This window comes from Diadema antillarum, unplaced genomic scaffold, assembly GCF_040938485.1.
Source record: "Diadema antillarum isolate AM-2024a unplaced genomic scaffold, OU_Dant_1.0 seq00001334_RagTag, whole genome shotgun sequence".
Lineage (NCBI taxonomy): Eukaryota > Metazoa > Echinodermata > Echinoidea > Diadematoida > Diadematidae > Diadema > Diadema antillarum.
In genome coordinates this window covers 502,077-574,165 of record NW_027272104.1, presented here as the reverse complement: position 1 = coordinate 574,165, position 72,089 = coordinate 502,077, and the positions used below count along the sequence as shown (strand labels likewise).

General features: G+C 39.8%; 3 protein-coding genes across 3 annotated transcripts; 1 reads left to right on the top strand and 2 right to left on the bottom strand.

The window, feature by feature from the left end:
* Positions 1–4,789: 4,789 nt before the first annotated feature.
* LOC139708432 (uncharacterized) lies at positions 4,790–32,243 on the top strand. The gene is made up of 2 exons (XM_071620383.1): positions 4,790–5,823; positions 31,690–32,243. Exons 1-2 carry the CDS (start codon positions 5,191–5,193, stop codon positions 32,191–32,193), a joined length of 1,137 nt encoding a protein of 378 aa, XP_071476484.1. The 5' UTR covers positions 4,790–5,190; the 3' UTR covers positions 32,194–32,243.
* Positions 32,244–38,681: 6,438 nt separating this feature from the next.
* Positions 38,682–51,057, bottom strand: LOC139708424 (uncharacterized). Its single transcript, XM_071620375.1, has 2 exons — positions 50,904–51,057; positions 38,682–39,145 (listed from the first exon to the last, which is right to left on the bottom strand). The coding sequence occupies exons 1-2, from the start codon at positions 51,055–51,057 to the stop codon at positions 38,682–38,684; spliced, it is 618 nt and encodes a 205-aa protein (XP_071476476.1).
* Positions 51,058–56,339: 5,282 nt separating this feature from the next.
* On the bottom strand, positions 56,340–68,589 carry LOC139708423 (carbohydrate sulfotransferase 15-like). The gene is made up of 8 exons (XM_071620374.1): positions 68,580–68,589; positions 66,200–66,915; positions 65,362–65,605; positions 63,867–64,013; positions 60,829–60,967; positions 58,549–58,684; positions 57,862–58,006; positions 56,340–56,533 (listed from the first exon to the last, which is right to left on the bottom strand). Exons 1-8 carry the CDS (start codon positions 68,587–68,589, stop codon positions 56,340–56,342), a joined length of 1,731 nt encoding a protein of 576 aa, XP_071476475.1.
* Between the last annotated feature and the right edge of the window lie 3,500 nt (positions 68,590–72,089).

The window sequence follows — 72,089 nt, the reverse complement described above, 5'->3', positions numbered from 1 at the left end:
AATATGAGGAGGGCCTATGTTAAAATGATGTGACAAAACCACTTGTCTATATCAAATTGACGTTGCTATGCAGGGAGTAGAAGAAGACAGGGTTGGCTAATTACATTTAATTAAGTTTTATCTCCGATTCGAATATCTTGAGAACACATCATCTTATTAGGCCTAGCTGCTTGGGAAGATTGCAATAACACCAGATATCACAGTATAAAATTTTCGTAAAATTGCCCTAGTCGATGCTGTTTGCTACCGATTGCTGGTCACCCGGAGTAAACCACGGGGGTTCTAAGATTATATCAGGTAACATGACGCATTGAGATTAGAAACTATCTATAACATATATGTAATTTCTGAACGTTTGGATACCGATAGCAGTCACGAGAAATGTAGACACTAAATTCTATAAAGTCCATGCCCAAAACCCTATATTCTTGCTGACGCGGGAAAGAGGAATTTACCGGCAGTCAAAGTGCGCTTGCCCGTTTGAGACCCACTCGCCAATCTTTCCCAATTACCTCCCCGACATCCGATATCCTATTGATCGATCTCCCTCACAGAATCGCTTTCCATCCGAAACTGCATTCGACATTACATCGGAGTGTTTTATTTCTTCGTGATATTCAACTTTCCACGCGTTTTCATTTCTCATTTGCGCTTATAAGGGCATAATAGAACAGCAAATCATGCAGCAAAGATATTCTCTTACAGGACTCACACTTCAAGTTCAATTTTAACAGCTGATTCGTTATTGTTAGTCTGGCTTGTACGACGGAATGTTTGATAGATCATGAAGCTTTACAGCTCCATAGATAAATAATTCCAACCATGGAGCTATATACAACAGTAGCTCCGTCACGCTCCAACTTTTGCTGTTGTGTTTTACAGAATTAACGTCGTGTTTTGTAATTCCGTTTTCTGCATGGATAAAATCTGCAGTTGTGATGCACTGTCAGTCCAATGTCAGGTTTTTCAGTTGTTTTTTAAATCTTGTTCTCCGTCCTTGGTATTCAACGTGTACTTCCAGTTTGCCAAAACTGTTTTGACGGATGTTTAGCATTCGCAGGATGAAAATGTAGGGAGAGCTGCCGCGTTTCGCAGCGGCTATCTTCAAGTGCCATCCTTAAAATTCCTGTAACGTCGGAGAGGAGGACATTAAATCCTACCTGTCAAACTCACCGACAGCATAAAATCTGATTTACGGCCCTCTCGGAGAACTTTATACCCGCTTTCCTCGCGTTTACCAGAAGCGACAAATCGACTCTTCAAGTACTTGGCCTAAATGGTGGTTTCAAGGACTGCTGTAGAGCTCTAATGGATGGTGGAATTTTGGTTTAGAAGTTTTGAAAAGATGGGAAAGGGAAGGGGTGGGGTTGTCATCTCATCATCTGTACGACATTATGTCTCACCGAAAGCTTCTGGGATCTTCTTGATATTTGATAACCCTCATCTTTCTACCTTCTCTCCAAGAAAGCATGGACCTATGTATACAAAGTAAACTCGTTTACCAATAAGAGCAAAGTGTTTTGCTTGCTATAGGTGAGAGGCGGACCTGTTTTTCCCTCGATTACTCACTATTTTCTTATTTCTTTAGTGATTTTCTCTGTAGAGATGATGACGTCAGTTTTTTCCCTTTTTTTTCTCTCTCTCTTCAATGAAAAATTTAACTCCCGTTTTATCCCATAATAATACCGCCACGATTGTCCGTCATCAGCCAATGAGAACAAAGTGAAGGGGCGAACTGAAAATGACTTTGGTATGATAAAGTTGAACACGATGAAAGAGCCTCTTCCACGTCGTTTGCACTGTTTACGTCGCAAATGCGATTCCGTGTCTGGTCATCACCGCAATATCTTGAATTGATTAATTAAAGACTAAATCGAGTTATTATAATGTTTAATAGGCTCATTCAGACTCGGTCACCATGTTCTGGATATCATTGACAACACAAGGTGCAGGGCTGATTGCACACATGGCCCTAGTGACCAAGCTGTGTCAAGCCAAGAAGGTAATCACACACGATAACTTTTTGGTCAAGCTGACATTGATGCGTGTGACGTGTGGTGTGTCACTCACTCGCCTATTTACGACCACATTACATCCGTCCCCTAGGAAACGCGCGATTAATTGCTTGAGGAAGTAATTGCGTGGAGAAGTCACGTCCAGTATATTGAGAAAAGGTGTTATTTTGGTGGCTATGTGGATATCGAATAGTATAGACATTATTCCTGTATGGCACTGTGAATTACCCAGGCATGACCACATCGTTGTTTTTCTCTCCTTCCACAATGGCATCTCTGTCACCTGGTAGTAATTGCATGAATATAAAAATGACCAATGTTTTCGGATTGCGCGCACAAACAAGAGGCGAAATGTTTATGCAGCCATTTATGTTGTACGTGACGTCATCTTGGTATTGTCTTTCTGTTATTTTTTTTTTCTAATACATACAACTTGTATACTCGGCATTCCAAACTAAATCGGATTTCAATCCCCGTGAAGTTACATCATCAATGATCAGAAGCCATTGGCCCTTTTCCAGGAAGAAATTGATTAATTGATTAATTGATTAATTCATTCATTTATTCACAATCATTCACTCATTCATTTCTTTCTTTCTCCAATAAAACATGCAATTATTATTTTTTTTTGGGTACAGCAAATAAGTGCATACGACATGACAAGGTATGATAAACGAAATTGAACCGTATGGAATTAACAAATGAACAAGTTGAAAAGGAAAACGACCATAGCAAAATTGAAATATAATAAAGCTCGACATATGGCTAGGAATTGTAAAAAACAACAACAAAAACACAATACTTGTAGGGTGCATCCCCATGCACAACATAAAACATGAAAAATGACATTTTGGTAAGTATGGAAGGGATGTGTTCTTTTAGATATCATAATGATCAGTTTAACAGAGGAATGTTTGTACATATAAGATATGAAATGTCTTTATTTATTCTATCACACAGAATCGTGCATATTTTTGTTCTACAATTTTACAACCAGAACGGTCCAAACATGACTTTTTCCACATTCTTCTGTCATTTTGGTTTCTATTTTCTACCAGTCTGCCATAAACTACCGAGTTAACTTTGCCTCCTGGATATAAAGATACGATAAAAATCAGAAATCAAATCAGATACAAAAATATATGCCATGTATGAGATGAGGTTCAATTATGCTAGCTTTCGAATCCACTCGCCTGTCGATTTGGAGTATTTCTTCTCCTTTTCCCCTCTCCGATGTTCAAAGATTAGGGGAGAATTGTGACAGACAGCGCAGACGACTTCTTGTGACGGTTACCATGGAAACGGGGCAGAGCATCCCTCTCCTGTTCCATTGCAGCACTCCGCATAAAATACGCCTCTGCATCCATATAAGCACACTGGTGAGGGAGGAACCCTTTTTATGCCAATATTCGAGGGAAATTGAACTTGTTGTGACAAAGCTAACATGCATATTATGAACAAAGTCAAAGAGAAACTTGATTAAACCTACTGCATGAGCGTTTTTATATCATCGCGCATGTGGCCTCGTTTGTGTGTTCTCATGTAAGTATATAGTTGGCTTCCATGTTGATGTTTCTGTACGTTTCTGTACGATGTCCACATAAGGAACGATCCTCCGCTTCTCGACTACAATAGAGCATGCAACGAATGGTGTTGAAAGCAGATACACACGACTTTACATATAAACTATATCGGAATAGACATGTCAACCCTGAGTGCGCCCCCCCCCCCCCAAAAAAAAAGGGAAAAAAGTGTGACCATGAGAGACCACAGCACTAGCCACTTCCAGCTTATTGACAGACTTTACGTTTGGTGTATAGTCAAGTTCTGATACTGATAATGATGTTATCACGAAGACTAACGATTTGTGATAATAATGACAATATTGCTGGTGCTGCTACTATTGATTGTACTACTTCTGCTACTGTCGCTTCTGTATGATAATGATATTGATAATAATGATAATAATGATAATAATAATAACAATGCGAAGAAGGTGATAAAGAAGGAGAAGAGTCACTAATATTCATCATCATCATCATCATCATCATCATCATCATCATCATCATCATCATCATTCATCATAATCGTCATCATGAAGATGATTGCTTTGACGTGTGGGGATGGCAGTGTTTTCAGTCTTTCTCCCAAGTGTCCTCTACTCCCAGTATAACCACGAACTAGAGTGGCAGTCTGCAGACCAACTGGTGGGAAGGAATGGTCAATGAAAGTACCGTAATTGAATGCATAATTATAAGGACATGACCGTGTCTGCACTGGTCAGTGTACTGATGGTAACGATTCGGAGAAACATTGTTTAGTGCCAGTAGGAGTGGAGTTTCACTGATTTACATGTCATGCCAAACTCTTCTATAATATTCAGTGACACGACATTTGCTCATGAGACAATACTAATCTATTCCGGTATTAAAATTATTCTCCAAAGACTTAGGGTTTGGGTCGCGTTATTGTTTTAGGATTAATTTGATTTGAGGATTAGGATTAAGGTTAGGGTTGTGTCTGTGTTTGTATTTGTTGTGTTTGCGGATCTCTCAGTGATTTTAACAATGATAATCATACCGCTGGAGATGGACATTGGATAATGGAATTAATAGCATGGCTTGGTTGTATTTTCGATGTCAAAGCAAATAGTGGCGGTAAAGCATAGTGTAGTCTTTAACATGCTCATTGAGGTATTGGAAAAAATAATGCACCCTCGTTTTGCAGGATGGTAGATGAAGAGCTTTTAACTTTCCAGAGTTGTTGTGCTCCAATGCGTTTGCCCTTTAAAGCTGTGCAATCATATTCCGGCTGCCTGCCTCCCCACGCAAAACGAGCCTGCTGGAATCAGCTAATAATGACCTCTAATCAAACCAGCAGCAGAAAAGGGAAAACGGTGAACGACCGACTCGAACTTGGTACGGAAATTCTGAGTTCCTCTTCAGTCTACACCAGGCTGTATGATCAACGCTGTACTAACAGCTAGAGTGTCTCTTTTCTATACTGCCTGTAGGATCTAGTAGTTTCGTATCACCATCATTACATTCAACGCTTCCTTGAGTATACGTGCGTACAGGACGTACATTACGTGCTACATGGATGCACATACATCGTATCAGCTGGACGATTGATACCGGTTTGATGGCGTTATTCTTCTGGCTATTATGAGGAGGTGATGATGGAGGGCGAGTTAATTGACGAGGATGACGATTTGACAGAAGATGCGGATATTTGTCGTCCGCGCGCGCCGCCAAAACCGGTAGCCAGGGGAAACGACACACGGGTGGGTCGTCACAGCTGTGTGTGTCCTCCAACCGGCCGCTCCACACCCACATACAGCATGTGTGGCGCTCGCCTCCGCTGGATAAACACCGCACAGCTGCTGGGATTTATACGCTCCCTTGACTTCACGAACGCATTGCTGCACGCCGCCAGAGCTCGAGAGAATACAACAAAAGCGAATGCGGGAGAAACGGATAGTTGGCAGCAGTGTAACCACAGGAATCGTACGGAGCAGACGGCGAATCATATCTCCTTCCTATCAGTCGTCGACTTCCCTGTTAGCGTACACAGCTCTCCGCCTTTGCGGGCATCAGGTTGTGAGACCGTCTTGCGCGACACGTTGCACGACACCGCCTCCGAGGGACCCCGCTTCACCAGCTATCTCAAGATGCCCGTCCCCGAGTCCTTCCGCTCCGTGTGGAGTACTGAACACATTCCCTCACTTCACATCTCTGCCAGGCCCGAGAAACTGAAGAAGCTGCTAAACGAGAAGGAAATAAGGCGAGATGACAACCACAACATCGAGGTAGGTCACTGGCTGGAGAGATATAGATGCATGCTCAGTGGAGCAGTATTTTCTACCTCCCATGGTTCGTCAACCACCCGCAGCTCGCAGCGCAACTGCAGCTGCAGTCAATGCAGATACCCTATAATACTCTCGGTTCGATACTGTGTAGTCTGCTAGTGAGTGGTATTGTCGACTGCTATAACATGTACAGGCAGGAGGCCCTGTTTATTCTTTACAAGATCCCAATAATAACTATGATGATGTGCAATGTTGAGTATTCGACATTGATTAAACTGTTACGTGTAAGTAGTGTATTTGTTTTTTACTCGTGCAAGAACGTGAACACTGACAGCTTGCATAGTCAATGGTATACAATGCGGTTTGAGATGAACTGGAGGCTGGAGCTCTATGGAGCACGCACCGACTAAAATCGTCACCAGCTAAAGAATGATTGCATCACTCTGGAATGTGCGTGACAACCATTGTTGCTCATGATATCAAGCTTAATTGATTTTTTTTCAGAAAAACGCAGGCTATTCAGGCTAATCCATATCGGTAGATTATGCATCATTTAAATGACAGCCAGCTGCCGTTGAGTACACTGCCAAAGTTGCCTGTCCGCGTTCAATCATTTTGCTGGCGTGTGTTTGTTTTAGGTCGTGCGACCAATGACTGAAGCCTACGACGGATTTGAAAAATCTATAGTTTCATTACTGAAAATGAATTCTTTCGATTCAAGCATGGAGCTACATAGGTCATGGTTCAACCATGAACCTACAAGAAAGTAGCTCCATGGTTCAAGTGTAATTTGCAGACGCATAGACTATACGGAGGCAATATTTCTATACTCTATACTGTATAAATTCATTACGCAGTTTTGACCCCTTTTCCCGTCTGAGAACCTGAAGCAAGTAGATGCGTGTTGTTTAGGCTAAAAATAATACTTGAATGATATTGTTTCTTTGTTCGTGCGTCATTCTACTCATTCCATTATCGATCTGCTTTCCATCGGACTAATGGCATTATTGTCTGGTAGTCCCTACATAACAGTGGGATCAACTACGTAAAAGCACTCCTACCAGTCTTCTTCTTCTTCTCCTCCTCCTTCTCCTCCTTCTTCTACCACGAATGTATGATTGATTATTAGTTTGTAGTAGCTCCATGCTTCCACTGTTATGCTACACCTACTGTTGTTGCTACTGTTAGTACTACTACTACTTCTACTACTACTACTACTACTACTGCTACTACTACACTGCTACTACTACTAGTACTACTACTGCTACTACTACTACTACCACCACCACTACTACTACTACTACAACTACTATTACTTCTACAAATGCTTATACTACTGTATTACTTATATTACTGCTTCTATACTACAATGACTACTGTTTCTACAGTAGTTGTACATAGAAACAAGCTTAATACAAGTTCTTAAAGCTAGAGTACTGAATCCTTGGTACTACTGTCCCGTTTACTAGTACTTTTTCCCTCCTCTTCTCTCCGATTGTTACTATTGATAATAGAGTTTAAAAAAAAAGAAGAGCGCATCTCCAGTTGCCACGACAACGGATTGCATCAGTATCCCCCAGGAGATGTCTTCATTCAGTTCTTTTTCTTGTCCTTTTCCCTGTGATGAATGGGAACATTGTGTTAGACGTTGAAGCATTTTTTTTTTTTTTTCGATAAACGACGACCACTCGTACTAGCCATTCAGGGAGGAGGCAGAGGTCGCCCCAATCTCCCCGATCCATCCCTCGCCAAACCACACAACATGCTAATTACAGGAATTCCCCTGATCTTCACACGATCGGAAGTCAATGTGGAATATTGTGGCTTGTGAAATCGCAGATTCATGGTTTAATTCGTAGAGGCTATTATGTCCAGAAATCTCTCGTTGGCATTGTGATAGAGTTGGAAAAAACAAGGTAAAGGTACAGGGAATCATGCAAATTCTTGCCAATTTTTCACATTTCACGAGAGAAAAAAATTTACCCTCTCGTCCGTCGGTATTTGCTATTAAACTCGTATCGTTTGAGGTTTGTGGTTTGTAGCGCTTCAGCAAAACAAGAGTGTGTTCTTGTTTTCACCCGCCAAAATAGTGGTTTCCCTGGTTCCCCCAAGCCGCATCCACGAGTGTTGATAGAACCCTTCCTGTCAAAGTGAGGGATTTTTGGCGGGACTTCAATGACAATAACAACAAACAAGAAACGTTATATCGTGTCTATTCAACGCACATTGATTCGAAGGTGACCGTCTGTAAAGACTTTAAGAGCAATCACAACTCAGACAACCACTGCACACAAACGATCAAGCTAGTAAAAGAAATTGTGACTTTAAAGCCACTGACTATTGACAGTGTATAGCCCTAAACTTCGAGGCGAGGGGCTCAGAGAGAATGAGGCACATCGATGTCCTAGTTTAGTTATCATGTACATTATGTGCACTCCCTCCTATTTACAGCACTGGTGGGTGCACTGTTTAACTGTAACATTTACGGAAACTTCATGACGTCATGAAGCCAACGGGACCCATGCGTGATAGAGCACGATACAGCACTATCTACAATCAGTGTTAACTTCTCTTTCTCAGGAAGGAGGAATTAACCCCTGCTAAATGATGTGCGTGAAAAACTACACGTCTACGATTGTTATCATTGCTTTAGATTTTTCCACGTGCAGTCCATGAAATCTTGGACCTTTCGAAATTATCGTGAAAGAGGAAGTTAATTTATTTCGAAAAAATATTTAAAGACTTTGATCCTTACCAATCCTGCTTTGTGATCTCAAGCACTTTAGACGTGAACGTTCCAAGCCTGCCTTCATCCGCATAGACTGTGTTTTGATTACTAATGATACGGCGGGCATGAAGCGGTCTGGGATGTCTGTTTGATTAGCTCGTCCAATTATTATTTGCCGAATACTTTGACTGGAATTGGCTTCCGTATTTCTAATACAGTCAAGAGCATTGGCAGCATATCTCGCCCAGGGTTCGTCTTGGCGCGTGTGTCAGATTATACACCATTATCTCAGTTGACGGTTCTAAGGTTGTCCCATAATAAACACGCTTATCGTTAAAAACCGATATTTCCAGTGGATCTTTTTTTTTTGGGGGGGGGGGGGGAGGTGGGGGGGGGGAGTATATTGCCCCCAGTCGTTGATATCATGCATGCCTGTAAGCAAATCATAACTCGGCGCTATGACAGCTGCAGACAGTGACTGGTGAGCACGTGGAATAATAAAGAGCGGGCCTTTTTGGGCGACGTGGGAGGTAAGCACTCTCGGGCAATTTTCAGCCCGTTGGGTGCCACGAATGATTTGATTCTGATGAAGGACATGCGCCTATAATGGGGGTTTTCGGCATTGATATGCGCATGCTATGATTCCGCAACACGTATTTTTATATCGCAGTGTCACTAGCGACTGCAATAGTCTGGTTTGTGTCTTTTTCACAGCCACATATCTGTTTATATCACATGAAAATGTTGTACATATTGCCAATTTCATAGACAGTGATAAAGGGGGGGGGGGGGCTGGAGGATACTGTAGGCCTATATGTCAATCGCATGACATGCTTGTTTTTCTACCACATTCTTATCACATAAACCTAAAGATGTGTTTGATGATTTTCAGATGAACCCACAGACATAAGAACTGTGATAACGATATCATTATCAATTTCAGTTTCAATTTATCTAATTTTATTCTTCCACAGAACAAAACATAATAGACACAAAAAACTCCACATAATATGATCTTGAGTAAATACGAGTTGACCGTACCATGAAAATTAGAGGTAGTTATGAATCATATGCATATATACATATTATAGTTACATATCAACTTTATTACATATTTCATTATCTATACTCTGAGGAAAGAAAAAAAATGAGGAGTCCACTAAAAAGTACAGCTTGTAGGCCTACATTGTGAACAACACATCATAAGTGGATGAAAAGTATTTTTTTACACCATGAAGTTCGGCTAGGCGTATTTTAACTTACTATCCCAAGAAAAAAACTCGACGTGACATATCTAGTGTGACAGAAAGGCGGAACATATCAAAAGACAGCTATCCAAGGTTAATATCACGTATGTCACAGACGAGTTGCACGATGTACAAAATCAACTGTCGCTAGTCGGTGGATATATTTAAAAAGACAGGTTCCTTCTTTCATACACCTCCCTTCATAAGTATTTGTGAGAGACATGCTGGCTTCGGCTGTACGTGTTTACGATGTTTCTTCAATGAAATCCAAACAAAATTGAAGACTGAGTGAGAAAGCATGCGCGGTGCTTGGGTTTGATGCGTTGTTATTTAATGTTCCCCGCGTTATAAACAGGAACGTGTAAATCGATGTAAACGTTGATTTAATGGATTGTAAATTGTAAGATAGGCAGTCTGCCAGCAAGGAGGTAAAAAGGTAAAAAAATGGGGGGAGCTGAATGTGAAACTAGCTAACGAGAAAACCCAGTGGACTGTAATGTCAACCACGCGTAGGGTATTAGAAGGGTGAGCCCAAGGAGGTATATAACAGGAACGTGTGATGCTCCTTGGTGAGCAGTACTCCTAACTTCCGTACGTGACTCGAGGCTTCTCCTGTTTCTTGAGTTGTTTATATGCCGTACGCTGCCTGACCGATGCATGACGGATGTAAACAGTTTTGAAACGCATACATGTGTGTAAACATGGAGCTACAGCCCCATCTTGGTATAAACATAACCGTCATTCTAATCTTGTCTGAATAAATTATCGAACTCATGCAACATATTCATCAGTTGTTTGTGGGATGGTTGTCGCGTCTCGCCAAAAAAAAAAAGAAGAAAAAAAAAAGAAGAAAAAGATGCAGATTTGAAGGCCACTGGACTCTTTTAAAAATTTCTGATTCAGAGCAAGTGAGTCTGCTTTGACAAACAAGTCGGTGCATCACCGAAAGAATGTCCTTCTGAAATAGTACCGATTCTGAGAAATTACAAATTACGCATCATACAAGAAGTACTATTGTGCTCCGTAAAGACTGTCAGCTGTACCAACATGATATGATTACAAACATGTTGGTGTGAACAGGGAGGTACTAGCAGGCGAGCCTAGTACCTCATTTGTGTGATGAAGGAAGTGACTTCCCTTTATTTGAAGGTAATAATGCTTTGTGGCTATGATAAAGCTAGATGTCTTTATACAGTAAACATTAGAAATTCCAGACAAATACGTGATGAGATAAGTATTATATATAATGATGGTACATGCATGTATTCACGTTTCGCGTCGCTGGCACGTTGATTCATTTAACATTCATAATTGCTGCGAGCAAAGTTCAGATGATATGAAAATAAGCATGGGTTTCGATATTTGGCACGTAACATATAGCCACCGTTCCACACCATTTTCTGCAGAGAAGCTGTGAGGTGACCCCATAACAACTTTAGATATGTAATATGATGACGTTTAGATTCATGTGAGATTGATAACAATCTGCGTGATTGATAGTGAAATCTAATGGGATTTTTCTCGAATTTTTCTTTTATCTTGAGAGGAGGAAAATCTAGAAGGCCGCTTGAAACCGAGATATGATGCTTGTCGCCATGGATACTAATTGACTTATGTTATTCGTAGTGGCAAAGTGTTTACTTTGGCTGTACGCCGGGGTTCACTGCGGGGCACAGCATGGAGGATTGTACATGACAGTATACGAGTACACAGAATAGAGATTATGTGATGTAACACCACCCATTACTGCTACTATATCGTATTTTCTATCTCATTATTATCATTATTGATATGACTGCTGTGACCTTTTCTGCTACTATACTCTACTACTGCCAAAACTACTTTCATTACCATTACAACAACAGCAACCTTAAACTTAAAACGTGTATTGTACTATTGCTGCTATTGCGTCTTCCATCTTTAATTATGCCATCAGCAATAAAACTGAAAATATCTACATACAATAGAAGACGGCAATTTTCCTGCTCTGTATACTGCTTTTACTCTTAGATACACAATTGTCATTACTCTCATGCTACTACTACAGCAAGTAAACACTATCACAACAAAAACGAGTACCGCTAATTCCAATACTAAATACTAATATGCTACTACTTCAAGCATTGTAAAGTACTACCACCATTTTTCCCTTTTAGCTTCTTGAATATGTACTTTAAATACCATGTTTCTCTTAACTTCACCTTGAAATGAAATACATGAAATTAAGATGTACATAAATATAGTTATGTATCCTAGTATTGCTGTATTTCTGTGGTGCTTTATGAACTGCGAACGACCGAACAAGAAGCCAGCTGGTCCCGCAATAATTCTCGTACATGCCTTTTGACCATTCAAAATGAATGCCATCATAGCCTGGTCCGAGTCGCACTAATTGATTACCAACGCCATATAGTCTCTCTTATTCCACTATAGCATTGGCTTCCCGAGTAATTACGTTTAGTCGAATTAGTTTTCAATTAAACATCTGCGACAGCGCGTGATCAAATTGCTTCTCTTCCTCTTCTGCCCCCCCCCCCCCCTCTCTCCTTCTCTCGCTCTCTTCCACGTTCTATGATTTGTCCACGACAAAAAAATACATGCAGAGCTAAAACGGGACGAGACTGGAAGAGCTGCTGATCGTTGTGTTGAGGAATATATTGATATCAAAAAAGAACGATCAATTTACTACAAATTATTTTCATCTCCTCGTTCCCCCCCCCCCCCCCCCGTCTTACCTTAGTGTTGCTCGTTGATAACACGATGTGTTGAACCTTTTAAAGTATTAGAAACTCTTACAATAAAGGAATATTTCGATTAGTCCCAGGTAATTTCGAGCTGTCAACTTGAACTCTGCAGAAAGCGAGAGGTGCCCCGCCATGTCGATTTATCAGTGACGTTTTTCCCCCGTATAGCGTAAATTTGATGATTTCGATATATGTAGGCCTATAGGCCTATACTCTGCATCTATAGTACAAGTACGCTATATTTACTTTTCTCGTGGTCCTCCATGACATGTATATAGCGTGTTTGCTTATCCACGCACCTGTCATACAGTGTATAGGCCTCTGCCCAACTCGGTGTAGTGTTGCTAACGAACGTTAGTATAGTTGTGAACAGATAATAACGTGTAACTATTAAAGCCGTAACTCCCTGCACTAGATGTAAGGCGTAGATAAATTAAATGACCAAGAATACACTGCAAAAAGTCCGGTGTTAAATAGTGAACACCGAGCTGGTGTTAAATTTTCGGTGCTCATTTATGGTGTTAAATTAACACCTCCGGGTGTCATTTCCAAATTTTAAACTGTTTTTTGAAGAGTTTCTTAGTAACTGCACTTCTTGTTCATTTTTAACTTAAACAAGACGATCAAGAATTTTACATTAAAATACTAGATTTTTGAAAAAAATGTGAAAATAAATTTACACCAAAGTAACACCAGCTGGTGTGGTCTCTTATTGAAGCTGGACGGGTGTTAAACCATTGATATTAACACCAACAAACATCAAATCAACACCATGTGGTGTCATTTTTTAATTAACACCAGTACAGTGTCAAAATAACACCAGGTACAGTGTCAAATTAACACCACGAAGTGTCAAGTGAACACTTTTCAACACCATCACAGTGCATTTTTAACACCTGTGGGTGTGGTCCTTTATTGAAGTTTGATCGGTGTTAGATTTAACACCCGTGGTGTTAAATCTAACACCGATGTTTTTACAGTGTATATTCTGAGCGTTATTAACGAGCAGATTACCCTCTCCTCCCCCCAAAAAAAAGAAGAAGAAGAAGAAGACAAAGAAACAAAATTCAACAACAACCAAACAACAGAAACAGAAACATACACAAAACCCGAGCAAGAGAACAACTCCAAAACGCAGACACCTTCGTTTAGTACGTCACTGTCAGTGCAGGGGATGCGCACTTCCCTTTTTTATTTTGTTTAAAAACGACATCAACAACAAAACAAAATAAAACAGGACATAGACAACTGCATGCATGTACCCCAAAAATTTTGGCGAGGAAATCAAATCATATGATATACGGAAAGGAATTTATATGTTGCCAAATTCCCATTGACCCCAAACAGAAATCCCAAACACGGGTGTAACGAGATGAAAGAACGAATCTTTATACCAAAGGCCAAGGATTTCTGTTTGTGCGGGGGCTTCTCCCTTCGGCGTTCATTCACTGAAAATGAGGAAACTTAACAATAAATCTTCGACTGATTACCTCTTAACAGGTGCAGTATTGTGGATATGGCACGAACGGCAGGCCCGGCGTTTTGTTTGGGGCTTTTTCCGAGTGGCGACAGTGCGATATTGCCCAATCATTTTCAAAAGCAATTATTTCTGTCGAAAGGCAGTAGCTGCTGCTGGGTTCGGAAGCCATTTCCTCGATGGATTGTAGAAAAGAAGAACTTTAAAGGGAAGCTGCTCTCCATACTATTCATAATGTCTTTGATTGGAATGACGTGACATCGTCAACTCAACCATCTTTGACATGAGGGTGTATATGATTCTGAATGGTTTGATCACTGTGTAAAAAAAGCTTCTTCTGTAAAGAATATCAGGGAGCAAAACTTTCCCTGATCTACTAGGACCGAGTGAATTAATTTCTTTCGTCACATTTACATCGTTTAATAAACGCAATGGTAGTGAAAGTGAGGATAACATGATAGAGATGGTAACTGCAATAATGATAATGATACTAATGAAGATGAGGATGTTGACGAGGGTGCTGTTCGTTATTCCGAAGGGTCGTTAATCCGAAACACACAAATTCCCTATACCTAGAGGTTCGTTAATCCGAAAATGAAAAAGGGTTCGTTAATCCGAACATTTGTGGCGTTATTCCGAAGGTTCGTTATTCCGAAGATTCGTTAATCCGAAAATGAAATTCGGAACAATGAACCTTCGGAATAACGAATCTTCGGAATAAAGAGCCTTTGGAATAACGAACCTTCAGAATAACGAGCTGTAACCCTTGACGATAAGGATTATCATCATCATCATCGTCGTCGTCGTCATCATTATCATCATTATCATCATAAAATCATAGAATAACAATCATGACTCGTCCCATAGGATTTAATAGTCCTATTCCCCATATCGCTACCAAAATCTTATTTTTAAAGAGCTTTGAATTATTTCTGAACTTTAAATTCGACTCCCTGTCGGGTCGACACATGGGGAACATACGTCGTAAATTGATTCGTGTTTCTTTGCCTGATGTCACGCACTTCCTCCTTGGGGATGTGTGCCGAGCTGTTGAATATTTGACAGACACCCGGACGGAGCGATATGAAATTTATGTTATGAATACAGTAGAATTTAGCCAATAGTGTTCGCTAGTTTCGATGACTTTTGGAATGAAGGATTTACACCACATTATGTTCAATTGTTCTCTTTCACGACCCGCTTCGCTTCATGGGTTGTGGCTCTTGGCGAACGCATACAAAAACGTGGAAGACAAACAGGAGATAATACATTTCACGTTCATATGCAAGTCTATTTCCTGATATCAATTATTATTATACCACATAATACGTCCAGTCCCTTAATGCTTTGTGTAAGTCTGAGCAGCCTCTGGTTGCAAAATGATGATCTAGTGGTGTGCTTTAATTAACAATTCGTGGGCACGTGAGTATTCGGCATGTTATGTTTTGAAATTTATGGATGATTCAAAAATTCAATCATGATGTATTTTATGCAAAGATATAATGGATGAGAATTTGATGATGTGATCAACTAAAGATCTACCCAAAGTTCAATTCAAGATTTTTTTTTTTTTTGTCAATCAGATACTTCGACTTTTCGATAGTTTCCAAGCGTCTTCATCATCATGACCATCGTTGTAATCTTTTTTTTTAATCGTTTTTTTCTTCCTTTCATATACATTTCCGTTATATTTCTTGTTTGTATTCTTTCGCTTTTTGAACCAACTGAGTCATGTCCTTTGCAGTGTGCTCCTTTTCTTTTCTTCATTTAATTTCCCCAGATTCATCTGTCCTAAAATCGCGTTGAAACCCAACAGCAGTCACTCCGACTCGGTGTTATCCACGCCTCGTCATTATCTCCTGATTAACGGTCGAATCTCTTCACACTTGCTAATAATTCCCAGCCCTTTACCGTTTACGGTTCATTCGCAGCAGCATAGCGTTCTGTTAGATAAATGTCGCATCAATAATACTGACAACATCTATGTTTATCTTCGCTCTTCTTTTCCTTCAGACGCCCCTAGATACGTAGGGTAGGTGGTATGATATTTTGGAGATAAGAAAAGTATGTGTAGAAAGGCAAGATGGTATATTTTCCCTGTCCATTTCTGAATTCATGTAAACAATATGAAGAATCTAGTTTGAACTTTATGTACAACAAAATAGGATTTTATATGTCAAGAAAAAAACCCCACATTATTCCCATTTCCCACTATTGTGAGTGGATTTTCATGATTGCATTGTAATTGTTGGTGTTTTAGAGAAAATCATGCTACGGCAATAACATTCATTTCAGTCCTCGCTGCTGATGTGAATTCTTCGATGCTACCGAGCTAGCAATGCTGTGCCGAATCGACAAAAAAAAGACATTCCTCAGGTCATGTGATATGCAAGAAGCCTCGAGAGAGAAGCATTGATACTCTCTGATCTGATGATTGTGATGACGTCACGCCTTGTAGTTTTTGTAGTTTGTGCAATCTTTCTTTATGACGTAGGGCCTACAATAACTAAGATAATAAATCAATATGATATTTTGGTTCAGAATGGCTGTGACGGACAAAACTGTAGCGTGTTGTGTGTGTGTGTGGGGGGGGGGGGGGGAGGGGATGGGGTGCTTGTTGCACCGATCTCGGGAAATCTGATAATACATTGATGAAGTGTACGTGTGGCAGAGTAGATATTGCTGTCTGAAATATCACCCCCTTTGTGTCATTTCGATGTGCTAAATTATCTCGTATTGGAGTCGAGAGGAAGCCACGTTGTTCTCGATCTTTCACTCGCATACAGCTGAAACATTTTGTTTGTGCTTTTGTTTAGCCGTACAGCTTGGTCATCTGATCGCTAAAGAATCTTTCCCCTTTACAAAGTATGAGGTATATTTCATATGGCTTCCTTAGCGGCATAGGACAAGCATTGTACGTTTTCCACCACGGACCATCAGCATTTCTTGCTTATAAATTCCGTCAGGAATGTGTGTGTAGAAAAGTCATGGGTCTTTGCTATAGATAGCTGTAACCTATGCTCTGGCGTGCATGCTGATGTTTCGAAGGGCATAATAACGAGGATGATTGCAGAAATTACAACCAATGAGCTATAATAAATGTGATACACGTGTGTGCAGCTGTACACCTCATAAGGCAAACGTTGAGGTAGAAGGCGAGAACGACTGGCGCGACTTCGATTACTTGCCTCTGTAGCAGAGCATACAGGGCGGTGAGTTGGCTCAGTCGGTAGCGCGTCTGCCTCACGATCACGCGGCCCGGGTTCGAACCCGAGTCTGGACTGAGCAATGTTGTGTGTAAACATACCGTCCCCTCTAGCAAGAGGCAAAACACTCTGTCCCTCGGATAGGACATAAAATGGAGGTCCCGTGTATGAGAGAGTCACAACTCATGCACGTAAAAGATCCCGCTTCATTCATTCATCGCAAAGAGCAGGGTGTCTAACCCGGTGAAGTGGTCCCACCCCACATCCAACTGGACCCCATGGAAGACCAGCTTAGTGTAGCTGAATATGGGCTATCCAGCCATCTTCACAGATGGAAAATGAACAACAACAACCATCGTTTCGTAAAGGGGAGGGGGGGGGGGTGGGCTCACCTTCTTTTCATTTCGCTGTCATACAGGGAAAACTTACGCATGACTTACGACTTCGTCATTGTCGCCATGACTTGGGGTGTGGATCTGATTCCTACTCCAAGAGTCGACTGAAGCAAGGTCTTCAGGACAAAGATAAAGATAAACTAACATAGGTATCTCAGATTGTATAAAGCAGACCAGGGCACGCATTACAATACAGTCTGGCTCCTTGACAAACCTTAGCTTTTTCATAGAAAGACAACGTTTTACATCCGAATGCTGCCACATTATCACGTATAGATTCCACTAATGCGCTTTTAAGGATTAAATACAGAACGATCTAGCGCTTTCCTATCTAATTCTCTCGAACTGCGCCTTCTGCCTTGGCGACTTTGAAGGATTGTTGTCGCATTGACAAATACATTCCAGCTACTAAAAAAAAAAAAAATAGCACACACACCCTTGTGTTTCAATGCATGAAGAGCACATATCGTGACTGCTCTGAACACGAATGTAACATACCAGAACGAGTCCATATTTTACGAGTCTATTTCCTTGTCAACAAACGCATTATCGTTGTTGAAGCAGAGAATGAGAGCTGTAATGCCGTTGGCTCTGTGTGGTAATGAGCTTTCGTGCTTGGTTCGAGAGGCAAGCGTCTGTTTCGTTCAATTCAATCACTCATGGGTCTGATTGACGGCAAACCTCTGTATTTGATCTACTTATTACACTGATATATATATGTATATCGGTCTACAGAAAACCAGTTGGTGGTGGAGATATTTCTACACCTTTCTGCCAAGTGCCAAGACTAAGCAAGGAACTGAGAGTTCAATCGTCGAATCAGATATGGTCGCACCCAACACGTTATCATGCTAGAAAACTAGTCTGCTTGTTTTTCGTAAACAATGACATATGATTCGCATGACGGATAAGTAATGTTATATCATGATGGTCCATTTTAACACATTGTTATTTGTTATCCATGAAAATTATGCAACATTCATTCTTAGCGTAGATTCAAGAATGATAACAAGTAAAATCAATTTAAAAAGATATGTGTTCTCTTATAAGTGATGATGACATGGTCGGCGTGAAATATTCGAGTTTTGAATGCAACGCCAAAAATTATAACAACAACAACAACAACTATGGTGTATATCTGATCAGACCGAGCGGACGTGTGGTAAAGCGTCGCTAAATAGTCGCTTGGTTGTCGCTTTTTTTGTGAACTTTTCATCGGAAACAGACTTTCAGACAAGTAAACTTACAATGGTAATCATTTAAGTATAGTCGTAGCTCTCGTTCCACATATCACGCGCGTAATTATTTCCGTTTTCCTTGAAATATCATAACTGAATCAAATTTATCTGACGTGAATGCCAAAGCATAGCAATTGCAATATTTGTCGATAAGGTTCGCTTTCTGACAGATCAGTATACAGACTGAGATGTATCTATATGGAGATGGTGCGTCAGTTTGAGTGCTATTGAATATTTCGATCAAAGTTCGATTCCATAATTCATATTCCCCATTGTACGTAGCAAGGAGCGCCGCATTCTTTTAGATAAAAGATCCACAGACTCCAATTGAATTTATATAAAAAGGGGAGGAAGAAAAAAAAGTTAAGGTAAATGCCGTGATTCATATGGGAACAAAACAACATGAAGCGACATCTGACAATAGAGTAGTATAGTGGTAACGTCGTGCAAACTTGTCTATTTGCAGTTCGCTCGAATAGAAAACCCCTCGAAAGTAGACGACCCCCTAACATTTACACCGTGAGTGTCGATATCAAAATGCTTTCGCCTTTTATTTGCCTTCCCTCCCTTGTAGCCTTCGTGCAATTCGGTCTCCATGGTGATCGGCTTCTCAAACGGTGTCATTCCGTTCGCCGACAATTTGTCAAACTTAACTTTGGACGGCCACGACTATGCCACTGCAGTTTGAGAGTATTGCTAAATCAGCCTGTAGCTGGACCTTGCCATGAAACCTACATAAGGATAGTGTGGCACATATATTGTGCTCTGTATGTTTGCTGATGGAAAAAACTATCCAAGAATGAACATGTATGTTTTTGGGTGTGTATTTCTTTGACTGTTCTTTTAAGTGTTTGTGTGGGCAATTCAAACAGAGGCTTTCATTTCCTATTTTTCTTTTAAGGGTAGCCATGCATGCCTATTGAGTACTATCAGATATGGGAGGCCGCTTCAGAGACCCTGTACATTCTATGACACGTAATTATTCATTCGTGTCCCCAGATTATTCTTCACCCCGGAGTCTTATTTAGTTGGACTGCTAATTATCAGGATGCCTAGGCTTGAGAAGCAAGAATGATGACAATATCAGATGTTAATTTCTTGTTGTTGTTTTTTTTTTTTTGTTGGGCATAGTTACATTTAAAGCGATGTATAAGAATCAGGATCGAACAGAATATAGTTAGATATTATGCGGAACGAAACTAAGTTATTTCAGATAGTCGGAATAACACACGATCTTCCCGCTCTATAACATGTAACAAGATGGAGAGAAAATCAACAGACAATGAGATGGATTTGAAGGAAACTTTCAATAAGGTTACCAGCCATGTCTGTCATTCTGTTTGGCAGGATAATGTTGTCATGGTGATACCTTTCAACATGGCTTCAGAACAAACATTTAGGCCTTATACAGACAGAAACGCAAGGTCGACATAAAGTGATAAGACAATGTAATTTCATAGTTTTACTTATGGACTGAATATTAGTTACATGATAATGCCATCGCCCTACTGGTATCTGACTGCGACGTCCTTCTTTCTACCCCACAGCAAGGCTGTAAAGACCCTCGGCAGCATCCTCTTTATGAACCTCTTTAAACCGCTTTTGCAAGGAATCAGTCTTCGAAGTTCGTTCTTCTTCAGTTCGAATCTTTGTTTAAAAGGGAGGAAGGCAGGAAAGGACAGGAAGAAAAAAAAAGTTGGTACGAATGTATAGAGAGAAAGTAAACAACCACATTCATGCTCAACATTCTTCCCTAAGTGGAACTCAAACCACGAGAGCCGTGTGGCTGGCAATGTACGTATTATTGTCGTGAGAATCCCCGACGCCTTTATGCTATGGACTGGAAACCATGCGATCATGGGTGATTAGACGGCTTTGTGGATGGGGTCGTCGAGGCGAGGTGAAATCATGGAGCTACACATCGCTCCATGGTTAAATGTTTGGTATGTAAATTCAATGTGGTCGCGGTCTAATCGTTATGAATAGAAGGAGAGGTAAGGTGGCCTTTTGGGCTTCACTTTTTTTTTTTCAAAGCTACGAATAAAGTGAACATACAATCTAGACCCGTAACGTCATAATAACTGAGTTAGACTTTAGGCTCAGACCTGAATCAATATCGTTTGCAAATGGCAGCTGTATAGATCTATTCTAGTATTTGCTTCTTTGTTTTAGATTTGCAATCTCAATTATAGGCGTAAATAGAAACAACATTTGTTGCTTAGTCATGCTTCTGATAATTTTGCAGACTACTACAAGCAGGTTCCGAAGATTTTGGTAGATGTTTTAAAACTCTGTTATGTTATCCATAGGCGTGGCTTATTACAGCCGTGACTCCCTGTTCCTTATGCTGTGTGCAAACTTCTACTGGTTCGTATAAAGTTCTATGTAGGTCAGGCCTCCCCAGTTGTTTCGGGCAAATAATCCGTTCGTAGAGTTTTAATACAATGCATACCATCACGTGATTAAGAATGGACAGACAGCGCACAAATCGCCACCTATTCACCTTCACACGACTTGACCGATCGGTGTCTACGCCTCGGTCACCCGCTCTTGTCTGCCGAATTGGGTCACAAACCCAACTTTGGTAGGGCGTTACCTTCCTTGTCCTTTGACCCCTATCCTACCCTAACTTCCTGGTGGAAACCTGCATCTCAGGAGACGTCATTTCATGGATATCATTGCTCAGACCATGGACATTTTTTCAGTAGGTCCATGCACAGACGCAGAAGAAGCATTTGTGGAGTTTGGGAAAGTAGCGGAAAGTATATTGCAAATAAAGTTCCTGTTATCTATGTAGCTTGTCCTATTCAGTTCTTTGATGCTGTGTCGGCATGAAAGTAGACTTCACAGCATTTTTGTAGGCGAAGTTTGTGCCAAGAAATCGCCTGCATGGTAACAGGACCGTTGTGCTCATGCTCTTGAATCTATACCCTCAAGAAGTTAGGTAAAAAAAAAAAAACTCTCTCGTGGCATGACATGCCTACTTTCTGACTAATGCAATACAAGTGCTAACCATATTTCATTCTCATGTCACCACTGGCACCCCGCTAATTCCTCCTCTACTGCTTCCATTAATACAACTGTATTTTTACGATATTCCATGGAAAATACTGGTAATTATCATGATCTTCATAGTTACGGAGAACCAGAACCCAGACACCCCAGATGATCAAAGTTCGTCTGAAAAGGAACTCAATGCAGAGGCTATTTGCACTTCAGGTTACACTGATTGGTTTTATGTCATTTTTAATCATCTGTTCGAGTGGTATGGTTTGTTATCCCGAAGTTCCGTTATTCCGAATATGCGTTCGGCCTATTCTGAAGGTTCGTTAATCCGAAAATGAAATAAGGTTCATTATTCCGAAGGCTAGTTACTCCGAAAGTGGAATAAGGTTCGCTCATTCCGATGATGCGTTAATCCGAAAATGAAATAAGGTTCGTTTATTCCGAAGGTTCGTTAATCCAACAACTAAATAAGGATCGCAATTCCGAAGGTTCGTTACTACGTATCTCCTTTTAGTTCTCAGATTATCCAACCTTATTTCATTTTCGAATTTTACGAACCTTCCGAATAAAAAACCTTATGTTATCATTAACAAACCTTTGGAAGGACGCCACTAATGTTCGTATTAACGAACCCTATTTCATTTTTGGATTAATGAACATCATAGATATAGGGATTGTGTTTGTTTCAGAACAACAACCTTCGGAGTGACGAACCTTATTTCATTTTTGGATTAACGAACCTTCGGAATAACAAACATCACTCGTTTGAGTATTATAGCCTAGAGAGCTCATGTGAATGAAGGGAAAGGAAAAGAAAGGGGAAGAGAAGAGTTTACAATATTTTGATCTTCCGACCGTCTAAAGAAAGTGGATGTTTTTTACCGTTTTTTAATTTGATTCACCTGACATAGCAAGTAATCAGTAGCGCGTCTCCTCGGTCAAGAGAGAAATGGGCCATATCCGATGAAAACACTGAACTTACAACCGCCCAGCTAAATATATCCCGCGTAGCCCCCCGCGGGAAATCGGTCTGATCTTTCACCAGCCTCCCTCGTCAAAAACATACCGTTTCCGACTCTTTCTACCTTGGCTGAATCACGGTCACAAACGACTCGGTGAGCTCAATCGTCTGTGCATGGGATGCGAGAATCACCGAGTGCCATCCCGATGATAGTCGTAATCGTACACGTCAGCTCCACGATGTTATGATTGCTTTGCCTCATACGATCTCTTATCTCGACTGATGCCTTTTGAAAAATTAATGATCTATCAAGGCCATGTGTCTTTCCACCTGGTCTCAGCTTTATGTTTGTTTCTTCGTTTGTGTATCTTTGCCTCTGTCTCTCTCTCTATCATTCTTTCTTCTTATGATGTTAACTTAACTTAAAGGGTGTGTACAGTTCTGGTCGAGGTGAGGATTAAGCTTTTACCGTTTTGCGAGATATTCAGAAACCACTCCATGAGATGTCAAAGAGCATGCAATTCTAAGGGGGATCAAAAGTTTATTTGATGAAAATCGGTTTTGAAATGGCTGAGATATCAAAAAACAATGTGAAACAAAGAGATCCTAATATAAGGCGTGGCCTGTAATCTTTTATAATTATCACTTTTTTTGGATACCTCAGCCATTTGAAAACCAATTTTCATCAAATAAACGTTGAATCCTTCTTAGAATTACATGCTTTTTCATATTTCAAAAGAGGTTTCTCAGTATGAACCACCTAAACCAGTACAACTGTACAGTCCCTTTAATAATAATTCACACAGTCATTCTCTTTCATTTAGTTTTCACTTCGATCTGGCATTATTTAGAATCAAAAGATAACACTAAATATACCGACTATGTTATTTCCATCTCTATAATACGCTCTCTTCCCCGTCCACTTGCATGTCGCTAACTTCTAATAGGTTCGTCGTGTCTTGATCGCTCAAGATTTTGATAGGACATGACAGGCCTATATGCACGCTGGAGACCGGCTATGGGCCATGACTGTCCGACGTCGACGTATAGTAGTAGCCAGACTCACGCGGCTAAATAGACATGGCGTGTCCTTGAGAGTTAATTCGATTTCCACATCGTCTACGCTGTCATTTTCTTCACTGCTTCTCGTCTCCACCACCTGGAAAGGATTGTATATGTATAGCCATGACCGTTTACTGACTCCATATTTTTCCCCCTGTGTGATGATGAGGATGATGCAGACCATTCACACGAGGAGCATCATACATCTTATTGGTTAAAGGAGGCAGCCAGATCCTGATGATTCTAGTTTTGGACTTTTGCACTTGAACAACTATCGATATTGGTTATACAGTTGTACTGGGGGACAGAGTTTCAGAATCCGTGTTGACTGGGATAAGAATGTTTTCAAAATTCATAGCAAATCACAGTGAGCGAGGGTGATGATTTCGCATCTTCACATGCATGATTAAGTTCTTAGGAAGCAGAACAAAAGATCAAAACATCCATACCTGTGTGAATTCTTCACATGTGAACTTGTTCAAAAAGTGGAATTGTCATGTGACTCTTATGTCATCATCTCCTATGCCATCATCCTAATATGTTTTGGCTGTTTCAGAGTATTGGTTTATCTGCTCAAGGACAACAATAACTTTTACAAAATTGATTTTTGTGCTACATGATGTGAAATCATATAAATCGTCTCGAACGTCCCTTTAACTTCTTGTTAGCTGTGTAAAGAAACAACCACTAAAAGTTATCAGTGGAGAACTCCATTCTCAAATTAAGTCAGTATGGATGACGCCTATCAAGCTTGCTGTATTGACTTGGTGTATAGGGGTGATTACCGATTGCCGTGATCACTTTTATGACATGAGTAGACAGAATTTGATATAGCAAGGGTATATCAACTATATGTCATATAAACCTCTAAAATGTATGAGAACTTCAATAAGTGCACACAGTGTCGCTGCGGGGTAACGATTATCCCCGACATTTTCAAATATTGTAAGAGGATATGTTTCAGGGATTACGGGGCTTTGAAGTGGAGGTATCAAACAAAATGTCCTGATCTGTACTGAAGATTCCCATGTGTACATAAAGGAAATAACAGTTGTTCTATAGCCACACATGTAAATGGAATGACTGATCAAAGATTATCATCACGTTAAACATTTTTTTTTTTGGGGGGGGGGGGGCAGCATGATATGTCAATGCTGATGTACGAAATAATTTTCGTTAAAATATACATTATCTTTGATGAAATAGATGAACGAAATCACTAATGAAATCAACAGAGTATTCAGTAATCAAGGCAACATTGAAAGCTTTTCCTCTAGGCTTCATACCCAGTCGTCTCTATCGATGCATTCTTTGCAAATAATGTAAAGGGATGGACATTAATTTGTGGTCAAATTAATCCAAACCACAGAAGCTTTATGGACAGCATCATGAGCATGTACACTGAGATCAGGTCATATTTGACTAACGCCTTGCTGCGTGCAGACCATCTGTTGAGGAGGTCAAGTTAGGGTGTAATGAAGGCGAGAGTGGCTTCAAATGCCTTCGCCCATGAGGCTGAAATACATTTAAAGTGCAATATCCTGTTCGGAGGACTTTAAGGATTTGATGGATGTTAATACGTTTCCCCCGTGGGCGAGGCTATTTTACCCCGCGGATGGCGAGTTGAGATTGAGCGAGAACGGATGCAGGCAAAACTCTTATTAGGGGTTTACGAGAGAGTCCAGAACAGAGTGAATATTGATACACGGCACTGAGTATGACCTGAACTCATTTGCACTGAACTGAACTGAACTGAACTGAACTCAGTGATTATGATTGGATACTCAGCAACAACGAACAACTTTGCTTGTGTGTGCGTATGTTTGTGTCTGTCTGTCTGTCTGTTTCTTGTTAATTGGGTAAGTACATTTGTACAATGATGATGAGAGCCGGCAAGAATGATCAGAATGGTAAAGGGATAGAGTGGGGTGGGAATATTACATCGGTATCATAGTTTCTGTTGTTAGGAGACCCCGGCAGTCAAGATGAGTTATTCGCGTATATTGTTCTTTCATTTTGTTTCGATCTCATGTCGTCAGTGTTGGCATTACCTTATAGTGCCCTTTTTGTCCGTGAAAAAAAGAAGAAGAAAACAAACCAAACATCATCATCAACAACACTACTATATTATTGATAGTACATACCTGGAACAAGGAGTCATCGGAGAACTTTTGCGGGGTCTCTTGGGCTTCCACGACAATCTATTTACCCCCTGCCTGTGGAAACAATCCGAAAGTGAACATAGGAATACGATACGACTTTTAGTGCGTCACTCCTGGAAAATTTGATTCGACGCCAAAAGTTCTTTTTGAAAAGTTTGTCAAGGAGATTTTCCCCAAACCTCTGCAGCAACTGACCAGAATGCAATGCGCACTTTCCGACGGCAGTGGCGTGACCCCGTGACTTTTGAGTGAAGGGGCTTCCCCGAATGATGTCATTACACACCGGTGCACGACATATGCACCAGGAAACCTCAAGAGAGTCAGGGAGGTCCCACCTCCCTGAGAGAATTGAGAGCTCCACCTTCATTTCACCGTATCTGCAGTGTATCATTGTTATGACAGAAGAGAGATCAGTAGCAGTATGCAACTGACAGGTACAAGTCGGCTATCTAATTTCATGCTTGATTAGCTAACCCCATTTAGGCGATGATTATTTACTCTGCATTTTGTAGACCTTCGATCATTCACTGATGTGACAGCTATATAGATGAAAAATGATGATTATTATGAAGTTGATCGTGTGATTATTTCATTCACACTCTAATTTCCACACAAACAATGAAAACGCGTATTTAGATTTGCGCTAGCAGTTGGCGCTTACCTCGCCAAATGATGTTCTTCTGTAAACCCAACCAGCCCCTCCCCCTCTCCCCCATTGCTCACTCTCCAACAGCTCGATAACGTCAGGCAACTAACTGTAGCTCTGCCATTGATTTGATTTTCCAGCGTTCTTCTGCTGCAGTACGATTTCAAATACAATTTCCCTTCTCATTGGAACTAGTTACACCTATATATAGCGGCCTGCATTATGATACCGGCTTACTCCGGGTCGTTGAACGAACGCGTATTCTGAAGAAACCCGAATTTAGTGTACGATTGAATGAGGGTCGAGTGCATGCAGATCGTCGGTGATTAGATTTCAATTCGTGTTATTATCATCCCCGCGCTAGCCCATCATACTTGATTTTCTCATTTTCTCAAAGTGCTCTCAACTCCAACATTAAATTCGGAGGTTCCATATATAGTGAGTATGGAGGATGAGGGGGCTGTCGTCTGTGCATTTATATCTTTGTGTGTTTGAAGTATGTTAAACAGAGAGATGATGTTCCATAGTTTGCTGTAGAGGCTGTAAGAAAAAAAAGAAAGAAAATGAGGTAATCTTGACCATCTTGTGGCTTATGTGTGTTCACGTCCGCCGATAAAATAAACCCCGTCTCAAGTCTGAATACAGCTACTTTGTCATGCGAAAGAGCTAGATTTACACGTCAGATCCTTTCAAAACTCTCCAGCGGGCTGATTGACTACATTGATTAGGGCCGCTACAGAGGAGTTTCGTCAGCTTGCCTCAGGGAACCATGTCGCTTGGCCAGAGCAGAAACGTCTTATTTCCTTTAAAATGGAGTGCTTGCCCCAAACTGGCCAAACTCCCTGTGTTGCGAGAGTTGGAACAGGCAGGGAGGTGAGCAGAACCTCCATGAAACAGGGAGGTAGGCCCTTGCACTCTTGCAGACTTCTGATGTGTGCCCTGCTTGATAACAACTCTGCAGAAACAGAGGACGGAAATTGCGATCATGATCTCGCCATACTCTAATATCGGGTTTTCGGGATCCTGATACTTCTAGAAAGACGATCAAAAATGAGCGCACGTTATAGTTCTTGTTATAGAAAATGGTCCGCAATCATTTTCAGTTGATATTTATTATTTGCTTCATCTAAACGTGATTTTTTAATTATAATATACAGACTCTGTTTTTTCTTTGCGACAAAAAAGTTTTATTAAGTGAGGATACATGATTTGAGGAATAGTTTCACTGAGGGACGTAAAACAAACAAACAAATAAACAAACAAACAAACAAGCAAAAAAGTCACAAACTGAAAAGAGATCAGGGCAAGTAACATAAGACCCGAAGAAGCGATGGTTGGCGTCTACACAAGCCATAATACCAGGGAGGTGAACTTGCTTATTAATACCTTCACTACCGACAGTATACACTACATGCGCTCCCCTACATATGCCACAACATTATATACGTATCGTGTATTTTCCCCTTCGGTTCATTACAGTGTAGGCCCTATGTGATGTGACTATTATAATAAATGTCTCGTGGTTCGACGATCAGGGCTGATGCTAATGAGGTTTGATTACTTTACCGAAGTACTTGTACCTGGAAAGCCCTAGGCTGTAGCCATTGCAGTTCATCGCTCGAGTAGAGCAAGGGGCAGCACACTTAGTGTTTGTTGGGATGCCCTATTTGCAGCTATCTCATAAAAGCAAGGAGCTTCAAGCTCCTTGATAAAAGCCATGCCCAGGTATTCTACATCATTTCAGTGAAGCTAGTGTTTTACCAAGGAGGATACCAACTACCTCCTTGGTTTTACTCCCTCTCTCTCTTCCTCGTATGTCTAACACTTACTAAGATCTACATAGGCTAGGTTGTATATCTGGCAATGGAAGTTTATAAGTCAAGTTGAGATGTCTGCAATATTGTGAAAGATAAAATCCCTCACAGTTTTGTCGGTAGAAGAGTTACAAATAAATGTGATTGATGGGGACAAATAATATAGTGTGGCAGTTTTATCCACTAGGGTCCTATAAACTTCACTCTATCGATAAATAATGGGTGATGTAAGTTATTTCGAAGGTTTGTGAAGCCGGAGATGAAAAAAAATGCCTAATAACAAACCTTTGGATTTTTACGAACCATTATACCTTATTGATTTTACTATTTCGTTTTTGGATGAAGGAACCCCAGGAATAAATAATAAGCTTATTTCATTCTAGCATTAACGAACCTACGAATTATAGTACTGTACCTTACTTCACTTTCGGATTACTCGTAACGAACCTTCGAATTAAAGAACCTTCCTTCATTTTTCGGAATATCGAATCTCCGGAATAACGAGCTGTAACCACATAATGTTAGGAGAGGAGGTTGGTAATCATACTCCATGCAAAAGGATGATTAAGACAAGAACGATCGAACCAGTGCAGGAAAAATGTTTGAAATGAAGGCAGATGCAGTTCAGGGAAAGTCTGCAGAAGTCCTCGTCAATTTTGCTCCTCGACTGACATGTGAGCTTCAAACTCTGGCCTTGTCTTCCTGCTCACTGACCCAAAGACTGCTTTGACACATTCCGTTCAAAGGCTATTATCACGCAGAGTACTTGGCCGTTGGCATTGCAGAAGTTTGGTTTGTCGAAATTTGACCTTCTCGAAAAGAACAGAACGAAAAAAAAAAACTGTCAGCAGTTATTTCAAGCGCAAAGAAGTCATTCTCTCGTCACTCCGATAGACACAGACAGTGTGCATAATTATTGATATTGTGGAGCTACATTTCACAAAAAAATTCCGCAGATTCTTTCGTCAATTCGTCATTGAGCGTTTTTTTCCCCTGACCCCATTCCCTCCAGTTGCCTCTGCGCTCTTTTCAAAAGTGTCACGGAATGTACACGGTGGAAACCCACAATCGAAACCTTGTCCGGAGTTGACATAACACACGCCCACGATCTCACACGTCCTTCTATTCTGTTGTGTGTATGTATTTCAATCTTTTTTCGTCTGGCTGCTGTCTCTTTAGTTCTCGTCGGTTTGTCCGAGTTATTCATAGAAATTAAATGAAATAACGATGTTTATGCCCAGGTTTGATGGTCGCTCCGCAATCGAGCATCAGAAAAGAAGAAAGGAAAAAAATATGCATGTTAGTGACTTATGCATGTTAGTGACTAAATGAGTGAATAGAATTATACATAGAAGAATAACCAAGATAAATAAGTTTCAAGTTTCAAGTTTCAAGTTTATTTATTCATTTGTCTTTCTTCCAGCAATAAGCAATATAACAATAACATAACTATAACATTGACACTTTCTTTCAGGAGTATATAGGAACAACAACAACTAACACTAAAATTTTTGCAAATACATAAATATATAATTACATGTGTATATGAAATGATAAGAAAGGGTAACAATATTTTGAGAAAGGCAAACGAGGAGACCTTAGTGAAGCATAGCTTGTAAGAAGAAAGAAAGAAAGAACGAACGAAAGAAAGAAAGAAAGAAAGAAAGAAAGAAAGAAAGAAAGAAAGAAAGAAAGAAGTATATGTATATAATTATATAACTATGTGTAGTATATTATGTTTGTAGGCGTGATGTTGTGTTCTCTTCATTTTCATGAAGACAATTAATTCTAGGTTAAACGTGCATAGAAAGCCATTGATTAAAATAATGCACCAAGGCCGCATATTCACGATACCTAGTTGGTTAGCAGTGAAAGCAAGATTATGATGCATACGTCGAAATGATAGTAGAAATAAATTTGCGTGACTATCGATTAGACTGTCGGGATATTTTTGCCCACGTCCTCTGTTTACCCGGCACAGTCAAGTCATCCAACACACACAGTCATTTCTAGCCTCACTCTTTCCCCTTCACTCGCTCTACCTTACTTGACATTAATAATTACCAAGCTGTGCGCGAATCATCGTTTTATACAAGTCTACGTACCTAGCTTCTGGCTCAAAGTCCGTGTCGGGTGCAGGTCCGAGAGTCGTGGCGTGTTAACCTACTCGCAAATCTGTCAATTTGTATTAATGACACTCACGCGCTGTACATAATTTCACATTCTGAGACTAGGCATGGTTAACTGACTGTCTTTATTTGGTAACGATTCCGATTTGCTCCTTTATTTCCTCCTAGCCACACTCACCCACGCCTTTTAGTCAGTACCTACATTTCTTTTTGCTCCCTTGTTATGATACTATTTGCCTTTCTTCCCTAATTCTTGAGGCCACTCTTTCTACTTGTACAAGCCCCTCAAGGCTGAAGTTGACTAGAAGTGCGATCGGCAGTGTTGACTATTTAGGATTGGTGATAAATAAAGTGGTTTCTAACAAATGAAATGTGTGAAGACTGGGTGTGATGTAGGCTGCCTTTCGTGAGTCAGTGGATGGAAATGGAACTTGGAACTTTTCATTTGTATCCAAACCGGAAATAGATCCTCGTAAGGTCCTCGTATGTTTGGTGATACTTTACACCCAATGTGAACTGTTCCTTTTCGTACAATTTACATCCAGTTTGACATTGTTGCATTTTTTTTCCCAATACGTTTTCTTTATACAACCATACCCCATAATCTGTATTGATTCGCATTTATAACATATCGTCAAATTTTGTTATACATCATAATGAAAACAGAATGCAGAAATAAACTGAACTGAACTGAACATATGTCTTAAGCTGAAGAGAACGCTATGTTTCGACATGATTCCGGCAAATTGCTTAGTGTTGCACTAATTGTCTCCTCAAATGAACAAAACTTTGTTTTTTCATCTTTTAGTTTGGACATTTGAAATTATTTTTACATTTCATCAAACGAGTCAGGATTTTGTGTGTATGTGTGTGTGCTTATCCCAATGTATTTTCTTTATCCTTGTCTTTCTTGATGATGTGGCAGTGTAAGTGATTGATTTCTATATACCGGTAGTCATAGTTATACGAGACAGGCGTTGTGTTACGTTTGTAACTGCAATCAATATGTTGCCATTTGGTCACCAGAATCGTATCATTTGTTTCTTTGCAGGAGGTGAGTGAGTCGGAGGTACCCCTCAGCCGAATCTACGCCACAGAGAGGAACGGCAATGGTGTCCACCTGGAGAATGAACAGCTCCCTCAACGGTCCCTGCCTACTAACATCGAATATTCGGAGTCCGTGTCTCTCGTACGCGTGCCCGCGCACCAGGAGTACCGCTACGGCGTTCACTGCGAAATCGACAACTCTCGCCGCTACAGGGACGAAGTCAGACTCGTACCGGGTCAGACCAACCCCGGCCGATACTACTCCACGATGACCCAGTGTTTCATCAACAGCAAGTACCGCCGCTACCGGGAAACGGTTTTCATCCGACTCAACGCCCCCAGCCCCAAGCAGTACTCCACATCGGTCTTCGTCTTCCCCCGGTCGGTCCGAGAGACACACGTCAGCGGCGTGGAGCACACCGCCGAAGAGACGATAAAGTGGTACAAGGTCGGCGTCAACATGGAGGCCAGAGACTATGTGTCCGTCAAATTTGTGCAGATTGAATGAATCTGGACACTAACTTGTGGACTTGAACGATGTGATAGACACGCCATTATAATGTGCAAGTGAATTGAACTGAGACTATCACTACTAAAATCAGACGCGGATGGGCGTGCCACTGAAGTCGATGACGCATAAATGAGTGTGTAATGTTACATCTAATCATGGAGCTACGTCTCCAATGTTTTATCCCTAGAATAATAGAGTCCGTGCAATCACGAATGATTGCAATGATGATGAATTCCAACTAGATCCTGCTACTTTTATACTGTAAGGAACTTTCGGAATAATTATCAGCCTGTGCAGAAATGAGTTCTGAAGGGATGTTTTCTTTTAAAATGAATAATTATCTTTCACGTCACAGTGCAGCCATGCACTACCTAAACTCTGGGAGCTGCACAGTATATTCCTATCTACGATACTGTCCATACTCATGAGATATTCATCAACACATATGGTACATTCAGAGAGTTACCACTTCCACTACCATAATCGTCACCATCACCATCACCATCGCCATCGCCGTCACCGTCACCGTCACCGTCACCGTCACCGTCACCGTCACCGTCACCGTCACCGTCACCGTCACCATCACCATCACCATCACCATCACCATCACCATCACCATCACCATCTCCATCTCCATCTCCATCTCCATCTCCATCTCCATCTCCATCTCCATCTCCATCTCCATCTCCATCTCCATCTCCATCTCCATCTCCATCACCATCACCATCACCATCATCACTGAGTTGACTACCAGTAAGAACAAAACCCCCACTATCGCTGCCACAAACAGTAACAGCTCACCGTAAAATGTATACTTATTCACATTTGCTCAGGTGTCTGCAACGAATTTATCCTCTAGAAAATGGAAAATTTTGATTATTACATTGATATCAATGTAGTTTGATTGATATCAGATTGATATCAATGTTAGCTTCAAATCAGTCGAATCCATTACAGCTTCCGAGGTGTCGATATTGCCATTCCTTTGTCAAATAGTGATGTGAAGGCTGAATTCCTAGCTAAGCGGTGCTTTCAATACATGAAAAAAAAAGATATAAAACTTATTATAAAGCTTCAAGTTAGAAGAAATGTATAGTATTCCGTAAGACTGCGTATCAAACTACAATATTTTACCCATTTCTCAGTGTTGAATTGGGATCATCGTAGAGTACTTAGATGTCAGATTTTAGAATCAAAACAAATCTGTGTGTAGGCGTTAGTTAGTTAAAATCAGTCATTCTCTGTATGGATGTTGATAACGTATTTTCGTGTTTTGAATTACGTACAAATAAATTGAATACTTGATAGCTAAACCCGGAGAGACTGTAATCCTAGATTGATCGTGGTATGGCCCTCATACGTGTGTGAACAATGAACAACAAACGAAGGATTATTGATTACGTTTTCGGACAAGCTTCATGTGTTCGTATATCCCTTTCTTTATGATGCATGTTAATGAAAATTAACGCAATATTAATGGTGTTTGTAAGGCCTCATCTAAAACATATCAGTTTTAGTTATAATAATGAAATATAGTTATCACTGTCTGTGAATGTTCTCAGTCATCCAGGTAAAGTATCACATGAACAATATCGGTAAATCTAGTCAACTGGACTTACTTGTAATTTGGAGTAGCGACGTTTCGCGTCCGCTCCGGGACGCTTCATCAGGCCGACTGATCTTTGGCGGCAATTGGTTGTTGACCCGTAACAGGGTCGGGGAATTTCGGAAAGCGCCGAGGAATCTTCCGAACCGCCGGGTTGTAGGCTCCGGCGGCCGGAGCCAAATTACAAGTAAGTCCAGTTGACTAGATTTACCGATATTGTTCATGTGATAGTTATCACTGGAACAATATGCAAGGGATAATCTGAACACCCACATGATACATGAATTTCTCTGCGTGCTGTAAGAATGCACGTGAGTTGTCTATGCCACTTGGCTATCTTGAAGCCAATCTCTCGCTGGAAAATCATTATTGTAGGGGCCATAATATATCTTAGGGCCTGCAATGGCCGACAAACGCATTGCAAGTGTGACGTGACAACTGTCACTGATCATCAAGCTATCCACTTTGAGTGATATCTTCAGGGATTATATTAATGAACAGAAAAACAATAAGAGTTGATCTAGAGTGTGTTTCACGTGGACAAAATGGAGGGTGTGGTAATGTTCATTCCTTTGTCATTTTCATTCCAGAAGTGCTGGGCGAAGGTGTCAGTAGTCACAAATACTGTTGTGACCGTGTTCGGATCGTCACTACGTGTACTTAACTTAGTGGAATTCGCACGGAATGCTGTCCGTTGCTCGATATCCCAAAGAAATGTAATGAATGTGTCTAATATAGATTATTTTGTTTGTGATTGATTTTGACCGTATAACAACAGTGGGAAGTAAAAAAGAAAAAGAAAAGGAAAGCTTGCATATGACGTACGCAGATTAAAAAAACAAAACAAAACACACGCTTTTAAAAGGTCATAGGGAGAAACAACGTATTTTTCGCTAGCAAATATTATAGTGTATAGATATACATATATTATGACAATTATGTTAGCAATACCAGTATGACTGTCATTCTTTGTCTCCAAGGAATTCCATTGTCTCAGCGCTGCCTGCAAACATGTTTTAAGTTAAGTTTTCGTTCTTACAAGCTGAAAGGAAAGGCGAAACTTTGCTGTACTGTATACAAAGTGTAATAGGTCTTTGCCCCTCTGAACGAGTCAGGAATACCGACAGTCTGCCAGTCTGCAGTGTTGCTAGAGGACAGCGCCCTCAGCGTTCGGGTCTTAGAAATGTAGTAGGCGGGGAATGTTATGTTTTGATCTCGGCGTCATCTCTTGGGACCGGCTAAACTATGACAGCAGGTTGACAGTACATGTATACCACACGTACTATCACCTCACCAATTCTACCATCACGTGGGTGTTTTAACGGCGTACAACGTGATGGACGCCGTACATCTTTGAGCCAGGAAAGGCCGATCAATGTTTGCAATGCAAGCGTATTGTTTGTACATCTTGTATATATTTCTTTTGTCATTTTATGTACGTGTATCTATAGAGTAGTCGTTGGATTGATGGATTTGGCAACATGCTGCAGAATGTATATATTTGTTTTTATGTGATGAAACTTAACAACGAATAATAACTCACCAATTATACTCATATAAACACTGTGTTATTCAGCTTAATTCTTTCGCGATGTCTTGTGTTTATTATGCGAGTAGATCACACTCAAGAAAAATACGCATTTCTGGATACTTGTAAGTTGTAGTTTGCGCAATAGAAACCTTACACGACAATGAAACCGAAAAAGACATTCATATTCCATGAACAAATAGAAACAAGGGAAGAAAATGATTCGGGGTTTGTACGGACATTAAAGTAAATGAAGGCAGAGACTGCGTTTACGACTGCAAGTCATCCATCATTGCGTATAGTTTATACAACTACACAAGGATCCCATAATACAGTAGCATAGCAAACGTGACTGATGTTGCGTGCAAAATACTCCATATATCATGTTTGTGCGTTAATATTTACTAATTTCACATTTCACAACCTCTGGAAAGACTCCTTAGACGTACAGTAAAGTAAACGTAATATATCAAGTAGGCCTATATCCTATTACGCATTGTCAGCGATGGAAGTGTTTTTATGCCTCCGCCACGAAGTGGTGCCGGAGGCATTATTTTTTTTTCATGGACTTCGGACAAAAATATTATCTTTGTTTAATTCTTGATACAAGTAAGGAAGGAATTCTTTCTTTTACATTATCGTGGTGCTGTATCTCGGATAGCGCCGTGAAAGGCTTATCAGCACAAAAAAAAAAATAAGAAAAAAAAAAACATAACATGCGACTAACCTGAACAAAAGAGAGAAACTGTTGTGTAGATCTTGGTACGCACAACTGAACTATTGTATCCAAGTACAAAGTAGTGACAATACAGTTGCAACTGCGCACACATGCAAGCTGGAAGAGGTGATGGTGATAGCATCTATTCTATAAATCTTGACTTTCTTTTGGACATGAAATCAACCAGAATGTTAAAGTTTCATCCTTTCCTTCCGATTATCGTTGCGTTGCAATACGCTAGCGACAAAGACAAAGCGGGAAAATGTGGTAGGCGTCACAGCATCGATTTTTTAAAATAAATCGAACAAATGTTGTTTTTGTGTATTTCACCGAAAAATAAGTTGTAGGTGATGACATTATTGTCTCTTCTGATCTGCATGTGTCGTTACAATCAATGCATCATTTTCTGCTGAAAACAGCTTACGAACAATTACGCAAAAACAAAAACAAAAACAAAAAACACAACAAACAAACAAGATCAATTTCATAGGCTATTGAGCCGGGGTGAAACGGTTGCCAGCATACTGTTCATGAAATTTACTCTATAGAGAAAATTGGCTACCAGTACCATGCAAACTGATGATTTTACGAATAACGGAAATTATTCTCTCCTTCAGCTGTGGTGAAGAGTAAAGTCAGCTTTCGATAACCCACCATTGGCTACAACGCCAGGCACATCAACTGGTTTAGTTAGACCTCAGTTGTGTGTTTCCTTTTTCTCTCTAATACATTTGAAACTTTACATCACCTTGCATGTTGGCACGTCCACGCTTTTGATATGGTAGAATGTAAGTTTTCATATACACCGTACCATCAAATGGTCTCTTCAAACATTCACCAATATGGTCGAAGTTGGCCGTGGCTTAGCATTTGCAAATATCACATAAACCGAATATCCAACAGAGAGTAGGAAAAAAAAATGTGATACAAAAGTTATATCCTAGAATCTCATTTTTCTCTTTCGAAGTAATAAAGAACGAACACTTAATTTCCTTCCGTCCTACCCATGTGAGACACATGCAAGCAGGTCTACAAAACTCCCCCACTCGTCCCAAACCACAGTCAAATACGGGGGGAGGGAGGCTTCTGGTGATTGTGAACATCGAATTGAACATGCTGGTTCTAAAGAATAGGCAGGCAAGTATGAAATAATGTTAACATCAGCAAAAAAATATGTCACTCTTGTCATACATTACATGAAATATCAAATATATCACTTTATACAGCGCTCTTACAGGGCTCATACCCTCAAACACTCACGAACAAAAAAAGTCCTCGGGACGTTAAATATCTAAAGCAAGATATATCCATCATCCAACATATGCAATTATGATGGCAATAAAGTAAGAGTAAACGCATTAAACTATAGACAGAAGTTCAACGGAAAGACACGCTGCCATTATAAATTTGGAATGCAATGCCATAGTGTAGACTCGCGTGATCACTGCACACGACTTCAACTAAACTCAAGGTATGTGAAGGTACACTTGTAGTATTAATATTGCACATCATCTCTTTATATACATTTATAATCGTAAAATGAAAGGAACAGCTCAGCATCTGACGCGATGCAAAATGCGCCATCTTAAAACTCATTTTTACATTATAGACTCTGTCTATCCGTATGTTACTTCAAAACACGTGTTATCATTCTTCGTCCAATAAATGCACCCTGTACCCGTCTTTTCAGCTTTCTATACTGTGGTAGTAGCTCTGCAGCCTCTAGCTCTGATACACTATCAGTTACAACGTATTCTGATCTGGTATACATACATTATATTTTCATTTAGATTTCACTGAATATAACTCAGGTTCTACTGCTAACGTCTGTCCAATGACGTATGATTTTCAAGGTAGAGAGTATTCAAGCTTACTATGATAAAAGTCCAACGTACATGTAGGTGTGTTTCCGTTCGGGTGCACGTCACGAGCTCGACATTCACGAGTCATACTGCCCACGAGTCATACTGCCACCGAGTCATACAACCCACCAGATAGAAATACAGCTTACGAGCCATACAGCTGACAAGCTGGACACTAAGTGAACAAGGCCTACAAACTCGACATCAATTGAAATAGGTCCACGAGCTACAGTCCATGGGTTAGACCCTAGGAAAATAAGGCATATGATCTCTACACTATAGGCAAATAAGGTCTAGCTAGTGGACCCGTTCTACATGGTGTCTAGCTCGTGGACTGGATGACTCGTAGGTGTCCATCACATGAGATAATCCCTTCTGTGCTAGCATAATTATGTGGTAAAGCATTGGTTTGACTCTTTATCTTTGCACAGTAACTTGAAATACAATTAGAATAGACAAAGATAAATGGACAGAGAGAAAGACAGGAAGAAAGTACATGTAGTGTAGGCTTACAATTATATCGATACTCTCTTGGCACATTAAAGTAAAATTCACTTTCTGAAATCGTGCATGTGACAGACGATCGATGCGGTAGAAATATGTAGTAGATAAATGTCATCGCAAGGGGGCGTCCTGGCACACGAGAAACAAAAAATACCAAGCAGGGTGGATGGGGAAGACAAAAACTCCGGGCACGTTCGTTCACCAGCCATGGGGTCACAGTTCGTCATTACTTCATGGCAACAGTTCGTCACTACTTCATGGCAATCACTATCTAGTATCGGCCGCCGCCAGCTCTCGGGCAAACCTCAAAACTCCCTCCTTGTCGTGTCGGTGCTTCACAGAGTCAATCAAATATCTCTTTCGCCGATTGATCTTGTAAATTCTAATACGCTCTTCCTCGTCTTTGGGATTGGAGCACGGATTATCCCATCTCAGGCTCTCGTTAAGCGCCTCCGAAACGTCGTCTAAGTCATTATCAAGGTCCGAAGATTCTTGACTGTTGGCCGAAGCGCGCGAATTGCTTTTCGATGCGGCCCGACTGGACTTTGGAGCCTGTCGATGGCTGTCGAAAATGTCTACAATGCATTTCTGCAGAAACTCCTCGTGCGATCGGACCCCCGAACCGCTGCTGGTGTTACTCTTGCTTTTCCTGGCGTCCACCGACCCAGAGGAACAGGACTTAGCGGTAGACTGAGAAGAGTGGTTCTTGTCAGTTGATATCCGCTTGCGACCTGCACATGAACGTGGGAGAGAAAGAGATGAGGAATATTTGTATTTAATGTAGCATAGTTCCTATATTACCCCTTCGATAAACAACAACAAACTGTTTGTTACCAAACTTTAAAAAATATTAGATTGATTTTATTACGCTTACCAACAGACTTACAAAGACAATCTACGAGCTCGAGTAGCACTTGGGCGTTGTCGTCGTATTTTTATTCCTTGAATTAATTGATGTACTTTCATGTATGCACTCTACTACAATACAAAAGAAAACAATACAGTGAATGTTTAATACACTCTTTCCATGAGGCTCAGAGCGCTTACAAAACTAGAACTATCACTCAATGTGATTGATACCCCCACCTAACACTGATGGAGTCAGCTCAACCTGCAATTACTTTGTATGCTTTTTATAAAAAAAAAAAAATAGAAATCGCATAATTTTCGTTCAAAATATGCTGTTACCATGGCAACACATTTATTGACAAGGACGGAAGATGAATTTTGCACATCTAGGCAATACAGTGGTCACAGGTGCCAAATTTGAAGCCAAATGCTCAAAAACTGAAAGAGTTAGCTGAACCAATTTTTTTAAATGATTTTCACAAAAAAAAATTGTACTGTTACCATGGCAACACATTGTTCAACAATGATGAAATCTTCACACTATAACAGCAGAAGACAATGATACCAAAATCATTAAATTTGGTTTTGTACTTTTTATTCTACGCCAATTTCTGGAAATGCAATCATTTTCAAATTTCGTCGGATTTTTGCGACGTATGAGACGATAATTTGGGTGCGACACGCGTTCCATAACGGTGAACTGTGGAAACTCGTTGATCCATGTCAGCAAAAGATTCAGCTTTCACATTGGGCGCGCGCACACACAGACAGACAGACAGACAGACACAGACACAGACACAGACACAAACAGACAGACAGACAGACAGACACACACACACACACACACACACACACACTGTTTTTTCCTGGCCCGCGCCAAATGTGAAAGCTGTATCTTTTGTTGACATGGATCACCGAGCTTACACAATATTCGCCGTATGGATCGCGTGTCGCGCCAAAATTATTATCTCATAAGAAGTAAAAATCCAGCGAAATTTGAAAATGAATACATTTACCAGGGACGGATCCAGGAATTCTATAAAGGGGGGGGGGGGGGGTGGGGGCGTAACTATTTTTTTTTTTTGGTGCCACTTCCGGGTTTCATTTCATTTTTTTTCTTTTTATTTCCTTTGTTTTTAACGATAAATAAAGGGGGGGGGGGCGTGCGCCTCTTGCGCCCCCCTCTGGATCCGCCACTGTTTACAGAAATTGGCGTAGAATAAAAAGTACTGAACCAAATTTTATGATTTTGGTAATCATTGTCTTCTGCGGAAGATGCTCTTTCTAATGACGTCAAAAAATATATTACTTTAAGAACGCAAGGAACCGAAAATACACCGTTCCGCTTTTTTGGGGGACACCCGGTTTATAGCGCCATTAGCCGGAATAAGTAAATTGAAATCGTCATGGCAGCTCACGATGTGTTTGAGCCGAGTATACGCACACAAACAAACGCAACAAAAACAGCATAATACATTTGGGATAAACACACGCACACACCAAACGCACAGAGCACCAAAGCACCATCACAGTTATTTTCCCTATAAGGTTAAAAATTGCATTATTGACGCACAATTTTCCTCTGACTTCGTTCCCGCTTCGGTCAACTTCGTACAGCTTGTGGGACTAGTCGCCCCGCCCAGGTCCTGTGAAGTGCTCACTAGGAAGTCGTTGTCGATGCTGGGCAAGCGGAGAGGCCCTCGACTGCCCGACCTCGGCATCGTTGTTGGCTGAGAAACTTTGTTCAAGCCCATCAATTAGGCCAATGATGTCTACCACACTATCTCAAACATCTACCTATAGCTGGTATAGCAATTTCAGGAAGCACGCGACATCCTGTACCTCAGTGTTTGACAAGCAATGCAGCGATCAGTGTTCATATTCCATCGATCTATACCTACTACACTCCAAAAATGAAATGAGGCTATCTAAGCGCCCCTAACAGTCCGTCAAATGATTTTGACGCACAATACACCGTAATTCACAGATCTGCATCTTCTTTTTCAAGGGACGGTAACTAAGGATAGCTCATCATCTATCCGTGATGGCATATGGAGATGTCCTACTGCACTGCCTTGGATACCACGATGATAACATTCATATCGCGGCTCCTTGAAGTGTTATCACGGGACAATTGATTGCACACCATTACTTACAAACAATATTACATTGCGATGGAAATTCTGTTTCTCTATGTAGTTCCCACTTCGTAAGTTGCCAAAATGTATCAAACGTTGGATCTGTTGAATCAAAACTGTCCTTACTTCGACAAAAAGAAGAAATCATGGGTGACACACAAACGGAGAGTCATCAAGTCGTTATCCGTGTGAGGGATCACTGGGAGAGGTCGATAGGATCTGAATGGGACACCAAGCGGCGTGAATAGCGTCACATTGGATAACAATCCCTCTTTGTACCACGCCTTTTAATGTGACTGGAAGCTGAATAATTAATAGATCTCCGGATTCCCTGTCAATATTTCTTAGATCGGCCCGACTTGGTTACTGCCGCCGAACAATGAGTATCCTCACAGCACTTAGTATTGTTACTCGCTTGAGGTGAGAGATTTGTTTCAATGTCATGTGGCTTACATCGATCTTCGCGGTGTACGTCGTCTAAGGATCCAAACCTGGCGCCACTTCGGTCACATCAGGTGACTTCGTGTTCCCCACTCGGATCGGGGCACGATCCACCGCACCCCTGCCAGCTGGGAGACAGCCGTCATGTTTCCCCTATAACTTTACTCGACTGGAATACATTTCTGTCTTATCTTACTGATTTAAAAAATAGTTTGCACGGCTTTTTGTCATTTTAGTGACTCCTTTTGGAGACAGTCGTCTGAGCCGATGTTTGTGTCTTTCACTGAATTAAAGCACCTTGCGGTTTTTCTTAGCGCAGTTTCACCGCAGCTATTGCTCGCGTATTGACAGTGCTTGACAACTGACCTCTATCAAACACTGAGCCAAAAGTCATCTGAATGATTTCAAAAGCCTGACATGAGTCCATTTGATAGTTTGTGAATTTAGATCGATTCAAAGCAACACGTCCCTGGCATTATGCCGGTAATTGTCTTTAACATCGAAGTGATCAGCCATTCCAACAGATATACGTAGGCATCACTTTCTCTCTCAGTGGATGGATATCTCCAGGGTTTTAAAGGATCTGACGCGGTGGTTCGGATCTCACACGCTTTTTTCTAGATCTCATCAAGTAGTCAGATTCGTTCGCATGCGACAATATCTGCTCCGGTTGTCTGGTAGTATAGCAAGAAGGCGGTGTAAGCACACTACACAAGCGAGCATCATGTAGATATCCCCTGTCAGAACTGCCTGTCAAGAAGAAGGAATTCCTGGTACAGTATGTACCACACAGACACCGATTCCCATGGTACCCCGGATGGGTCGGCAGAATAGACAGGTCTATGAGAGCCTAAACTGGCGTACTTGATAAAACTTCCACAGAAAATCCAATGCAATCATGACACCGTTCAACGAAGGAAGTGGCCTTAAATATCATCATAGTCCAAGCAGAGTTTAACAGCGCTACCTCCTCATAAGCAATGTCTCTTCCAGAGTAGTTTAATGATCTCCCGGCGCTACTTTTCGCGAAGGAGAATGCGACGATACCCATCGACGACTTTGGCGAATACAACCGGACACTAATGAGCGTTGCAACACACCTGGCAGCGATTTAATACTGTTAGAACCTCGCTAATCAAAACCTCCGCAAAAAGGTGGGCACATCAAAGGAGATGTCACTTCTCAAGAGCCCGCGTCTGTAATGAAGCCCTTCCATCAATAGCTTTCATTATTTTACCATTCCTTTGTCCACAACATTACGTAAGTTATATCTGTGCTCTAAGGCAAACTCAGCCCGGACAAGGGTCGGGGTTTATGGCATTGTGATAAGCCGATGTCGGCCAACAAAGGCCTAGCATTGAAAAAACCTTCGAGCTTCTGACAGAATATCAGCTCGTCTGAGAGTGACAACGAGTGAGGTGACCAGACAATTGTCGGGACCAAAGGAACGAGAGCTAACCTCCTTGGCGGATCGATTGACAAAACAGGCTTAGGAATATCGCTCGATATCATTCAAAAGCACCCAGCATATACAGCATTATTCATTTTGACATGACTTCAGGGTAGGACATTCATAACATATCACGGTCCATACAATATACCCGTCTCATTTGTTTGTTCTTCTATGATAACAACAGTGAGAGCAAAGGATGTTGAGTGTGACAGACTCAGCAACATTCAAGGCAACAACTGAATAGCCTTTGGACAATACAGATTGTAGGTCTAGTTGAGCGTTCCTCGGGTGATGTTGTTCACATTATTTTTACACTAAAGATGATAATCTGCAAAGGGCAAATGACGGATACTCCTACTTTGCGGTCCATGGGCAGTTATTTTGGTCAATACATTAAAGCGCCCCGGCTACTATTCATGGATATGCTTTATCTCAATTCTGTCACTTCAACTTTTTAAAAGTTTTTCGAAATACACGCTTTTTCCAAGTCCAGAACACTTACACTGCAGCTTACAATATAGCTACAATAGTTGAATTAAACAATGATACGCTCCAATTTGTCAATGTTTCATCACCTTGAAAAGCATAGCGAGAGAAAGCTTTAATTCGTCACACGAGTTAAAAAAAGACCCGGGAGTCTCGCGCTCACCTCAGAATCACAAGTTTACCTTCCACGCATTATTCCAGACCATATGCTTATATACCTATGAGAACATAGCGAACTTAAGAAGGGGGGGGGGGGGGGGGCTCTCAGGACCCCAGGGGGCATGGTGTCCATTTGTGTATTTATCACACTGATGAAAAATACTTTCCAAGGACGTTGAAAAACTGATCATGCATTTTCATTTTTAAAAGCAAATCAAAATGTCCAAACCTAGCCATAATTAGGTCCCAGCTCTATGGGGCCACGCTAACTGCATGGATACACCATAAATAACCTTGAAACTACATTCACTAATGTAGATAAAAACGAAACGAAACAAAACGTAACACACTCAAACACGCACGCATACGAATAACATGACATAACACACTCGCACACATGCACAGACGCACTGACATGAAAAAACAAAACAAAACAAAACAAGAAAACCTCACAACAAAATATAACACGATTTTCTGAGGTTTTCACCCAAATATTCCGGTCGAGGCTGCGGAGGTGCCAACGACCCAACGAGCGCCACCCCTAACTCCTCCCCCTTACTGATATACAGTATACAATATATCCCCAAAAATATTACAATCAGATTTTCGCTTGATAACTTTCAACATGAATAAACTGTCCACATGCTATTTCATGGTCTTAAAGTATAACATCATAGCTATATTTTGCAGAAACCCCATTCAATTTGGTTAAGCGGTGACAGAGAAATCTGAATCATTGTAAAGCATGTCATGGGTCTGATTCTTCTGAGCTTAGCACTTGGACGCTTTTGGAACTGCATAATGCGTGAACACAACTGACAGAACTTGGAGGGAAGGGATCCCTGACATGCTCTACAAAAATCCTCATTTCTCTTTGACCACAGACGCAAATCGGATGGGGTTTTCTGCAAGATGTGGGTAATAAGCTATAGCTTCATACCCTGAAATTGTATTTGGATTGATTCCCTATTTTTAAAGTTATCATTGTGAAGAGTCCTGTTGTAATTTTTTTTTGACATACGGTAGTTGTACGTTTCGAAGCCTTGCGTACTTCCGATACATGTAGGCCTACTCGTCTATAGATTTTATGGGATGTTTTCACTGATCGTCTCGCCTCCCGACTTAGCTAAAGATCAGTGAATGCTGTATATTCTGTTGTTGGTCGCGAGATGGCGCTCTTCACTTACTACTGACTTACCAGAATCGAGCGTGCAAAGTGTGCTGGCTATCATTCACTTGATTTAAATTACAGTGTACATATATTTGATAATAGAATAGCCAAGCCCAAAATTATGAAAATTTTGATGGCAAGGAGTACACCTGTAGACTTTTGGTTCATCGAGACCTAGACAGCCAGTTCCTCCAGGACAGTAAATTAGATCGCTTAAGTTTGTAACCTCTCATTGTATGATAATGTCCTGCAGACTTTGCTCAAACTCTTTCTTAATCTTATCTTATCTTCTTTTTTTTTCTGATTCAACTTCAAACAGCTTTCTCTTTCACACAATTTTTCCTTCTGACCTATGATCTTTGTTTGACTAAGTCACGATGACATTAGATATATTGTTAATAACATCTGACTTCCTGAATTGTCCTTGACTGCTGCAGACATGTATTGTAGTTGATCTCTTTCATTACATTTACTATACAGAACACAGGAATGTCGATTCTTTTACATCATTTCAGTGAGAAAATGACATCCCCTAAGAAACAGCCTTTGGGCTGTTATGCATAGTAAAAAATGTATATGCAGGATCACTAACTAAAGCAAGAGAGGATCACTAATTTCAAATCACGCATGTATTTGTGCAATGTCAGGCTGATTCATAACACTCGGCAATCAAGACACAAAATGAATAAAACATCAACTTGGCAAAAAAAGCTCAAAACAGTGAACAGTCACTTGGTATCACCCATTCTCTAACGACTCCATATTGTTAGTCAGTATACGGTAGATCAAACATGTTTACACAGTTGTGTAGAACAGTGTAGACAGTCTGTCAGACAGTCTGATACTATCAACATGGTTCTGCACCTTGTACAAAAATATATTCCATTATTTCTTTTATGAATTTTCCATAACTTTTCCATGTAAAATTTGAAGAAAAATAAAAGGACAATTTTCAGACAGTAACTTCATGGAATCCCCAAGTGGTTAGTGTTAAATAAATGAAAATTACTATTAGATAAGTAGTGTCCATGTACGAGTGACAGTGTGTATAACATACCAACTCAAGACTGTCTGTAGTGAACAAGTTACTCAGATTTTATTCTAGGAAATGTTTCCCGAAAACAAAAGTAAATTGAAAAAAAAAACACTAAAAAGGCAAATCAAATGATATAAAAATGTATACATTTCCATGACTTTTCTATGCTATAATAAGAATAATCATAAGTTTTGCTAGTTTTTATATAGCGCATTTCACACTTGTTAAATATCTCAATGTGCTTTACAGACCATTATTAAAGAATACTGATCTATAATTCTGCATTTTCCGTGATTTTTCCAGGCTTGGCAAAAACATTTTCAAAATTCCATGACTTTTCCAGGTTTTCCATGACTGCAGAAACCCTGTATCAAGATGCACTGGTTCAGAGAGGGCAAAGCATATGACTGTTCAAAGTGAAGGAAAGGTTTTATGAAGTTCAAGGACACATAAAAATTGTGTTATGGCATGTAACAGATCAATGCCAGTAAAATCTGCAATCAGTACTGAGAATATAGATACAGATGAACAGCAGGTTGATGTTTTCAGATTTAAAATGTTGGCACAGGCACACCATCATAACAAATAACTTGAATGTAAATTACTGCAGCAGCACTGAAGTGAAATCATGAAGAGAAATTCATTTGTCAATGAGAAAAAGAATGTGTGCTGGAGAAGTACTCTACAACTATACACAAAACTCAGGGGTGCAGAACAATGCGGGGGTTGGGGTTGGTGTATCCTCCCCCACACTTTTTTTAGCCTGTTAAGAAAAAAAAATAGGGGAAAAAAATCACATTCTGCAGCCCATGAAACTTATAGACATTTGTCAAACACACACACACACACACACCCTCACACACGCACACCCTCACACACACACACACACGCACACACACACACACACACACACACACACACACACACACACAAACTTGATGTCAAAGATTCAGTTCTACAAAACAGAAACAAAACAAAAAATTAATAAGCAAGTGGAGTCTCTCAAAAGCTGGGATAACACACAGTTCTAGCCCTAAACATACATTTGTACAATCATATAGGTTCTACATCTACAAGCTTGTATAGTATGCCATTTTCTTTAAAGGGACTGTACAGTATTGGTTGAGGTGGGGATTCAGGTTTATAACATTCCTACAATGTAAGTGAGATAATGAGAAGCCTCTTATGAAATATGAAAGAACATGTAATTTTAAGAAGGATTCAATGTTTATTTGATGAAAATTGGTTTTCAAATGGCTGAGATATCCAAAAAAGTGATAATGATAAAAGGCGACAGGCCATCCCTTTTATTAGGATCTCTTTGTTTCACCTTGTTTTTGGATATCTCAGCCATTTGAAAACCGATTTTCATTGAAATAAACTTTTGATACCCCTTAGAATTGCATGCTCTTCGACATCTCATAGACAGAGCTACCAAGTCTCATGCATTCTGTGTGAGACTCACGCATTTAGGGTCCATCTCACAATCTCATGCATGACACCCATTTTTCTCACGCATCGGGACCGTAGCACAAAGGATTAAAGTAATAGTTGCAATGGAAGGTATATTTTCCTTTTGTCTTTCAAAATAAGTAAAAAATAGTTACCTAAGTAGGCCTAGATGCACTAGATCGCACCATTAAGAGCTAAAAATTGAAAGTGCTCCCTACCGTGGGAGGGGGGAACCCGCCCTCCCCTTGCTCGCGGGCATGAGCGTGCACCGAGATGCTGAGTCAGGAAAATTAAATCTCACTCATAAAAATCTTTTGAACTTGGAATCTATCCATAAAGTGGTTTCTGAATATCTCGCAAAACGTTAAAAGCTAAATCCTCACCTCAACCAGAACTGAACAGTCCCTTTAATTTCTAGCGAGCATGCTAGTACATGTACAATGTAGGAGATATGAATTTTAGTGTTAAATAGAACAACTGGTATTAGCCCTAGAACAGACCTGTCTAGACTACCTAGGAGAAAACAGTACATTGTACTACAGTAATAGCCAGTACAGTCATACGATTGTCGGCTATAGTTGTATGATTCAATGAGATCTCTACATGAGAGCATTTACCAGAGGTGAACATGTGAGTTAGTAGACCTCTATTCCTGGAACGCTGCTTACTGGCTAGACAGAAAAATCTGTCTGTCCGAAGGAGTTTTGTTTTTAAATCATTTTTTAAATACTTTTACGGCTCTCCTCCAGAGGGGATTCTGTGAAGCCAGACACAGTCTCCGCAGAACATATCCCCAATGACAAGATACAGACTGATCAGGGGGGTGTTTCATCATCGTTTGTCAGCGCTGACAACTTGAATCACCATAGCAACAGTCAGTGACCAGAGCATCTCAGCCAATCAAAACCAAGGATTTTGCTGAAATTGTCAGCGCTGACAGTTGTCAGCGCTGACAAACGTTGATGAAACACCCCCCTGTAGGTCAGTTAACAGTCCCGATACTACAGGTCTAGAACTACCGTAAAACGGGGTGAAAAGGGACGGCGAGGTGAATAGGGACAAAACCGAGAAAAGTTTTTTGAATGTGCATGTTTCAAATTTGCTTGAACTTTTTTTCTTATTTTTATCATAGGATGGAAGGACCATCCAACAGTGTCCAGAAAGTGGTCCTCCTGATGTGAAGATTTTTTTAAAGGGTACTGGAGGTCCAAATAAAAAGTTTTCAAAAAATCACAAAAAAATCAGGGTGGTCAAAACTTTTCTGCTCCTGTGGCCATTGAGTAATGAAATCTGCTAAAAAAGGTTCATGAATCTAGCCTATTAGGTCCTACAACATACCTTTAAATTTGAAATGATTATTTCAACAAGAATTTGTGACAGCACATTTTTTCTTCTCTTGGGCAAAAAATCAATTAGACTGGGGTGAATAGGGACACCATGATATCGTTTGATTGGCCCTTTAAATTTTCTGTATGATTAACTATTATAATGTCATAAATTGCTCTGAAATGTTTGTTATGTCCAGCTATTTCCAAAAGTGTGAATTTTTATTCTAAATCTCTCGACAAGAGAGCAATAAGATCTTTGGATATGTGGCTTCACTTTTGCATACATAGATGAGAGTGAACTTCGCTGTCTTAACCCTATCTTGGGGAGGAAGGGTCTGGGAACCCTGGCCCCACCCACCCCCTTGGGAATTTTTTTCACTGCCTAAGACAGGCTAGGACTCTTCCACTTGTATTTCATGACCCTTTTCTCTGTCTTCTGCATGTTTTAATGCCAACAACACATCTGTTTGGGTCAGACCCATACTATAGGTGCCAGCTTATAATTGCTGTAAGAACTCCCAAAATATTCCCGACTTCATAAGAGTCAAGTTACACTGAATTTACAGTGTATGAATAAGATTGTACATCATGATTTGCCACTTGAATAAGAAATGGGTTAATATTTGAGTGTAATTCATTGGATTAGTAAAGTTTTGACTTACTTTTCAATCTTAACCTTTGACCTGATGGGTCACATTTTTTTATATCAGCTCATTTTGTTGGGCTGTTGAAATTTTTGTTAAAGATTGATTTAACATTGGAATAGATTGCTCTTAAATGTTTGTATATCATTTTTAAACTCTGTAGTTGTTCTCTTAATCCAATTCATTTGATGGATTGAAAAAAAAAATGCCTCCAAACAGCTTTTTTTGGATCAAAATTAGTGTTGTCCCTGTTGACCCCAAATTTGGGGTCAAAAGGGACAGCATCATTTTATCAAAAAACATACTTTTCCCCAAAATATTTATTTTCTTTCACAATACCAAATTAAAGGTATTTTAGATGGACATAAAATCCCCACATAAGATTGAGTCTCTGGGCTGCATGAAAAAAAATACAATCATTAGAACTTTAAATTTGTCCCTATTCACCCCGTTTTACGGTACACATACAAAAAATTTGTACTACCGTAACAAGATTAAGAGGAGAGTTTTTCTATAGAATTAAGCTCTGATAATTTTACTTTTGATTATGCGTCTAGTTTTAGATTAACCCCGAGGTGCGAGGTAGTGGCTTAACATTCCAGCCACTGTCACCTGTAGTGGGTAATTAAAACTGCATCCAACCTGAATGTGAAGTGTTTCGACAATTCATCAAATTTGAACTGTATTACTCTGATGAAGGAATTCTCAGGCCGAGACCCCAAATCAGAAAGTGAAAAAAAAGGAATTTCCCCCAAATCTCTGATCATCCAAACAAGCAATTTGTCCAAACTTTCGAGATTTTCCCACAACCACATGCATGACAGGCACGTCACACCACCCTCTCTAACGTTAGACCCACTAATATCAATAAGGCTCTAATATGCATAGTCTTAACCGCAGCAGCGCCCCGCGTCGGGGTTATGGTAAATTACTCTCTGCATGTGTTGAAATCTTCACTGAATCTGAAGTAGGGTGTCTATGCACCAGAGTGCACCATTTAAATTGTAAAATTGTCAAAGCTCCCTCCAGTGGAAAGGGGGGGGGGGAGGGTAAGGGGAGAGATACTTCCCTTCACACGATCCCCCCCCCCATGACCACCGTCGCTTCGATCCCTCTTTCTCATAATACTAACGCTAAGTAACAGTCAGTGACGGTACTGTATCTCACTCCAGCCCTCACTCGAGATTGGCAGCCCTGAACAGATGACAATATGAACGAACCATGAAATTTTTGCTGTAAATAGCTACATGTAAATAGCTTGATAATTAGACTCTATTTCACTTGACGTTTGACTAACGAGACTAAGGAATGACTTTAGAGTAAACTTCTCACCAGTCTCCAACGCACTGTCCGAATTTGTTTCGTCGGGACTCGATTTTCCACGTTTTCGTTCTTTGTATTTGCTTTTCTTCTTCTTTTTGTTAGATTTCTTAGCTTTTTCGCTGTGTCCAGATGATCTTCGGCTCGGCGGTGGTTTCTCATCCATATTGGGCGCTACATATTGTAACACGGAACAAAATTCACGACTGCTTTATTGATAGTAACGTATGATCACGAAGCGGGCGAAGGCAAAACGATCGTCTTTTCGTGCGATCACCGAATGGAAAAATGGAAGAACTTCAAACTTCTCCACTGCGAAAACTTACACGCGTGGGACTACGATGGATGATTGCCTACACGGTTACGACGTACGCTAGTCGTGACCTTTGACCGTTGCTCGGCGATCATAACAGAATTTCGTAGAGGGCGCCAGACTCACCAGCAGAAAAAAACAAAACAAAACAGCAAAACAATCAACAGTTGGGCTGCACGCATGGCCTGCTGCAGAACACAGCTGCTCAACTCTCGAGATAAATATGCTGGAAAACCTTGCTTTTGTTTTGTTTTGCTTGTCTTCCCTGACCGGTTACTGATGTATGTTACCCCCTGTCCCGACCCCCTTTCGGCCACATCCTTACCTTGGCTTTGCATCTCGAAAAGAATCTCTTTATTGTCGATGAGATGGTCAAATTCATCCGATGGATTACTAGTAATTCAGACATGCCAGGTCTTGTCAGTAGGGTCTACACACAAAATGCTTCTGATTCTGCTGGATCTGTACATCCCAAGATTGCTGGAAAATAAGAAAGGTATTTAAAGATTTAATGGGCCCTTAACAGAATACATCAGTTTAAACTACCTCAAGTTTTATCAAGGATTGTCGTAATGTGTCAATGGATATGGCAACGTCTTTTGTGGCAAAAAAAAAAATGTGCAACCTGCAAAATGTGAACTGATACAAGCTTTTCGCATGAAATTATTCTTGAGAGTGATTTATGGTTTATAAAAAAAGGTGATTGGCATGTGCCCTATAACCTTTTATTGAAACTAATGCATATACGCTACATTTACGATTGTATTAGTCTTATGGTATTGAAAGATTTTAATGATACATGTTTCACTGTATTTCTGTTCTTATCATCGAGGGGACTTTACTTGAAATTTACATGGATTCAGTGAACATGCATAGAAACATTAGGCAGGTTTGATAGTCTCTAGTTCGAGGGAGAACTGCTGACAGTTCGTTCAAAAAGTTGTAAATGTTGAAAGTTTTTTTTAAAATCCACGTGCCACCATCGCTTGAATGAATTAAATTATAACTGCAACGTCTTTATAATATCTCCAGTTAGGGAGAACACTTTTTTCACTGGCCAATTGTTTATAAATGATCTTTTGTTCTGAGCATTGCTCATTATAGCAAGGGGACACGGGATTGATCCTCATTCAGCTTGTATGATCAGCTCTCGAAGAATACAGTGCAGCTGCAAATGCAATGCAGATATTATACGTTGTGAATCACCATCTTTCCAAGGATTCCGGTAAACACGCCAACAATAACACTTTCAAACAAACTGACTGCGATAATGATCAAGCCCGAAACCACGATGGGGGGGGGGGGGGGGGGGGGGGAAGGGGAGTCAAAATTGGTAAAAGTGGACATTTGCATTAAAATATGATTATGTACGTACATAATTATTCATAATCTTCACTATACATATGTCCTTTACTCATGCTATTATTATGGAGGTGGATGCATGCGCTCACCGGCAATGACAAAATAAGCGGCAGTGAATGAATGCAGGGGTGACAGATATCCCGAATATATTCTCACAATAATTGTTTCGTGATTTCCTCTCGCAAAAAAAAAAAAATGCAAATCTAATACCTTGGTCTGAAAAAAAAGAACCAAAAACCTTCCTTCAAGCTGTGTCGGGTTTGGGTCATAGCACTCAAGGTATCTCGCTCAGCCGTTGACTCGAGGAGTCAATACCTCTCAACCATTTTAAAGGGATAGTACAGCTTTGGTTGAGATGGAGCTTGCTGAGGTTTCCATTTTTTTTTGTTATGATGATTTTTTTTTCAAGATAATTATGAGAAACCTCTTATGAAATAATGAAAGAACATATAATTTTAAGAGGAATTTCAAGTTTATTTGATAAAAACTGGTTTTGAAATGGCTGAGATATCCAAAACAAAGCAATCCTAATGAAAGTTGGGACCCGACTAATAGGATTTTCTTGTTTTAATTTGTTTTTGGATATCCGAGGCATTTCAAAACCGACGTTTTTCCATCAAATAAAGTTTGAATTCTCTTAGAATTGTATGTTTTTCAACATTTAACCAAAGTGGTTTCTAAGTATCTCGCAAAAAGTTAAAAGCTGAATTCTCACCTCAGTCAATACTACACCATCCCTTTAAATGCCGACAAAGCGGGAGGGGGGGGGGGATGAAGGCGAAGTGTTAATAAAGGAAAAGTCCACCTTCATACTTTATACATGTGGATTGAGCGAATGCAACAATATTAGCAGAACACATCAGTGAATGTTTGAGAAAAATCGGACAACCCGTTCAAAAGTTATGAATTTTTGAAGTTTCAGTGCCACCATTGCTGGAGAAGACTATAACAGCAGCAGCTGGTGATGTCATATTCGTAGAACGGTATAAAGAAAATATTAAAAAAAATACAACATATTTTCACTTTTTTCTCATAGTAAACGAGCTCTTGACTTACCTCTTTCTAAAGGCAGTGGGAATAATATTACTCATAACATACTTCAGTAACGAGTCAAGGCAATGTGTACTTTTTTGAAAATACGAAATTTCGTGGAATTCTCTTTATATTTTCCTTATATTGCTCTACATAATTATGTGACATCATACACCGCAGAAGTCTTCTCATCCAACAGTGACTGCGCAGAAACTTTAAAAAAAAAGTTTTGAACGGATTGTCCGACTTTCCTCAAACTTTCAATGATGTGTTCTATTAATAATGCTGCATTCACTCAATCTATATGTCCATGAAGATAGACTTGTCCTTTAATCTTAGATATGGATTTGTATTTATTTATTCATAATCATTTTATTTTTTACATCATGAAATGTTTACAGAGAGACAGAAATAGAAATCCCCGAATCGCAAGACCCCTACCCCCCCCCCCCCTTTACGGGCCTGAATGATTAAATTTGTGACCATACTTATGAAAGCAGTGGAAGTGCACCTGTGATTGATTATTTCAATTACGACCTTTGCATCGAGGTCCTTCAATGCATTTCGATCAATAACAAAATGTGTTTACAATATTTGATAGACTAATGAAGCACACAGCAGCTTGTCACAGTGCTTGCTCGGGGACTACAATAAGAACAAGCTTGCTATTCCACTGATTGCACGATTGAATGACTCGAACCACCGTTACTGGTTTTTCATGTTGCATTGTCTGATTGTGGGCGAGTATATATGAGTACAAGTATAGCATGAATCGGTTTTTTTTTTTTTTTTTTTTTTATAGCTTGGAACCACTTTTGTTTGCTTTCAAAAAACAACCTAAAGATAAATACAAACGTAATCATTCAAAACGAATATATTTTGTGCAATAAAGAAAGTTAAATACATGCATTCCTAGGTTCATAAAATTGTGGAAGCACAGTGACGCCACTTCGCGATTTTTCCCACAATATGAATGAGCTCCTTTGTTAGGCATTAGCATCAGACATGCTGAAATGCCTGAACACTGTCTCCTTCACTGTAATCACTTTTGAGATCAACAGCACGCAAAACACAAGCATACGCACACGTTCTTTTTAAAAGTCAAAGGCTACTTTGAACTAAAATGTTTACATTTTATTAATTTCGCCTTCTTTCTGTGGATCACATTTTTTTCTAGTAAATCATATTGACAATGTATATACAAAATGGAAAATTGAAAACAAAAATGATTGTCATCAAGCAAAGCACAAATACAGCGTGAGAGGCAGTTATCAAACCTAGGCTCCTGAAATAATTCTGTCACTTGTTGGAAAAGAGATGAAAGAGATTGAAGTTAGAACTAAAGACTACAACAAGGGACTACACGGGAAAAGGACGAACACTTTTTTTTTAATGTTTCACTTACAGTGTAATAAAAGCGATAGGTTTTACGGCTACCGTTGATGACTGGCCACGATTTGTTTGCTACAATTAATAATGTTACTGCTTTGTTTTTGTTTTTCTTTTGCACATCCTGATTTAATAGATTCTGTTAATCCTGATTGATTCGCTTCAGGTCGATAAGAATGTTTGTATGCGGTTTGAGTTGACTTAAAAAAATGCACTTTTTAATTCCTAATTTTGTAATATTGTAGGTCTACTGTCTACTATAATAGGTCAAATTGATATCAACTGATAATACATGTATTTTGATTTTGGTTGGCAATTTTGCATTGTCAAGAGGCTAACATTTCTTGTAAGTACATTTTTATGTATAACATACAAAAAAACAAACAAACGTAGAAACGATATGAAATAAGGCAAGCTAAAGTAAACATTACACACTTGTGGTTATGCGAGACAATATCTAATTACGTGCATAAAAAGTGGATTTTGTTTCATATTATGTCGTCTGAAACCAGTGCAAGTTATAATTGCTATTCAAATCAATTATACGTCATAGATTTACTCTATGATTTCATGATGTTCTACGGCATTTAGCTTCTGCGTAAGACTTTTAAGTCAATTCTCACATGAGATGGATATTATTTTGATTTTTTCTTGATTGTTAAGGTGGTAATAACAATGAAATATAACAGTGATTTAAAACAGTAGAAAACAATACTGTCACATCATACCACTACTTACAGCCGTTTGAGGTGCGCATGATATCTAATAGTATGCATCATGACAATTTTTATACTAACAAGAAAACACCATGCAGTACAGAAACACATAGAGACAATGCATTGATTGACCATGTCTGTCTTACATTATTTTTGTAAAATAGATTTTCTTGAAGACGAATCGTGGGTAAGAAAAGGAAACCTTTCTATGGATTTGAAAAAAAAAAAATGAGTTAAAGTTGTTATGTCTTAGTACTGGCAAATCATGTGTACTGCAGAATGAGGTAAAAAGCACTGTAGCCCACTTTCGTTTTCTGGCGTAAAATGATGGAAGATGCCAGTTTTCAGCATAGCACTGCACTTCTATTATTCAATTCAACCTACACCAGTATTCATTCTAATCAAAAGCAAGGCAACAAAACAAATAGGCCTACTAGTAGTGCTTTTGGGTCCCCTTCTATAATTAAATATTTCACAATATTTCCGTTCACACATGACACTATGCAAATTGTGGTCGATTATTCGATTTCTTCTTTTTTTGTTTGTTTGTTGAAAGACACATTTAATTGTACAATGGGGTTGTCGGTCTACACATATCGCATCAATTTCGTCCGCATGTTACGGAAACGCCAGGGTCTATGTTCTTTGCCGGCTGAAAGTATACTTGGTATCGTTCAGGAACCGGGCAAGCCTGACATTGTATGGTCGATAAAAGTCGTCAAGGATTTGTCGCGTGGAGTTCCACATGGTGTGCCCACCCGCCTTCCTCGAGTTAACGTTCTGAGACTTTCTGGCAGTGATGCGTTTTATCTGCTCCTCAGTGAGGTCACCTGCTCAAAAATCAGAGAGGAAAAAAAAAGAAAGGATAAGACAATATACGTATAATTGAAAATTGGTTTAGAAATAGCTGAGATACCCAAAAGAGAGCAACACTAATAAAAGGTGGGACCCACATTTTATTCCAACTGCTTTGTTTTACTTTGTTCTTGGATGTCTCGGGCATTCCAAAACCGATTTTCATCAAATAAACTTTGAATTCCTCTTAGAATGGTATGCTCTGTACTATTTCACAAGTGGTTTCTTGATGTCTTGCAAAAAGTTAAAAGCCCATTTCTCATCTCAACTGGTACTACAACATGTATACCATCCCTTTAATAACTAAAGAGGGATTCCAGTCCAGTTTTAAGTTAGTCTGACAAGAAAGAGTAAAATCTTGCGCGTTACGCATAACAGTGAAAATCTGATCAAAATCGGATAAAAATTAGGGAAGATACGAGATGATTGTACGAAGTTCCGGTAATTTGTGCAGAATGGTTCTCTTAGAGTCGATTCTATATGCACGTATTGAGTGAGCTGATGATGCAGTCACCCATCGTGTGAAACAAATGACGAAAATTTAACGTTTCTGCTTTCAAAGTGTAAAACATGTTGGCACCCCTGGTTGAACAACTTCGAAATAATGATTAGTTAGATCTGTCAGGATTTGAGACAGGGGTGTAATTGCATTTGAATGAAAAGCTGGAAATTTCACATTTTATGTACAACCTACAGTATATGCCAAGTTGTGAGGGGATGAGGGGATGATGTCATACTATCTGCTATTATTCTTATTGACTGTGCAAGAGCTGTTTCATGAAAAAATCGCGAAATTACAAAATGCCATATCTTCCTTACTTTTCATCCGATTGTGATAAAATTTATATTGTGTCGCTGCGAAAATTCCACTCCTTTTCAGACTTAGGGACTGGAATTCCTCTTTAACAATTAAGTGTAAGAAATAAGTTTACAACAGTGGCTTTATGATTACAATGATAATCACCCTCATATGCATCGTAACATGTTATCTAGTCTGTGATAATTTCATTATTGAATGACAGTGAACTATACACGTACGTTAGCATGGTTACAGACATGCATGATCAAGCACTCACAAGTCATAATCTTGTTTAAAATGATTTGAGCCTATATAAAATCCGAAAGCAAACAATGAATCGAAATACTGTAACTTATGATGCAGACTATATTAGGAATAGCTCATTAAATCAGAATTATGTTGGCAGAAAGAGATGCTGATTCATCTAATTTCCATTCTCATGAAATTTGTTTAACAAATTTGGTGGTAAATTTTATAGATTTCCTCAACTGCTTGAATACTCACGGAGCTGGAGAAAGCGAAGAAGCTTTCTATATTCTCCGGCGGTATCGGCATGCCAATCCTCCAGTGTCATGACGTGTACGCCACTGCGACCGTAGACTCGTATCCAGTCTTTTACGTAGAACAGGTACAGACTTTTATGCCGATTCTGTAAAGATATCCACAGGCGATATGCATTTGGATACCAATGTCAATATTTTTTGAACGGAATCTCTGCCAAATAAATCCGAACCATTATGCAAAATCTTAGTTGTGTATGATAGCTCATGCCCAAGAGAAATGCTTCATTTTCTTCAACTTTCTATAACATTTTTTAAACGTCACATGATGAATAGGTATGAGATACTGCTGGAAATTAGACTGCGTGTAAAAGATGGATTTAAACAGGTATATAGCGTAATTCATATTTTGTAATCACCTTTGAATTAATCTTATATCAGTTTGTTTTTTTTTCACTAAATGAAAAAAAATATACACACTGATATGAAATCGTTGAACACACAACAAACACGCACCTATAATATGAAATCATCATTAATTCTATAGAGAATGCGTCATTTTTTTTTTGAAACAGACTCGATAAGAAAATCTTCTGTCAATCAATGCCAAAGCTCAAATCATTCATCTTTCACCCTTTGCAGATTAGTCACGTAACGCAAGGAGAGTTCACGAGGGGAAGAAAGGACTTACACATCGTGTCACATAGGTGCAGTATTCCTCACGCCGCGATGTCAGGCATTTCCGGAAGCAACCGACATGGGACGACACTGTTTGATGGAAGGCGCCGTCGCTGGTGCCACCGTTGTAGTAATACGCCGAGTAATCTCTGTTTGACAGAACGCACAATAGACAGACTGGTGCTGACTGGTGTCAACATTTTCGTGTGAATTTTCCCGCTTCAATATCACGTCTTTCATTGATAGCACTTTTTAAAACTTATTTAACAAAAACAAAATGCGCGTGAAACGAAGTACGGCGTAACCAACAGCAACAAATAAAACAAACCCACAAAAAAAAAGACTTCACGCAGAAACAAAATATAATTATGACAAAGTATCATACAACTAATAGTAATCTCGACACAACCGTTTTTTATGTTGCAGTTGAAAATATGATCCCCTGCATTATCGCTCCTCCTGGAGATGTGCATTGTATAACGCTTCTTTAAACTGCATTGAAATCGTGTAGAAAAAAAATACTTGCATTTCAACAGCCGCTGTGTTACGCAAAAGTGAAATGTTATCAATATTACATCGGTTGATTTCTTTTCAGTGGTTCTGGTTGAACATGCGCGTCACATATTATCTAGACTACTGAGCGTGTAAAAAAAAGGTAATCCAATTTTGGAGGGCTGCCATTTCTTGATTGTCAGTTATGAAGAGCACAATATTCACTGTAAGGAAAGAGGAACTCTTCCTTTTTCCATTGATACCTAATTATGTTGAAAATTGTCATGCATTACTGAGCACATCTACTTTAAAGACGACAATGAGAAATTGCACTTTTCCAAGTTTGCGTGTTATTGTGAAGGAACAATGCATGTCTCGCTACATGGATGAGATCTGCCAATGAAAGTTGCCAAATAGGCCAGCCTGTACGAATGCAGGTTTGTGTTTAGGTTTTGTGTTTAGGGTTTGTGTTTAGGTTTTCTCCTGACATTTTATGGTCCATAACCTTTAACATGGCCTTTTATCCGAAAACTTGGTCGCTCCCACAGAGGCCAACCCACACAATCCATTTTTCTCTGTTCATATTCAACACATAGCTCCCAGTGGCAAACCATGTCTTCAATATGAAGAGAGTAAAATGGATAATGGTTTTGCCTTAATTGGAAGGACCAAATATCGACAACGTGGTCATGTTGAAGGTAAAATATGAACCCTAAAACGTTATGAGAAACCCTAAAACACGAATCTGCAGTCGTGCAGGCTGACCTGATGATTTGACCATTTTCATTGACAGATCTCATCCATGCAGTTAGACATGCATTGTTCCTTCGCAATAACACGCAAACTTGGAAAAAGTGCAATTTGTCATTGTTGTCTTTAAAGTCCATGTGTTCGTTCATGCAGGACAATTGTCAACATAATTAGGTATCAATGGAAAGAGGAAAAGTTCCTCTTTCCTTACAGTGAATATTGTGCTCTTCATAACTGACAATCAAGAAATGGCAGCCCTCCAAAATTGGATTACCTTTTTACCCTTTTTATGCACTCGATATTGTTGCACACAAGTCGTCGGTAATTTGTGGATCTGCCACAAAAAGATTCTATACAATGATTTGCACTTCACCATGATATCAGGTTGTCTGACCATGAATGGAACAGACACAGAGGGGATGTGGTCCAGAACAGAAAGGAAATAAAAAAAAAAACTTTAAATTTATTTCAAGGCATGAGATGAAAAACATTGAATGTCGCATACACTGATGTGCTATGTGCGCCCTAAATGCGTTCTCAGTTCAGAAGCAACAATTCAACAGCACAAGATAACCACTAATGCATTAAAATGAGTTTGTTGCCTACCATTTATTGGAATTGAATCCAGAGACTCCAACTCTCTCGTTTTCGACGGGAGATCTCCGCCGAAAACCAATTTTTGCAAAATCTCCCGTTCTCCCGCTTGAGATTTAATTTCTCCCGCCCTGGCTCTGTGTCTCCCGTTGGAAAGGATTTCTTACTTATTGCTTTTGTATGTTGAAAAAAAAGCCTTTAATAGCACCAGAGAGCATCAAGAACCCTAGGAAATTCGAGCTTCGCACACATCAACTTGGAGTCTCCCGTTTGCTAGGGGTTTCAGGCGGGAGAATCTCCAGATCAGAAGGTGCTTTGGGTTGGAGTCTCTGTGAATCTAAACATCTTCACGTTCACAATAACGTATTAAAAAGTTGGAGTTTGCATTATACATACGCACACACACATGTCGTACATATACTGTATGAGATATACAAACGTTGATGACACGCCTCACCGATCAGTTGGATTCCTTAAGATCATTATTATCTTTGCTTTAGGTTGGACGGCGTGAATGAGGTCGGCATTGGTGCGGTGGTCGAGCTCTCCCCGCCATTGCTTTCCATTGTCCCACGCTGTGCTAATCGACGCATCACCTGCAGGGCAATATGCAATATATCAACTGACCAGTTAAATATAATATGGTAATCAGACTGTGGAAGTTTGTCCCTGACATTTTTGTATGACGTGAGGAAATTGTGGTCAATATATCTGACAGTCTCTAGTATAGCAAGCTTTCTTCTTTATCTTATTGTAATAATCTTTGATAATGCGGTACATGGATGCATTTTCAATTTCATGGATGTGCCTGTATTTTCTCTTTAGGATATCATCTATATAGATTCCTTAGCTTATCACTCAACATTTTTCCATCGGTTTTAGTTAGTATATTTCATTCATTTCGCATAGTCCTCATTGAGAAAATATTAAATGCGATGAAGCAAGGATAAACAGGACTAGCGGCTTTCATGGCTATAACACCATTCGGAATACATTAAAATAGGCAATGAAAACAAAGCGAGTCCAGATATGACCACCACGTCCATTGCTGGTTATATACGTGACAACTTTCCAACGGTTTAACAGCGCTTTTCGCAAAGAGCATGGTGGGGAGTGCTGATAGTGCCTTCGTCGTTGTTATACAATGAGCAGTTTTCCATTCAATTAATCTTTTTTTTTTTGTACTGGGTAGCTGATTCTTCAGGGCTTTCATTGCCCAGTGAATTACACAGGGACTTTGCTCAATAAAGAACCCCGACTTTACAATTCAACATCAGAAAAAAGATATTATCAGTTCAATCTTCGCAGTGACTTCAGGTTCATTATCACATTTTTATTAATTTTAGCATCACAGACACCTATTTTTTTTTTTTACTTTATGTTTGTTTTGATGATACAAAGTTGAATATTGAAAATGGTAGTGAGCTATCATTTTCAACCTCTTTTTCTTCGCTATAGGTAACAAACGATCGTCAGCTAAGATTCATATAGTATAGCAATGTGGATTGGTTGGCATTGGATTAATCGTTAGCGCTATGAATATTTTGTAATGGTCAATTGATATGAATGCAAAAAGATTATGCAAAAAGATTATGCACAATGACAAACTAAGCAGAATGTTGGATGTACATGAAATCGGACATGGAGACAGAAGATATGGAATATGAAAGATTCATGATATTCAAAAGAAACATTGATATGAATAAAAGCTAAGGAAAGGGTAATGATTTGGGTTATGTCCATTATTCCGAAGGTTCGTTAATCCGAAAATGAAATATGGTTCGCTATTCCGAAGGTTCATTATTCCGAAACACGCAAGTTCCATTATGTTCGTTTATCTGAAAATGGCAATGGTTCACTATAACCCGAAAATGTGTGACGTTTTTTCCGAAGGTTCCGTCTTTCGAAGGTTCATTCATCTGAACAATGAAATAAAGTTAATTATTCCAAAGGTTCGTTAATCCGAATTGATTAAGGTTTGATAATGTAGTACAGTACTCTCCGCATAATCGGGTAGGCTCGGGCAGAGCGTTTCTTACCCCATTAAGCGGAGTACCCGATTAACAGAAGAACACGTCTCATTCACATTTGACACACACAATGTGTATGTACATGCATTATACACTGCACCGAACACCTACACTGTATGCCTAACGCGTGCTTGCACGGCACATTATACATACCTTACACTTGCTCAGTCAGGAGCATTAATTTACACTCTTTTTATGGACAAATATGCCTTAATAAAACTTTGTGGTTTGACTAAGACTCCTCGCTAACGTGGAAAATTTGACATTCATGATTTCTTAAAGTGTTATATCTGTGATAAAATGTGAGTAGAAAGTAGATTAGAAGAAAATTATTTACCCATTTATGCGGAGAGGCAACCCGATTATCAGGTGATTTTAATGTGCATTGGAACTGATTTTGACTTTTCTACCCAATTAAACGGAGTACCCGTATAAGCGATACCCGATTACGCGGAGAGTACTGTATAACGAACTTTCGCAATTACGAACCTTCGGAAAACGAACTGTGACCAATAATACGGCCTCATTATATCTCCATTGAATTATATACGCAAATCTTCTCTATACGTCTATATATAAAATAAAATAAAAACAAAACAACAACTGGTGTTCTCGAATTCTCATCAAAGTCTTACTGAGTTAGACTAATCTGTCATTGGTTGCAATCATGACTGTAGGCGGGAAAGGTTGTAATTTCCAAACAATTGGCCAAAGCCAAATCATAATCCACATCATATATCACTGTGTTTGCACGAACCCGGTCCAGTGTATCTAGGCCTGATGACATCATAATGTCAGGTAATTTGCATTCGTGATTACGACCAATCTTATACCATCATATTGGTACAAACATGGTTTTGTGTGTCATTTGTCATTCTCTTAATATACCATGGATTATGTCAAAATGTCAGAGGGGTTTAATTGGTGCAAAGAAGTGTATCCTACTGCATGTTTATGGCAGCCATCCCTTGAAAATTTGACAACAAAGGCAGAAACCATGCATGCTGTAAATTCAAATGTGTGTATTATCATATTGACATACTTTCCTCGTTTGCCAACAGTTCTGTAACGTGAGAAAGATTTGGAGTCAAATTGAACCGTTATACTCCTCTTTCTAACTATTCAAGCACGATAAAGTGCCAATGCAGAACACACTATAACCTTTATGTCCTATATCACAACCGGTTCCCTCCCGCTTCTCCCTACCGCACATTTGCCCCCCCCCCCCAAAAAAAAAAAAAACAAAACAAAACAAAACAAAACAAAAAACAAAAAACAAAAAACAAAAAACAAACAAACACCACAAAAAACAAAAAAACCCAACAACAACAACAAAAAACAAAAAACAACAACACCTCAAAACCCAGATATAACGTTTTTTAATTCTTCCCATTGAAGGTATAACCATGATAACAGTACCACTAATTCCACACGGCCCGAATTACCAAAAGATAATCATACTTACCAAATACCATGGGGTAAGTAACCGAGTCATCTGAGTTGTTCCACGGTCGTTCTTTTATCACCTCCACAGCAACATTCTTGAACCAGTTGAGATACCACTCAAAGGAGGCGTCATTCTTTCCTCCAGTCTGATTACGAATCAATAGAACTGCAAGAGAACAGAGCGAAAGAAAACCCAACTCTCGGAGAGCGTTTCTTTGCATAGGGCCTACACTGTGTGTTTTTCACTAAGCCATGAGCACTTTCTTTGTTCTCTTGTTCGTATATGTGGCTTCTTAATTTCCACCACCAGGAGCCTAGCTTTCGCATACTTTTGATGCATCTTGCAACCGCTGTTCGAAAACTCCGCTCGCCTTGCCCACTCAATGCACTGGTTTCAAATTTGCAATGACTGATCAGTGAAGTATGATGGTCAAAAGCCAGGGCAAAAGGCTAGGCACACTAATTGCGTGAGTTATGTTGAGAGATTGAAAGGTAACATGCAGGTGGTGATCTATGTGATGACTTCGGCATATTTTGTATACAGTATGTCCCAAAAAATACAATCAATTTTTTTTTTTGCATTGATTACACCCAATATGATTAAAGTGTCTTAATGCTACTTCAGGATCTTAGAATATAACATCTTAGCTCTATTTTGCAGAAAACCCCATTCAATTTGGTTAAGCGGTCACAGAGAAAAAAAAATGTGGAATGTTGTAAAGCATGTGGTGAGTCTGATCCTTCCAAGTTTAGCACTTCGATGCTTTGTGTGTGAAAACAATAGACAGAACTTGGAGGGAAGAGATTCTTGGCATCCTCAACAAAATTCCTCATTTCTCTTTAACCATCGAATGAGGTTTTCTGTAAGATGTGGGCAATGAGTTATAGTTTCGTATCCTGAATTTGTACTTGGATTGATTCACTTTTTCTAAAGATCACTGCGGAGGGTCCCGTTGTATTTTTTGGGGGACATACGGTACAAGTTTGTATGCTAGCCGTGCCGATTCACTATGGGGAAATAGTGCAACACATCATGATAATGATCACATAATCATAAGGCCTTATCTATCCAGGGTAGCCTTTTCAGTACATGCATTGCCACAGCTCTACCAGAGGGCCCCGTCATCATCATAGCGCATAATATCTGTTACGATATCATAGAAGTTTGCTTTGAAATGACGTTAATGAGTACTTCAAAGAGAGGGGGAAATGCTATTATCTGAGAGAATGTATATACGTCTGACAATTCTACAGAACAGATTTTCCACAGAATATGAAGTTTCATAATGATATTGCAGGGTCAACAGCAAAACTGCATGGGAGCTAATATCATTTGTATATTCCCTGCTGCTTTTATTAGATATAGCTGACAATTTGATGCGTCAGAAGGCACAAGATACATAACAAACGCGAACTTAAACTCGTATGCGACCGCGTATACACATAAAACTGTACATGTATTTAACATGAAACTGATATCATAAGCTTCATATCTTCTACCGATGTTAAATCACCTGTCTTCTTGTGAATGGGTGTCTCAGTCCACCCCTTCCTTCGTCGCGCCCACCAGTGGGGCTCTTTAGGCACCCCTCCGACAACATCAGGATGGGCTATAAGCTTATCCCACACATCCGTCGTCCCACATTTCGGCATACCGATCATGTAGAAGTAGGGGAGACAGACCAGTTCACTGGATCCCCGGTACCAGCATGGGTTCTTAAATTCAGGCAGGAACTGGCGAGGGACTTTCGCGAACACCTTGGGAGAAATGAAAGATGAAGGGGGTAATTCTTTTTTTTAACTTTCGACACATCATTTTAAAGACTTCTGCTTTTCAGTCTGCTATGGATCTCAGGTTGCTGATGATAAACGTCTTCAAGAAACAATATTCATTTGATTATCCGCATGTCTTCTTGTTATCCCAAAATGATGGAAACTAAAAAACAACAACAACAACAACAACAACAAAAAACCCCATCCTTTTATGACATCGCTAATCCAGGAGACACAGTACCAATTTAAATCCCTTAAAGCAATACACTGACTTATATCATGTCATTTCAGCCGACCTTACACTTCTGTTCATAGTCCTTACATGTGCCTTCATAGCTGTCCTCACTATTATAACAACCTGCATGTGTGAAATTGAAATTAAGGCAGTACAATTATGACATCTGCAAGAACGCTCACCGAATTTGAAACTATGCAACTTGATCGAAGTACATGTATAGTGGTCAAGTTTCCTGTTCTTCAGTGTCTATTATGTGTGTGAGAGTGTGTGTGTGTGTGAGTGTGGTTGTGGTGCTTGTAGGCCTATATATGGGTATTATCCAAAGAATTTTTCATACTCACTTCCGGCGCCATTTGGATAACCTCTGGAGGAACATTGTCCCATTTTACTTGAAGCTTCCCTAAAGATACCGATGCATTTTCTTTTCCAGTCAACTTTCCAACTTTTTCGCTTGCAATAGAAGCATTCTTCTTTTTTCCTTGTTGTGTTGACGGGGGTTTTCCTTCATGTACAACTGGATCAACGTCATTCTTTGCCGATGCGGTTTTCGTTGCTGGTTGAGTTTTCTCTCTTCCCGACGATTCGTTTTTGTCTCCTGCTGAGCTTTCCTTGTGATTTATTGACAAGCTTTTTTGTAAGTTCTCTGATGTGTTTTGTCCAATGTCTCTAAATTCTCCTTTGTCCTTCAAATGACTCTCATCTCGAAATTTATCGTTATTGGTGAACTCATCTTTCGATGAGTCTACTCTACCTTCTTCCTTTCCTTTCCCAGATCGGCTCTCTGTACCTTTTTCTACTTCTTGTCTTTTTGTGGTCTGGTGCAACTGTGCAACTGCAACTCTGTCCTCCAGGCTGTCATTTCCCTGCTCTCGGGCTGAAGTGCTCTGAGTTGGTTTACCACCAATTCCCGTGTCTGATACCAGAGTGACGAGATCGAGCCACGATGCGAGACCTCCAGCTTTCGTCACCCCCGCACTTTGATGTGAACTCCGAGCTACAGCGAGGGGAAGAGGCCCTTCACCTTCAGTTCGTTGTTGAACTGACGCGAGGTAGTTCACTGCACACGAAGTGGCGAATAAGAGAATCGTGAGACCCAACACCCGCTTCTGTTTCAGGATTGGGGGGGGGGGGAGGGAGGGGAGGAGAAATGAAATTTATATATGAGGCGTGAGAGCATTCAACTGCATTGTAGGTTCATGAAAAAGTGAGTGAAGACGTATACATGTACATTAGTCCATGGGCCAAGACCCGAAAAATGGGTTGTTGGTACCACCTGAGGTGGCACAACCTTTTTGGTGTCAGTTTGTTTGTCGGGCATAGATATGCTTATCAAGCTATGATAGCATTTCCAAATGAGTAGCTTAGTCATGATAAATGATTTTTTAACCAATTTGGTCTCGTTTTTATATTCCTATACTTCTGAATCGAAACTAACCGCTATGCAAAGAAGAGCACTGTCTTCCGTATGTCCACCGTGTTCTGTTGTAAACGCGGTGCGCTTAGTCTTTATTCAAGGCAGCGAAGGGAATATCCAAAGTGTTATGATGTCCACAGCTGTCACGCGGTGCACTTAGTCTTTATCTAGACCAATGTACCGTTATCACATCTAAAGTTCCTCATAAAAGGAATTATATATACTGTTTTTATACTACCCTATCAACAAATACATCAGTTTTAAACAAAAATCACTCTGTTCATTTACAATATTATTCATTATAATGTATCGTAATGTACCGGTACATTGTTTTTGCATTATCTTATATTGTTGGATGGAAATAAAGCGACATTGGCGTGGTATTAGCGTTTTCACCACAGCGTTTTCGCCGGAAAATGATAAATAATTGAAAAATACGGTAAAATTCACGAGGAATTGCTTCTTTTGTTGTTGTTGTTGTTGTTTTTAGATAAAAGAATATACACTGTATCATACGCTTTGGATGTTCCCTTCACCGTCTAGAATAAAGACTGAGCGCTCTGGACATCATAACCTTTGGATATTCCCTTCGCTGCCTTGAATAAAGACTAAGAGCACCGCGTTTACAACAGAACACATGTGAACATACCATAGAGCTGCATTTTACAGCTCTATGGAACATACAGAAGACAGTGCTCTTCTTTGTATAGCGGTTAGTTTCGATTCAGAAGTATAGGGAAATAACAACGAGACCAAATTGGTTAAAAATTCATTTATCATGACTAAGCTACTCATTTGGAAATGCTATCATAGCTTGATAAGCATATCTATGCCCGACAAACAAAATGACACCAAAAAGGTTTTGCCACCTCAGATGGTACCAATATCTGGCCTGGCCCATGGACTACATCAAGTTTTCACCACCTATTCAGGATATAGGCCTATAGTTCATTGTATGGGTAGTATGGAACGTTTCTATGGCTTCAGCTTCGGAACACATTATTGTTACATGTACAACCAGGAGTACAGAAAATTGTTGTGATATCATTATAAAGCTACTCATACAGCAACAATGAATCGTAATACTATAATCTTATTGATAGAGAAATCACAGCAGGAAACAAGTTTGTTTTTTTTTGTGAGAAATTTAGATTAATCTGTTAATCGATGGGCCTACTCCTTGAACTAATCTTTATAAGAAAGTCAATTAAATATATAATAATAATGATATAATGAATTATTGAGATTTGACGTATACATAATGTTTAACCTAAATAACAGGTCTCGCACATTTCGTACACTTTTACATGCCGTCATGTAGTGATTCCTTTATCAGTCGTCATTGATAAAAAATCAAAGAATTCCCGTGATGTCACACCGATATGAGTGTTTGCATACACGTGTACGTTATTGAAGAAAACGCAACACGCATTTGAATCTGTCATAAAGATTCAAAGCAGATGACCCTTTGTTCTTTCATTAATTATCCGAATATACTTGTACATGGGATCAACACTGTGCATGTAAGGACAATCATCACAGACACGTGATATACGAATACCACGAACTATCACGAGATATGAAGCTGATATAGGCATGGTTTGTCGACGTACATGTACGTACATGTAAGGTCATGATATTGTTGTCTCCTATAAAGTAACCGACTATTTTCCATCTTGTTGTCTAATACTAGTAATGATCAACGTTAAAGAAAACAGTAAATTTTGTATCTAATCCGCTACAGATGTCCAAATTAATGAAATTCTTGTGTCGAGTTTTTTTTTTTTATTATCATTATTAAAACTGACTGACAAATTGCCCTATGTCGACGTCGATGTGCAATTGTATAGGGCAATGTGTCAATCATTTGCAACAAAAGCAACTCGACGCAAGAATTCTATTAATTATTTTGAATAAATTTTATGCAGTAACCGCTGCATGCTTTAAGAATCAACACTGGCAGTCGGGCGGAAGCTCGGTGCAGTCGATATTGTTGATAATACGCCTGTTCTGGGATCAGGCGATCGTAGGAAGTGGTAAGTTCGATTTCTGCCTGAGTATGTACATTAGTATGTCCCTGATTTTTTTTTTATCATGGGAACTACGGTACTAATGACTACTACTAAAACACTAATTAATTCGGTGCTTATATTACGTCGATGTAGGGCAATTTGTCAATCAGTTGCACCGCTATAGATGCATCCTCCTATTAGTGTACATTGATACTGTAGCTAGGCAACAACCAGACGCGCAAAAGGACAGACTAACGGAGTATACAGAGCGCATGTTTGTGGAGTACAATCCCCATTGTCTGATGGAATGTCAACATTCTACTTGTACCCATATGTACTGTAGATGCTCCATCACTTTGAATTCGATTAGCTGAAAGAAGACACAGCGCCAGGTGGGAGATAAGCATACACTTGTGCATAACAATATAACTGTTCTGTTTCTTTGTAAGCATCACATGCATATGCCCGTCCAATTGCAGAATGCACTCTCTAAAAAAAAAAAAATCGAGTGACAATATTCACTCTTAAAAGAGTGAATGCAAAAAAGAGTGAATTTAGAGTGAAATTGGAGTGAATTTTGAGTGAAAATGTTCGTTTTCACTAATTTTGGAGTGACCTCAGGGATCACTCGAAAATTTTGGAGTGATCCCTGAGGTCACTCTAAAACGAGTGAAAATGAACATTTTCACTCAAAATTCACTCCAATTTCACTCTAAATTCACTCTTTTTTGTATTCCCTCTTTGGCAAGACTTCCATATGTACCCCCCGCTATGTGTCATGTACATTTAAGTAATGTGAATAAGTTTAGGTGGCTTTGGGATTAGGGTTAGAGTTTACTCAGTTTAGGACTAGGGTTAGGGTTAGGGTTAGGGTTAGGGTTAGGGTTAGGGTTAGAGTTAGGGTAACATTGATCTCGGTGTCCTAGGGAAATGCGGACTTCGTATAATAGCTAGTGGGGATGGGGGTACATAATATGGAAGTCTTTCCCACTCTTTTAAGAGCGAATATTTTCACTCGCTTTTTTTTAGAGAGCAAGGTTGTGACTCTGTCATTGACATGGAATAATGCCGACATCTTCAATGACTGCACAATTCAAAAATAATCGATTGCTATCATACAATGCATTATACATTATATTCAAATACATAATTTTATATGCATATATTTATATATATACATATACATATTTGTTTGTTTGTTTTCCATCGGAGAAGATGGCTGGATAGCCCATATTCAGCTACGTTAAGCTGGTCTTCCATGGGGTCCAGTTCGATGTGAGGTGGGACCACTTTACGGGGTTAAACACCCTGCTCTTTGCGATGAATGAATGAAGCGGGAGGTACATTGTACATATTATGGAAGTTTGGCCGTCCTGGCAATCCGAGGGACAGAGTGTTTTGCCTCTTGCAAGAGGGGACGGTATGCTTACGTACACACGTCAACATTGCTCAGTCCAGACTCGGGTTCGAACCCGGGCCCTTAGGATCGTGAGACAGACGCGCTACCGAATATGAGCCAACCCACCGCCCTTATATATACTTACAGTATATATATATATATATTCATGTATATCTGAATAAATATTTAATTTTGTATATACAATATATCGTGAAAACTTCGAGCAGAGAAAAAGGGTTTCCATCGGGATTTCTTTGTTTATATATTTTATAATCAGAGTTACTAATGGACTTCAAAGCCCCCTAAAAAACCCTGCCACACTTCAAGGTGAATATATACATTTAGTGTATGCATGCGCATTAGATTAATCAGACAAGAAAGAGAGGTTGAGCGTTTTAATTCGGTGACTATGTCTTACCATCCTCCTTGGCTGAGGTGAAGACCACGATGTCAAGCAATCACGGGGTATTTCATTCTGTATAGGCTATCCAGTAGTTTCATATGAAACTGCCCCGTCGCGGTACGTATCAAAGACAACATGAAATGATGTGTAGGTTGCTCCATGGCATTACAGACAATAAAAAATATTTAGTGCTGATACAGTTCGTCTATAAAGACAGTGTCGGTAAAAATCTAAGGCGTTCCAGCCGTGTAGATGTTCTCCATGGGGGTGCCTGCGAAGTCCGTCGCGCGTCTTTCTTCAACACAGCATCAGCAAACGCTTTCCTCATACCAAGGAGGTACTAGGCAAGCACCTCCTTGCTCATACTGCCACAACTACATTGTACTGGTATGTTTGCCATGGTTGAGGGTAGAGACGAGCTTAGTGTGCGTTACGTAAGTCCTAAGGCTGCGTTCACATAGAAGTATACTATTCGGGTATTCGGGCTCGTTTTTCGAGGGCACGCGAATGGCTTGAATCGAACGATAGGATTTCCTCACACCGGTTCACATAAGAGGGCACTATTCGAAAGTACCGAATACCTGCGAAAAGTAAAGCAAAGTGGGAATCGAGCTTGTTCGATTTTCTTGCAGCGTATACCGTCTCTCGTTTATGAAATAATGACAATTTTGGTCTGGCTTTGCCCGTTAGCAAATATAAGCATGTAGACTGACATTCTGATGCAGTTTAGAAATTGTTAATAAGATCTGCTGCGATGTAGGAGGAAGAAATCCTCACTACATGGGATGGTGAGTTGACGGTGCGGGTGATGGTGTATTCGGTGCTCGAATAGCGAATAGCGAATAGCGAATACCGACTACCGAATACCGAATACTTCTATGTGAACGCAGCCTTATGTCACTAGCTGAGAATACACCATGTCACCTATAACCAATGGTCAAAGAGCGGAGCCCATGCAGTGAAAGGAGATAATCGACTGTCGAACTTCTATTCAGTCAGGTTT

Coding starts and splice junctions, on each gene's coding strand:
- LOC139708432 (XM_071620383.1), top strand. CDS start 5,191: ATGATGGAGGGCGAGTTAATTGACGAGGATGACGATTTGACAGAAGAT. Junction 5,824..31,689: donor ATGACAACCACAACATCGAG/GTAGGTCACTGG, acceptor GTTTCTTTGCAG/GAGGTGAGTGAGTCGGAGGT.
- LOC139708424 (XM_071620375.1), bottom strand. CDS start 51,057: ATGGATGAGAAACCACCGCCGAGCCGAAGATCATCTGGACACAGCGAA. Junction 39,146..50,903: donor GGACAGTGCGTTGGAGACTG/GTGAGAAGTTTA, acceptor GTTCATGTGCAG/GTCGCAAGCGGATATCAACT.
- LOC139708423 (XM_071620374.1), bottom strand. Junction 58,007..58,548: donor GCACCTATGTGACACGATGT/GTAAGTCCTTTC, acceptor ATATCTTTACAG/AATCGGCATAAAAGTCTGTA. Junction 56,534..57,861: donor TCTTCGCTTTCTCCAGCTCC/GTGAGTATTCAA, acceptor ATTTTTGAGCAG/GTGACCTCACTGAGGAGCAG.